The sequence below is a fragment of the Periplaneta americana genome, chromosome 6, assembly GCF_040183065.1.
Source record: "Periplaneta americana isolate PAMFEO1 chromosome 6, P.americana_PAMFEO1_priV1, whole genome shotgun sequence".
In the NCBI taxonomy this organism is placed as follows: domain Eukaryota; kingdom Metazoa; phylum Arthropoda; class Insecta; order Blattodea; family Blattidae; genus Periplaneta; species Periplaneta americana.
The window spans coordinates 151287064-151354876 of record NC_091122.1 but is presented as its reverse complement, the minus strand read 5'-3'; the positions used below and the strand labels follow the sequence as shown (position 1 = coordinate 151354876).

General features: G+C 35.0%; 1 protein-coding gene and 1 non-coding gene across 2 annotated transcripts; both read left to right on the top strand.

Annotated features, from left to right (window-relative positions):
- Nucleotides 1-6413: 6413 nt before the first annotated feature.
- On the top strand, nucleotides 6414-6486 carry TRNAT-AGU (transfer RNA threonine (anticodon AGU)). The gene has a single exon. It is a non-coding gene; the product is annotated as a tRNA-Thr (tRNA).
- Nucleotides 6487-23419: 16933 nt separating this feature from the next.
- On the top strand, nucleotides 23420-59105 carry LOC138701931 (uncharacterized). The gene is made up of 3 exons (XM_069829301.1): nucleotides 23420-23527; nucleotides 37236-37287; nucleotides 57911-59105. Exons 1-3 carry the CDS (start codon nucleotides 23483-23485, stop codon nucleotides 58231-58233), a joined length of 420 nt encoding a protein of 139 aa, XP_069685402.1. The 5' UTR covers nucleotides 23420-23482; the 3' UTR covers nucleotides 58234-59105.
- The last annotated feature ends 8708 nt before the right edge of the window (nucleotides 59106-67813 follow it).

Here is a 67813-nt window from a genome sequence, read left to right as displayed (position 1 = left end):
CTCCACAGGTGTGGACAAAAAAGCAATAGATGAACAGCAGAAGGGAATAGCAGCTGTCAATATGGGTTACGTTCGTTCTGCTTTGCCAGTCTTTTGTTATTTTTGCATTATTGCATTGTAGCAAATGTTCGTAACCATCGTAACAAATAAATGGCATGAAGGTGGATTGGACGCGCCGGAGGCCTAGACAAAATCTTCTGCAAATGACCACCGAAGTCGCCTGACTTGAATGTCTGTAAATTCTCATTATGGGGTTACAAACAAAATATCAGTTATGTACCTACACTACCTCTGACGTGCGCTGCAACATCTTATATTCGGTGTCACTGAGTGCATTCCAGTAGATATTTTGAAGCGCGTGTGGCGTGAATGGGAATATAGGCTTGAAATCTGCTGTGTTACAAGCGGGGTGAACATAGAGTGCTTGTGAGGTATGTACTATAACATTTTTGAGTTGCTCTTTTTTGGTGTCACTATTTTCATGCACATACGACTATTCGCAAAGACGACATACCCATTTATAGTCACGCGGATTTTCTCTGGACACTCTGTATAACAACAGGCGGAAAGGATGACGACGAAAGCAAAAAAAAAAAAAAAAAATGGCAAGCCCTATGCCGACACAAATAATGTTAAGAACAACGACAACAACAAAAACAACAACTATGAAGATAATCTACATTTAGGCTATGCTTTGGGCACACTCACGGACAGGAGAACGCGAATTCGATTATGCGCAATGTTCAAAATATACAGAGGTGAGCCTGCCTGGAGAAAAATAAAAAATAGGTTGCAGCTGTCAAATTACTCTTAACACTCATATAAATTTAGGGAAAGAAGACAGAGGACGGACACTGGAAAGTTTTCTTTTCTCAATCGTCCTATCAGGGTTTGGAATGCTTTACCTGCAGACTTACTAAAGGCTTTACCAATAACCAAAAATATATTTAAAAATAGGCTTAAGGACTTTACTAATAGACGGTAGTATATTATACACACTATTTAAAGGGTGTACTTGATGTTTTGTTATTTGAAGTGTGTTGTGTCAGTGAAGTGTGAAGTGTGTTGTGTAATTAAAGTATGTGTCAGTGAAGTTTTATAGTTTATAGTGACAGTGTAAAGTATTTGAACACTGAAATGTTTTCGAAGTGTTAGTGAAATGAGGATAGTGTCAGTGAAATGTGTCGTAATTCCAGTGCAGTGAGTGAGTTGATAGCGAAATGAGTGTAGTGTTGAAAGGTACTTGTGCATGTATGAACACATCATGCTCGTGAGTTTTAGATCGAACTTAGAGTTAAGATACAAATTAGATTTACTTTAAATGTTATTTTAAATGATCTTACTTCATTTAATTTCGAATGCTCGTTATTATTATTATTATTATTATTATTATTATTATTATTATTATTATCATTATTAAGTCAATAATAGTTTTGTATTCTCAGTCAAACACTTATCAAGTACTGTATATGATGGCAGAAAAATAAAATTCTGTTACATCATGTTACAGTTTTAAAATATCACAAATATTTTCGACTTTTTTATAAGTCATCCTCAGGTGAGTTTTCTGACAGACAATTAGTAGAACTAGGTGAAAAACATATCAAACACATTTATACACTGGTGATTAAAATGCTCATGCATGCATTTACATAAGTATGGTTTCCGTAGCCTTAAAATTAATTAATGTATATAAAGTCAGAGATTTAAAAATTTAAAACACATGTTTACATTGATGATTAATCTGCCATTGCGTGCGTTTACATAAAGGTTAAATGGCGTCTATGGCCTTAGATTGGACATGTAGAATCGAGGTTCTTTGATCTTTGACTGATCATAGTTACTTGAGCATATAATGCATGCTTGAATTGTGAAATTAAAAGATTAAAAGCATGTAAAAGTTGTAAAATTAAAGATTAAAATTGAAAAATTGTACATTATTATTCGATATGTTGTAGAAAGTGAAGAGGATTCTCAGTCTGTTTCACCGTGGTGATAGGCGTTTTTGTAAAAGATGTTCAATTGAGGGTATCCAGACGATGGTGGCCTTCTCACCCGACGTTACAAGAAAACTCACCTGAGGATGACTTATAAAAAAAGTCGAAAATATTTGTGATATTTTAAAACTGTAACATGATGTAACAGAATTTTATTTTTCTGCCATCATATACTTGATAAGTGTTTGACTGGGAATACAAAACTATTACTGACTTAATTTCAAAAAACTTATCTGAATCAACATGACCTTTAAAATTATTATTATTATTATTATTATTATTATTATTATTATTATTATTATTATTATTATTATTACTATTATCAATTGTATTTTATTGTTTATTATTAATTGTTATTATTGAGTGTAATTAGTTACTACAGCCATCGGGTATTTACCGATTTGCAGTGTGAATAAATACATACACACATACACATCCACTTTTGTTAGTTTAGCTTTTTATAGGAAGACGTCAATATCATTAAAACTTTTAGATACATTTTTTATTTATACCAGTCATTAAAATTTTAAGGATCACGTTAAAGAACGTTCTAAATTTAATGCTCATTATAATCTAGTCTTACGAATAAAGGCCTGCTGAAGCTGAACTGTTATTTTTCGTGAAGAAATGTAGCGCAGTATTCAGTATAGTATATAACTATGAGCCCGTAGATGCAGTCATACGGATAACAACGTCATAAATTTTACGGTTAACTTGACACTATTAATATTTGCTTTAAATATTTAATTCTAATTCCCCTTTACACCAACTCGTTCTCCGATTTAGATAGAGCTCATGGGACTTCATATTTAGTAGAAACGTTATCATGTACTACGAATTTCAATGTAGAGTTTTAAAAAACCTCGCAAACTAACAATTCATTGCTTATACACCGGCTATACATATTGAGGCTACAAATGCAAAACTCGCCTTATCCAGGTAAAGTGATTTGTCAGAAAACAGGGAAAACAGTTATGGATATAGACAGTTCTGCATTTGATAGTAGTTTTCTGAGCTGTATGAAAGAGGAATTAGACAAGATTTGCACAATCCGACTATATCAGTAGATAGAGAGTTGCAAGAAGTACAACATCCCAAATGTAACTCTTTTTTTTAAATTTTGAATAAGGCGAGTTTTGCACTTGATAGCCTCATATCTGTACCAACAGTGAAATCTCTTTTCAGAAACTGTTCTACAAAACTATCTAAATGTTTCTATATATAGGTATGAATTATTCACGTGTCAGTTATTGCAATGTGCATCAGATTTCGGTTATCAATGGATGCTAAAGAATCGATCAGATCAGATGCCAAGCTACGATCATGTTGATTACACTAGCCTGCGAATTTCAACTTTGTGTTTGTTGCCTATACTAAGTAATGTCATTTTATATAATGTCGATGTGCTGAATCCGAATTTTCAATCCGTTTGCTTCTATCACGTCAGGTTTGTTTGCAAAATCACTTTAAATGTATTTTATAATTACGTCAATTTCATCACCAACTTTTTCCTTTCACTTTTTTATTTCAAATTCAAAATCAATATTTAAAAGACACAACTTGCTGAAATTATGTGTATGGTTGTTCATACATGTCACTAGAGTGTTTTTGCTTTGTTTTGTCTTGTTTACTTCACTATTGGATGTATAAGTTAGCACAATGTATCACACAAAAATTACACCACTTGCTTCTTAGTTGAGAAAGTCCTCCTGTTCCTCTCTCTCTTATGTTTGTCTTCAGGTATTTCACGCTTTAACATCCAACAATAATCACCAAACATACTGCCGAGTCCGTGGTACCTTCTTTCGAACTCCTGCAGATCCTTGTGAAATCGTTCATCTTACTCTTAGCTGAAAAATCCTAGATTTTCGGCGAAATAATCTAGCTGAGAAAACAGAAAATTTTGATACTCACGTTACAACCAAATTCCTTGTATGCTTCAAGCATGTTAGACACAATGTTTCGGTAATTAGGATCCTTGTTGCCAAGAAATTTTAAAACAACTTCACAAAAAAAATCCATGCTGATTTATCCTTTTCATTCACACTGTTTTTAAATGCTGCACCAGACGTGTACTTAAAACAGCCTCCTTACTTATTTAAAGCTTTTACAAGCTGTTTCATTAAGCCACGCTTGATGTGGAGAGATGGCAGCACAACATTAGAAGAACTCACAAGGCTTTGGCGCACAACATTCTTACAACCGACTTCCAAATTTTTTCGAGGTGGCCAGTCTTTCATAGTCCAGTGATCAACTCGTACCCTACTATCCTATAGGCAAAGAATGGATGGAAATTTGGTAAAACTAGATTGTTGATCCAGGAATATAGTAAGAACTTTGTAATCATCACAAACTTGCCACTAGTGTTCTTATAGTCTAGTCGCAACAACAGTAAGTTCTTAGTTGCAAATTTGTGTATGATTTTTTTAGGATCACTGAATAGGCAACGGGCACTGAACCAAAAATGTTTCCATTATGAAGGAGGAAATCCTTTAAACTTCGCTTGGAAGCATCAATGAACAGTCTCCATTCACTTAGGTCATAGTATGGAAGTCCAAGTTTTAGCATAAATTCTTTCACATTACGGCAATATACAAGATTATCATCTTCGGAGAAAAAGTATTTAAAATCTATTTCACGTTGTCAGTACCAATAGAATGATGTTTGTTTAAGATTTTCTGGTCGCACAGGGGTTGGTACATTAGGCACAGGTAAAATGCCTGACCGAACAGCTGAATACCCGATTTGATTTTTATGTTTAGAATCGTACCCCTTCACATCACACGAACAGAAGTAGCAGTCATTACTATGGTTCGACTGCTCTCTCCAAACCATAGGTACTCCAAAAGATCAAATGATGAAATTCTTCAGTGCATACTCTACATACTTTGTGTGGTGCCCAAGCTTTACTTTGGTCTCCAAGTTTGATTCCAAAATAGGCATGGTATGACTTTTTCACAAAATCTGTAATAATACACATCTGCTTAAGCAATGTGTATCTCCTACATAAGTTATATAACAAAAGTGGTCTGGATTATTTAGATATTCTCGATGCAACATGGTAAATACTTTCTTACTGAACTAAAAACTTTCAACATTCTACTCCACAATAAAGCCGCAAACTGATTTCGTTTCGTTTCCAGATGAAACGCAGACTAATGAAATGTGAGAGAAACTAGACAAGCTGAGTTCAGTCTCTCACCAAGGAGTGGCTGACATTTCTATCTTCCACAAATAAAAATAATGACAAGGCTGCAAGTTATTTCGCCCTAACTTCCTTATGTGCTTGCACCCCCTATCTGCTAAGAAACATCCAGTGTCCTTGGTTTTCAATATAAACACCTTAAAAATATGTTGAATACATATGGTTTTCATATCCTAACATACTAAACCTACATATATTAAAATATTACAGTTTAAATAATTATGCTATAAATTGTCGTAATAAATTATAAGAAAATAAAAATAACAAAAAAATGGTACGTGATACGAACTTTTTGGCCTTGAATTTGATTTCAGCATGCTAAAAATACCCTAAAAACATAAAAACTTTGGAGGCAGGAATTTCATCGCAGACTAGTGTTATTGATACCTCTCCAACTGTACGCTGTTATTAATTGCAGCTTGTCGACATTTCTTGATGGATGATTCCCTGAAGGAGGAAGGTTCGTTCCGGTGTCGTGGATTGAATTCGGCGTAGCTCAGTGGTCAGAGCGCTTGGTACGTAGAACCAAGGACCCGGGTTCGATCCCCGGCGCCGGAGCGAATTTTTCTCCTCAAATATTAATTATCAATATTACAGAGATTATTCTGTAGGACAAGTTAATAAATCCATAATATTCTCATAGCTAACACTGCATCATAACTGCGGAATCCCGACCAAATAAGTCACTCAACTGAGTGCGCTCCTAGTATAATGGCAGTTGACACTAGACATTTACGTCAACATATAAGCCTAACTTGGAGTCACGCCACAAAGGGAAACACTGAAGGAGGAAGGTTCGATCCGGTGTCGTGGATTGAATTCGGCGTAGCTCAGTGGTCAGAGCGCTTGGTACGTAGAATCAAGGACCCGGGTTCGATCCCCGGCGCCGGAGCGAATTTTTCTCCTCAAATATTAATTACCAACATTACAGAGATTATTCTGTAGGACAAATTAATAAATCCATAATATTCCTACAGAATAATATCTGTAATATTGACAATTAATATTTATAGCTGCAGTGCATATGTCTGTACAGATTACTGTGCACTTAACTGCGGAATCTCGGCCAAAAAAGTCACTCAGCTGAGTGCGCTTCTAGTATAATGGCAGTTGACATTGGACATATACGTCAACATATATGCCTAACTTGGAGTCAGGCCACAAAGGGAAACATTCAAGGAGGAGGGTTCGGTCCGGTGCTATGGATTGAATTCGGCGTAGCTCAGTGGTCAGAGCGCTTGGTAAGTAGAACCAAGGACCCGGGTTCGATCCCCGGCGCCGGAGCGAATTTTTCTCCTCAAATATTAATTCCCTCTAGTCGCCTACCCTCATGCACTGCGTCGTAGATGTATGACAGTGGCACAATGTCCATACATGTGGAGAGGTGCACTCATATCATATGTACTTTGGTACATCGTAATAATTCCATTTTTGTTGCCTACATTTTATATTTTAATAAAGAGTGAGCTAATGGATAGGAAGATTTTAAAATGTGAATTATGGCACTGATATATTTTAGAAAGAAAATCTGTACTCTGAATTTAATGTACCGTAAACTGGGGTTAGTTTGGCCAAGCGCGTGTTACTTTGGCCCACACACGATAAAAAGATTTTAATATTTTTTCGCACTGTGAGTTTCATTCACACCATTCATTTCTACGCGCCTTACGATAGTCAGATATTTTAAGAATAACTCCCCCTATCAGGATTGTCTATAACGGCCTTTGTTGGACACTTATGATGTTCATGGCGTTTCTTGTTATAGAAGTAATAAATTAATATTGTATAAACTTCTTTCTTCCCAGCATATCGGTGATTGAAAAAATCAAGTAACTGTATTTTTGTAAGCTCAAAGTATTGGCCCACAAGATATGTAAACAATATTTGATTATTGTAAAATCCCTTGACAGTATTTTCCATCTAAAAATAAATAGCAATTATTCACCTATCTCACCTCCCACAAATCCATTTTAATATTATCCTCCTGTCTACGTCTTGACCTGCCCAAAGGTCTTTTTCCCTCCGGCCTCCCAACTAACACTCTATATGCATTTCTGGATTCGCCCATACGTGCTACACGCCCTGCCAGTCTCAAACATCTGGATTTAATATTCCTAATTATATCAGGTGAAGAATACAATGCGTGCAGTTCTGTGTTGTGTATGTATGAATATATCATCTTTAAGTACCAATTTATGTAGATATAAAAATAATGTAATATATTACAGTATGAGAGTAGTTGTTAATTTTTTATCTGTGTTAAATTAATTACAGATGCGTGGAGCGTATAATTTATAAATGAATTCAATTATTTTTAGACAATATAAAAATATCTTCCTTTTTCAGTCTATAAAACAAAAGTGTATTTTATTTTTTTGTGAATATTGATATTTCATTTATACAGTATGAACCTTAAGTAATGTGATTAATTTCAGGGAGTTATTTTTTCAGACATTTTAAACAAAAAAATAATATAATTTTGCTCGGTTTTGCTTCCTTTTCGAGATAAATTATTTTTTTTGAACATTTCACAACGTGTTTTTGGAAAGCCATTGATTTAATTCCCAATATGCTCAGTCAATTTAAGAGATCAGTGTATTATGATAATAAATACACTACATTTAAAATCAGATCTCATGCTTAACTGGGGGAGGTGTGACTACATAAACTCTTGTAACAAAGACAGTAGAGCAGGTTTAGCGTGGCTAAGATTGGGGCATGGAAGGGTAATAAAATTGTGAACAAAGAAGGAGAGCGCCTTTGTCCACTGTGCGGAGAAAAGGACTCCTGGAGACATATTTTATTGCAGTGTGTCGAATTGCAACATATCCGGAGAAAATATCTACCACCCTCGATGGTAAGTCAGAATAGGAGTTCGTATTCATGTCTTGACCTCATGGGCAATAGAGAATGCGAACAAAAGACTGGATTGTTCCTTTTGAAGGCGAGACAGATTAGAACTTCAGCTGTTGAAGTTTGTGATGAAATCTTCTGAACCTCATAAAAGGGAATTTTAAAGGATTTAAACATATTTCATGTAAATTTTGGTAAACAATCCCTCGCTCCAAATAGTAAGCCTGTAACATCCCAGTTGTAAAGCGAAATGCCATATTTTTCACTGAGGTATGGAAGACAAGGTACGGTACATATTTAGCTCGCGTGTCATCATTTATCTGCAGTGTCCACCCTTCTATGAGAATCACCGTCAGACACACAATGAATCTCCTAATGTACTTCCCATCCTCTGTTTCTTAGCAGGTTGGAAATTACTTGAGATTTATACAAACATTTTATTTATAAATTTACACATTAGACGTAAATTTTATTTAGTCATTTGCACATTAGACGTAAATTTTATTTAGACATTTACACATTAGGCGTAAATTTTATTTAGACATTTACACATTAGGCGTAAATTTTATTTAGACATTTACACATTAGACGTAAATTTTATTTAGACATTTACACATTAGGCGTAAATTTTATTTAGACATTTACACATTAGGCGTAAATTTTATTTAGACATTTACACATTAGACGTACACAATGAATCTCCTCATGTACTTCCCATTCCCTGTTCCTTAGCAGGTTGGCAATTTTTTTAGATTTATACACATATTTTATTTATAAATTTACTCATTAGACTTAAATTTTATTTAGACATTTACACATTAGACGTAAATTTTATTTAGACATTTACACATTAGACGTAAATGTTATTTAGACATTTACACATCAGACGTAAATTTTATTTAGACATTTACACATTAGACCTAAATTTTATTTAGGCATTAGGTATTTTTCTTTTAAACCTGAGTTATTAATGGACTTTATTTTCTTGGACTTCATGTTTTAGTAGACTTACTGTCCATTAGACCTGCTATCCTTAGACGTAATAACCTGAAACCGATGGCAATAGACAGTGAATCACGTGATCGATGAGCAGTCCTAAGAACTTCAAAATCATTCCAATATAAGGAGATTGTAAAATAAGCCTAATGCTACGGTGCTTGCCTACGGGCCTTTCTCCGAAGGAAAAAAAGATATAGTTATTCCATTGTATATGCTTGTACATATGTATATATCATATAGATTCAATATAGAAATGAAGGGAGACTCAATCCTAATAATACAACACAAACTATATTGCGTTTGTTTTTCTTAATGATATTCACTATCCTTATAAATAAGAACAAATTCCTTAAATATATAAGTAGGCCTATCACAATAACAGCCAACCGAGAACAATTACCGGAATATTCTATGAATTCTCTACGTTTTCTAAGTGTCGGTACACAATTGACTCTATAAGAGTAGAAGTGGGTGTGCAGTACATACAAAATGTAACACAATACACTGATGAGTGTATGAAAATATGGTACAGAAACTGCGTGCACAATATGTTGTTTTAGATAATACTTTCTCTCCAATTTAAATTTTACTACTGCAAGCATGTCTTGTTGTTATGTTATCTGAACACAGAAATGCATTTTCATCGAACAATCGTGTACGGTATAGCGTAAATATTTGCTACAAACGCATTTTCTGTTTTATACCTTCAGGACAGAACGTTGTAATAGCCGGAATACAAGATAATTTCTATTCTATTTGATTATCTTAATCTGCATTCAGCTCAAGTACCAGACAGATATGCAACTCCTACTGCATACCGCTTGTTCTATTGTTCTAACTAGGAAAGCTAGAAATTTCCTGATAGTCAGGAAAAATGAAGATTATGGGGAACATGTTCGCGTCGGTTATTTTGCCCACAGTGCGGTTTGTTCCCTCTAAATGAGCAAACATTGCCCACAGACAACTCTCGGACTATTTGCATGCACAAATAATTTCTTACGTTAATGTAAATTTTTGTCAATATTTTTATTATTTCTAGACATTATATATATATATATATATATAATATTAACTTATACTATAACAGATAACAATTCTACTTATACTTACTTACCTACTAGCTTTTAAGAAACCCGGAGCTTCATTGCCGCCCTCACATAGGCCCGCCATCGGTCCCTATCCTGTGCAACATTAATCCAGTCTCTACCATCATATACCACCTCCTTCAAATACATTTAATTATTATCTTCCCATCTACGTCTCGGCCGCCCCAAAGGTATTTTTCCCTCCGGCCTCCCAACAAACACTCTATATGCATTTCTGGATTCGCTCATACGTGCTACATGCCCTACCCATCTCAAACGTCTGGATTTTATGTTCCTAATTATATCAGGTGAAGAATACAATGCGTGCAGTTCTGTGTTGTGTAACTTTCTCCATTCTCCTGTAACTTCATCCCTCCTAGCCCCAGATATTTTCCTAAGCACCTTATTCTCAAATACCTTAAGCTATGTTCCTCTCTCAAAGTGAGAGTCCAAATTTCACAACCATAAAGAACAACAGGTAATATAACTGTTTTATAAATTCTAACTTTCAGATTTTTTGACAGCAGACTGGATGATAAAATCTTCTCAACCGAATAATAACAGGCATTTCCCATATTTATTCTGTGTTTAATTTCCTCCCGAGTGTCATTTATATTTGTTACTGTTGCTCCCAGGTATTTCAATTTTACTACTTCTTCAAAATTTCCAATTTTTATATTTCCATTCCGTACAATATTCTCGTCACGAGACATAATCATATACTTTGTCTTTCCGGGATTTACTTCCAAACCTATCTCGTTTCTTGCTTCAAGTAAAATTCCCGTATTTTCTCTAATCATTTGTTGATTTTCTCTTAACATATTCATGTCATCTGCATAGACAAGCAGCTGATGTAATCCGTTCAATTCCTAACCCTCTCTGTTATCCTGAACTTTCCTAATGGCATATTCTAGAGCAAAGTTAAAAAGTAAAGGTGATAGTACATCTCTTGCTTTAGCCCGCAGTGAATTGGAAACGCATTTGACAGAAACTGACCTATACGGACTCTGCTGTACGTTTCATTGAGACACATTTTATTTAATCGAACTAGTTTCTTGGGAATACTAAATTCAATAAGAATATCATATAAAACTTCTCTCTTAACCGAGTCATATGCCTTTTTGAAATCTATGAATAACTGATGCACTGTACCCTTATACTCCCATTTTTTCTCCATTATCTGTCGGATACAAAATATGTTATGAATAGTTGATCTATTATGCCTAAAACCACACTGATGATCCCCAATAATTTCATCTACATACGGAGTTCATCTTCTCAAAAGAATATTGGACAAAATTTAGTACGACGTCAACAAAAGTGATATCCCTCGAAATTTATTACAGTTAGTCTTGTCCCCCTTCTTAAAGATAGGTACGATTATGGACTCCTTCCATTATTCTGGTACAATTTCCTTTTCCCAAATAGCAAGTACAAGATTATAAATTTCGTTAGATAATACGCTTCCACTCTCTGGTATTAATTTTGTTGGAATTTGTTCGATACCTGGAGACTTATAATTTTTTAGATCTTCTATCACAATTTCGACTTCAGAAAGTGTAGGTTCGGGTATAAATGGCCCAGCAGTTTGTATTTCAATTTCGTCCCGATCATTTCTATTTGGCCTATGTATATTTAGTAGTTGCCCAAAATAGTTTTTCCATCTGTTCAGTATGGAATGAGTGTCTGCAAGCAAGTCACCATTCTCATCCTTGATTACGTTTGCCCTTGCCTGATATCCATTATTAAATTCGCTTATGTCCTTATATAAATCTCTAATGTTTCTATTTTTACTATTTATTTATTATATTGTTTTAAAGAGCAAGTTTTTATTTTTTAACAAGCAATAAAAATTAAATTTTTGACCCCCAATCACAAACAGGGCCCCTTGATATTTACCAAAGCCTGGTATGGCTGTTCTGTGGAAGGCTTTTTCGTACCTAAGAACGCTATACTACGAGTATATAGACTATGGAGCTATTACATTCTCTATGTCTGTATAATCTGTGATACATAATTACTTAAACAATTATTTTGGGAATACGTCAAGAGTACTGGTAATCAAAGAGTCATGTATTAACTTACTGCAACGTGAACCGCTCTAACAAGGCTTTGAACTCCTCTCAGAATCATAGACTTCGTACTAGCTGTCAACACATCTCAGCTTCTACACCCCAGAGGGAATTATCGTAACGCGATTCCAGCCACTTGGGAATAATTAGCTGCAATCCCAGACATAACTACCTTACGGCTTAATGTACTCAATCCTGAGTGGATTTCTCAACAACGGATAACGCATGTGTGAATACTATTACCGTTTTAATCCCTCTGCGTAGGCTTCTTATTTCAACGAATTTTTAAAAAGAAAGGCAATTCGGCTAATATTTAATTATTAATTGAGTACTACTACTAAAAACGTGATAACTGTACCGTTAATATTAAAATATTCAGTTTTTACAAACGCTTAAGAAATGAAGAGTCCACTGCAAGAATGATTAATGTCATTTGGAATACATTTTTCAGGAGAAGCAATTGGAAGTTTGAAATGCTTAGCGCTCAAAGCTTAACTGTGATTTTCCTATCATTACTGGACAATGACTACCAGTGTTAATGCCATATAACTCTTTATGTACATTCTATATGTCTTAAGCTATGCATTGACAGTCTTGGTTAATTTTCGACAAGAAAGTGACATCCATCATTCTTGCAGTAGAACCTTCAAATGAAAGGAGAAATTTCTAGGGAATTAACTATTAATTTAATTCTAATCGTGCACCGAGTCGCATATATACTTAGGCCATGTCTCAAAGCTACATTTTCAGCTGAACTGAGCTAGATTGTTGACTAAATAGCCGGATGTGACGTCAGAAGTTACGATCCAAAGCTACATAGTGCATAGCAATCAAGTCCGTAGTAGCTAGTAAACGAAAATGCTTGCTTGATTGTTACTTGTTCACTAAACAGACATGGATACCTCATCAGCAATTGAGGTTATGAAATCTGAAAATGCTTTGGAAGTGAAATAATGTAAATATATTGTAGAATAACACGTTAACTTCGAACACTGACATTGTTAGTACCTTCTGTACAATGTTTTAAACATTATTGTAATATATTAAGCCCTTATCTTTTCCACATAACTCGTAATGAAACTGCATTAGGACACTGCCTTCTTAATTCAGTGATGCACCGTGATGTCGTGGTTTTTAGAAAAATAGTCTATGAAGAAGGCCAAGTTTCAAGCATACCTTTCCAAAGCTCCCTAGTGTGTAGTTCACAAGTCACCTAGTTGCTAGTCACTAGAGTATAGTATGGACTTGAGCCTTGAGACACGGCCTTAGTAACCCTCCGCTGTGTATGCTGATGAACATCGTGGTCTCGGATAGCCTATTAATAAGATAACATGACACAAATACAAGAAAATTAAACTCGTTGAATCCCTATGGAAGAAAAGTTTCCTAATGGGTATGGTAGTCAGAACAAATGAGAATTTCTTTTGTGTTAATCGTGTGATTAGAAATATTGTCTCTTGGTTTAATATACAGATTTTACTTATGATTCCCGTATACTCATTAACTAGGGCGAAAAGTTTAAAAAGATTTATCAGAGAATTTTCGAGGTGTCAGTTTTCTTTTTCAGTTGTGCCACGGTTCATAATTTTGTTAGAAATTTAAGGAGAAGGCGGCATGCTTTGATTCAGGCTACCATAAACAATACAGTATTACAATTGGTGTAGAAAGTTTTATTTGAAAAGTATGTACAGTAGAGTGTCACAAACTCGACCTGATGTGGACTGAACGAAAATGTCGAGTTTTGCGGACTTGTGGATAAAATATACCGATATTAAAAAACTGAAAGTTTTGAACATATAGATGCCAAAAGAAAACATAAAATGCAATCTAAAACAATTAATTTCTTTAAATAATTATAAAACTTACAGTAGTGGCAAAAAAAACCGGACCAACCCTTGTAGCTGATTTCAGAGCCTTGTTCACTCCAGAGCACGATAGACTGGTAACTAAAACTTTCGTTGTTCGAATCCTGCCTGGAAAGGAAACTTTTTTTGTTCCTTATTCCAATTTATTCCCAATGCTTTTCGATTGCTGGTAAAATTCATGTTCTGGGAATAATAAGTTTATTAAGTAGTAAAATATCGCTGCAATCGAAAAGTATTGGGAATAAATTTGAATAAGAAACAAAAAAGTTTCCTTTCCAGGCAGGATTCGAACCACGAAAGTCTTAGTTACCAGTCTATCGTACTCTGGAGTGAACAAGGCTCTGAAATCAGCTACAAGGATCGGTCCGGTTTTTTTGCCACTACTGTATATATACATTAGTCTTTACGAGTACTTATGTCTTTTAGAGAACCTGAAGGTGCATTGCCGACCTCACATCGGTCCCTATCCTAAGCAAGATTAATCCAATCTCTACCAACATAGTCCAACCCCCTCAAATCCATTCTTATATTATCTTTTTTTATCTACGTCTCGGAATCCCCAAAGATCTTTTTCCCTCCGGCCTCCCAACTAACACTCCATATGCATTTGTCTGAGTCTTCTTCAACTTTCTCTTCCCTCTATTTCCCTGTCGCCTATTAATTCGCCATTTTTATTCCGTCTCATCCATTCTCCATCATCACCATCAGTAACGTGTACGCAGCCCGGAATCTTTTTCAGCAAGTCCATTAATTCAACATTTTCTGTCTCTTCTCCAGCACCTTGGAACTCGTTCCCACCATAGTCAAGCAAGCGAACAAGACTTACAGACTGAACCTCGTCACAAGATTCCAAAATTCATGCTACTACATTCAGTAGGTCAATTTTATTCAGTCTAACATCTCGTGGCTCTCTTCCTTGGTTAGGATTAGAGAAGACAGCATTTGAACCTGTATCGCCTCTACATTGTTTCCAAAATCCTCTGGTCCACAGAGAAATAAAATAAAGAGACTTATATCATGATTTATCCTCTATAAAAAACAGAGAAACTTCTGCAATTGTCGGGTGTCCGGGACTCTACTATATTCTGTTATTTTGTATGTAATAAGCTAGATCATATATACCCAGATTGCTCGGAGTTATAGGCTTTGAGGGTAACAACTTTTGTCAGGTTTATTATGCTGCCATCTAGTTGTTACATAAGGAGTCACGTCATAACTCCCATTTGAATTGCATTAGCGACTGTACTGTCATCTCGTGTTCGTTTACAGCGGACAGGTGGCGATCCTGGGGGTTGTTCTCTTCAAAATGCAACCGATTTTAACGTAGGAATGAGCAATCTATATGTGATCTCAGGTAATAACAAGTATAGTAATGACTGACTATCCAAGGAATTCCTGTGCGAGAATCTGAATGGTAGCATGGCGGAAGCCTACAGCGTCACTCAGCGGTAAGAAAATAAAACGTTTGCACGATATATTCTAACCATCAACTATATTTCTGTTCTGTCTCGGACTTTAAGTGTCCTTTGGCTTTACTGGCAAACTGAATTTTTCTTTTCAATGGTATGTTGAGGAGAAACAAAGTTTCCAGGAAATATATCCTATTGTAAAAATATACATAGGCTATTATTCGAAATAACAGAATCGTAACACAGCTTGTAGTTTGAATGGTACACCTGAACTCTTGTCTAGTTTGATCAACTCATTTCCAGCAAATGTAAATACACTGCCACTACATTATTCACAAAACAAATGAGCTATGAGATCAAATTTGAATAACTTTCTGAAAGACGCATCAACGTAATAAATTCAAAAGGAATACTAAAATAGAAAGCTTGAAATGCAAAGAGAGTACTCAGAATATAAGGGACGACGCTTGCTAGAAAGTCACAAAAAACTGGGCTCTGCTTTTGTTATCGGCCTCTACTCTTTCTTTAACGTTTTCTTTCCTTCATTATCTACAAATGTTTCTTTAATATTTACGCGTAACATTACGTACGTATGTACTGCTGTGAAGGTACTGAAATTACACACTGTTCACAAGAATTGGAAAGCAATATATTTCATATTACAGGTCAGTAACTCTCGTATTTAAAATCACACAAATCTTCGTACATAGTGACTACCAATGATCAGAAACTTCTGGAAACAAATATCACACACAACCTACTTTCTTTTCAAAGTGTCACCACCATTATAATCGTAATTAAGGCCTCTCTGTTGCTTAATCTCAACTTGTAATCACCACGATAAGTCGTCAACTTTGTCTAAAATGCCATCCTTACATTCGCCAGTATAATCGTCCTAACTTTCGACATAATAATTTTACGTAAATCTTGTCAGCTAATCTGTCGTAAGCTTCGGCACTATATGAGGTGTGATCATTAAATTTCGAGACTGTGTCTGCTGTGGGTGAAGGTATCACGTGATTGACACGCTCGCAGCAGTGACGCTAGTCGACCTTGAAGAGACGCGATACAAAGTTTCAAAGCGCTATCTTCATTCAGACCTGTGTTACACAAAGTTTCGTTAGCACGTGCATCCGCGCATTTGCGAAATCAGGATGGCCTCGAAACTGGAGCAGAGAGCCAACATCAAATTCTTGGGGAAATCGGCAACCGAAACGCATGGAATGTTGAAGCAAGCCTAAGAGAATGAAGCACTGAGTCAGGTGAGGTGTTTTGAGTGGCATTCGAGTTTCAGAAATGGAAGAACATCGCTGGAGGGCAACGAGAGGCCAGATCGACCACACACGTGCAACACTGCCGAAAATGTCGAAAAATTCGACAAATTGTGCATAATGATTCTCACTTCCACTTTAAACATGAACGACCACAACTCTGGACAGAGAACAAATGGATGTTCCATGATGACAATGCGCCAGCTCACAGAGTTCTCATAACATGCCAGTTTTGCACCCGAAACGAGATGGTCGTCGTTCCTCAATCCCAGATTTTTCTCCCTGCGAGTTTTTTTGTTTTCAAAGATGAAATTGAAGCTAAAGGGTCGCCGTTTTGGCACGGTGGAGGAGATCAACGCGAATCATAGAAGAAGGTACTTGACAGGCTTCAAGAACGCGACTTCCAGGAGGCATTCCAAAATTATCAGACACGTTGGGATCAGTGTATAGTTGCCCAAGGGGACTACTCTGAAAAGGGATGGCAGCCAAATTAAAATTAAGGTAATTCTACTTCCATTCATGGAACAGGTCTCGGAATTTAATGATCATACTTCGCAGTCCATCGTAAGCATTTACACCACAGTCCGTCGTAACCTTAAACACAATTTTCTGTCATAACCTTCGACACCATAGTCTGTTGCAACCTTAAGTACCATAGTCTATTGTAACTTCATAGCATGTCGTAACCTCTACACTACAGTCTGTGGCAACCTTCGGCACTACAATCTATCGTAACTTTTGACACTAGTCTGTCATAACCTTCGATATCACAGCCTGTACCCTTCGGCACCATTGTCTGTCGTAACCATCGACACCATAGTCTCTCTAAAACTTACGAATGAATTGTCTCTTGTCACCTTCATCAGCATGGATCTATTTACCATGGACGCTGTCAGTTTCGTCAACATAACTGTCGTCAACTTCGTCTACTTTGTCTAATCCTGACCCTCGTCATTCAGCGTCATCCTAGCCGCCATCCATTTTTGTCGTCGTCGTGATTATAATCAACACTATCATCATCATCATCATCATCATCATCATCATTATCGTGATCATTTTCATCACTAAAGTGGGTGCAACAACCACTACGATCATATAGTACCTATACACTATCTTCCCGTTTACTTTGCACGTTTCGAATTGTTATCGCATACACCAGTTATGTGAACTGATGCTCGTAGGCGCAAGCGCACGCTTTAGAACTCAGTGCGCCCGCAGCTCTCGTCGGCAGATTAGACAAGAACATATCAACTGAACAGGCTAGTCTAATAATAGTGGAAGCCGTAGGCCAGAGATGTGCAACGCTTACGTAAGTTACATGAAAGAGAGCATACAGTAAATTTAACCAAGATGGAGACTTATTTTTGAGTAAAAAAAGAGTGGTGCGTAGTGTGCAAAAGCAAATCTAAAAAAAATGCAACGTGCAAGGACACTTCTAAAAATATCACAAAGAAAAGTACAAAAATATTGAAGGTGACCACAAACTGAACTTAACAAAGAATCTACTTCTGATGTAAGTATATGAAATTAATTACGAATTGTATTTATTTTCATTTTTAATTTTAAATATCAATCTACATGTCACAACAGTTTACTATGCACTTTCCTCATGTTTCGCACTGCAATATCTGATGAAATCTGTGTAGCTTTATCAGTTAGCTATGATATGTCCTTCAAAATTGCAATGACGTTCATTCTTTCTCTGATGAACTTTTCATACGAGTTGTATTCTAGACGCTACAGGCAAGATATCTCCCAATGAGGTAAGAAAGTACGATGAAATATACTTATCCAGAAACACTATAGCCAAAAGGAGAATACAAGAATTAGCAGAGGATACTGAAGAAAATGTATACTTATGCAAAGAATCAATTAATTTGTTCCTCATTATTTCTTGTGGAAAGCACAGACGTGTCTGACATCTCGCAGCTTATAGGTTTTGTTCGTGGCATAAATATTAAAATCTCATTCTTACAGAAGACTAGACCCTATTACTCTCGCCCCTATTTTAATGAGGAATGGTCGCTCTTCCAGGTATGTATTATATAATTTATCATTATTATGTGTAATGTTTCTTGCGTATTATGTTCGAGAAAGGGTAGAATTAATGAAAGCAGAAAAAAATCATTCATCTTTATTTCGATGTTGATTCTTACTTAATTTATCTCTAATTCGTCTTATATTATTATTCTTGATGTTTCTGACTTAGTATTAACATCATTAGAAATAACACAGCAAAATATAATTTTGTATACTATCAGTGCCTTGTATTCTATGAACTGACTCCGGGCTGAAAATCTTACACCCGGAAAAAGACGCATCATGAAGACGAAAAACATCGGAGCTTAAAAGCTCACAGTAACAATTAAAGATTTTGAAACTGTACCTTCAGTTGGAAACCTCGCAGACCTCAACCGGAATACGTGCAGATGAGTCCAGACACGTTGTTGCAGAAGCTGCGGTTATTGTAGCCAATAATCCTAGACACGAAGAAGTTTCCAGTGTGAGCGTACATCGGATAAGCCAGAACCTGCACAGAGAAGACAAAACCTTCAGATTCAAAGCAACGCAATAAAGGTGTAGCAAACAAAGACTCTGATTGCTGAAAATTTAAATAAGCTACAACAAGTTAACCTCATCTATGACTAAAACACAAACAGAAATAAATTTGCAGTTTGAGTTCCACAAATCTCGTAATAGCACATTCCCTTTGCTTAATTTGTGTTCGACTCGGTATCTAGTCAGAAATGAACACGTGCCGTTTGCGAGAGCTTCTAAATTTGAGTTACTAAACCTGGACACATTCCCGGGGGAATGTGATAATGTGTGGAACGTTCCAACCAACTCTCTTAGTCATTATTATAGAATGTGACTGCACTTTATGTATCAACATTCGAGCCAAGGTGGAGGTCCCCTGGGTCTCGCAGACTCACGAAAAAGCGGAGCATATACGTGAGAGAGAATCTCAAATCAATGGGTAAGCCAAATAGATAAAGTGATTGCTACAGAATAACAGAGAACTGGGAGTTACTGCAAAGTATAAATTCTGAATCGAACTTTCATAAGAATTTACAACAAATGTGAATTTCATAATGTATAGACTTAATTTCCCTCTTTGTTTTCTACTGTCTTGATCCCTTTGGTCTATATCCCATTACCAGACATAGCACCCTGGGGAATAATGAGTTAAGTTCCTTGTTTTTAATTCTTTTTCGAGATAAAAATTATTTTACTTATCTACATATGGTTTTCAAGGAATCCGTAGGTTCATTACCTCCCTCACATACCAACGTCATTGGTCCCTATCCTATGCAAGATTAATCCAGTCTCTATCATCCAGTCTCCCCAAAAATCCATTTTAATATTATTCTCCCATCTATGTCTCGACCTTCCCAAAGGTCTTTTTCCCTCCGGTCTCCCAACTAATACTCTATATGCATTTCTGGATTCGCCCACAAGTGTTGCATGCCCTGCCCATCTGAAACGTCTGGATTTAATGTTCATAATTATGTCAGGTGAAGAATACAATGCGTACAGTTCTGTGTTGTGTAACTTTCTCCATTCTCCTGTAACTTCATTCCTCTTAGCCCCAAATATTTTCCTAAGAACCTTTTCTCAAACACCCTTAATCTCTATTCCTCTCTCAAAGTGAGAATCCAAGTTTCACAACCATAAAGAACAACCTGTAATATAACTTTTTTTTTATAAATTCTAACTTTCAGATTTTTTGACAGCAGACTGGATGATAAAAGCTTCTCAACCGAATAATAATACGCATTTCCCATATTTATTCTGAGTTTAATTTCCTCCAGTGTGTCATTTATATTTGTTACTGTTGCTCCAAGATATTTGAATTTTTCCACCTCTTCGAAGGATAAGTTAAATCTTCAATTTTTATGTTACCATTTCGTAGAATATTCTGGTGACAAGACATAATCACATACTTTGTCTTTTCGGGATTTACTTCCAAACTTATCGCTTTACTTGCTTCAAGTAAAACTCCCGTGTTTTCCCTAATCGTTTGTGGATTTTCTCCTAACACAGTAGTGTCAGAATTGTAAGCTCCAATACCGGTTGTGGAGCTAGATCGGAGCTTGAACTTGCTTATGTCTGTGGAAACACCGGAGCATGCAACCAGTCTAGTGGAGCGCTCCGCTCCGTTTAGTCCCTGTCTGACATCGCTGTCCTAACACATTCACGTAATCCGTAGATACAAGAAGCTGATATAACCCGTTCAATTCCAAACCCTGTCTGTCATCCTGAACTTTCCTAATGGCATATTCCAAAGCGAAGTTAAAAAGTAAAGGTGAAAGTGCATCTCCCTGCTTTAGCCCACAGTGAACTGAAAAAGCATCAGATAGAAACTGGCCTGTACGCACTCTACTGTAAGTTTCACTGAGACACATAAAAACTAATCGAATTAGTTTCTTAGGAATACCAAATTCAATAAAAATATTATATAAAACTTCTCTCTTAACCGAGTCATATGCCTTTTTGATATCTATGAACAACTGAAAAATAAAATTATTTTATACGAAATACTTCAATATAAGGAAGCAGTGTATTACGGTAATAAATGATAGAAAGAATTTTAATGTTGTTCTTTAAGTGTGCAGAAATTTGATCGGAACAAATATAACTTTTCGTTCTGCAAAGGAATTTTTCAATGTTACATTTGTTCGGATTAAATTTCGGCACATTTAAAGGAAAAAACTATTCTTTCAATAATTTATAATTTAGGGGCCGGATGTTGTTGACCTAAAAATCTACTTAAAATGATCATGAAAATGCCCTTAAACTAACGGAAAAATGACATAAAATTAAAAGAAAATGACATTTAAATATTATTCACCGTACTCGCACCACAACGTCTTAAAAATTAGTCACCTTGTTTCAATGACTGCCCTGCAAATCTCGGAGAGAGGAGGCAACTTCCTGGAATTTGGCTAAGATAGAGGAAAAGGACATGCAAAAAATGAAGGTTTTAAGAGAACACTATAGATTTTAATGAGGGTTTACAATATGTTTCAATCGGTGGTGGTTCATGTCAGTGCCTTCATTCTTCGTCTCCTCCTCCTTCCTTCTTCACTTTTGTTACCAGATCTTCCAGATGGGGAGTGTGAATGACAAAACAAATTGTGGGTTCAGCTTGCATTCTTGCAATCTTTTTTGTTAAAAATACTGTTCCTTCCCTTCCATGGGGACACAACGTCCTGTCCAGGACACGGTGAAAGTTTCTCCCCTTCCAAACAAAAACAAATTCTAAAGACATCCTCGTACAGACAAAAGAACAGTAGCGGTCAAAGCCCTCACTTAAACTAAGCTGTTGTCAAGCATTTTATATTACTTCCATTGTGTGATGTGAAGCCTTCTGTGGAATGAGGGACGGACTTTAGATTCTGTTCCAAATTATAAAACTCAAACTTCACTGTTATTCACTTATTCAGCAGGTAATTACTACTGACTTATTTGCCTAGAAAAAGATTTAACAGACCTATCGGTAAAGAATAAAGTAAAATGCATTCCAAATGATCTAAAAATTCTTCAAAGTATTAAAAATGACCAAAAACACCGAAAAAAAAATATAGAAATGACCTACTAGTTCAAATAAGTAAAAAAAATACAGTATAAGGAAATAATTTTTTACGTTTCTATATTAATAGGCATCGACCTAATGTGGAAACTAAGAAGATGACTTTGTGCGAGGTCGTGCGTACGTTTCGCTTTTTCAATCTTTTCCTCGACCATGAAAACGTCAACATACCGCTCTTGTAACGCATATTACTATTTCATAAACATTCGTCCCCTAATTATCATAATACATCGCTCTCTTAAACTGACTGAGCATATTGGGAATTAAATAAATGGCGTTCACATAAACCATTTTTATTTCGAAAAGGAAGCAAAAACGAGGAAAATTGTATTAAACATTTTGTTTGAAATATCTCAAAGAATAACCCCCTGAAATTAATTACATTAATTACAGTTTACACGGTCAACACGTCTGGCGGTGAAACCAGGTGGCCCGGGTTCGAATCCCGGTCGGGGAAAGTTACGTGGTTGAGTTTTTTTCCGGGGTTATCCCTCAACCCAATACTAGAAAATGCTGGGTAAATTTCGGTGCTGGACCCCGGACTCATTTCACCGGCATTATCACCTTCATTTCATTCAGACGCTAAATATCCTAGATGTTGATACAGCGTCGTAAAATAACCCAATAAAATAAAAATAAAATTACGGTTCACTCTGTATTTTGTATACTAATAGGCACATACTTTCTAAAGTCGTAATAGAATAGAATGCGAATGTCATTCATCGTCAAAAACTGTGACAGAAACGGAACACATTGATATCGTTCAGATATTTCACAGGGTAGCGAGAACTTTATGTTCAATAATGCCCTTGCTTCTCTGTAGAAGAAAATGTTATTCGCGTTTTACGAGAAACAGAGGCAGAAATATTGGACTGCAATGTTTCATTAACTCGGAATCTGCAGCCTTTAATTCAATTTCTTTACGACTTGATCGTGTTATTCAGTTTCTGAAAGACTGTTAAGACTTGCAAAGCAATAAAGACTGCTGTTTCCATTCCAGATAACTCCATAATGTAGCGGTGATTAACACATATCTAAATAATGTGGCATTGTATTCCAGCCGATGATAAGTCTTGCTGGGGCCTACGTCGCATGGCGGACCCTCACAGTGGTGGAGGAACCATCAGAGCATCATGTGGAATGAATCGCTGGTCTTCGTCATCTTCTTCGTGCACCTGGTGGGTATTGGCTCTGATATCTACACGAGAATTTGCATGAAAATGCATGCTTTTATTTATACGTCATATTTAACAAGTAGGTCTACTCATATACCGGTGCTATTCATAAAGTAAACTCAGTTTTATTGTAACAAAAATGATAATGTGGTTACAGGATTGGTTTACAACTTACAAACTTTGATTTAGTTTTATACATAGCTTCTGACTAAATTGAGAAATGTTGAATACTGCAGTTATAAAACTTTTCCGCCTAAGACTGAAGTAAACCTAAAACGTTGAAATGTAACTCTTGTCATCGTCAAAGCGCTACTTCCTCATATGCATAAAATATGGTAATCATTAGACGCCAAATCAGGGCTGTGTGGAGGATGACCAAACACTTTCCAATTGAAATTTTTCAGTTTGGACACAGTATGATTTACAGTATGCGGGAGGGTGTTGTGCAAAAAAACCACCCCAGAGCGTAACATGATGGATTTCAGCCGATTTACAGTTTTCACCACAACAAATCGTATCACCGAGCATATCTCACAGCTGACGGGATTCTATTAGGTTGGTGACTAATTCCGAAGCGATTTTTTCATAAGTTCATTAAGTACATCAGGTACACATAAGAGAGAAGTTAATCATCAACAATATATTCTCCTTCACTATTTACAAAAGTATGCTAACGGTGGAGTAGTTGTTCGATTCCACGCCTGTAGAAATCGCGTGGTCTTGAGTTAAAGAAGTAGTCAAGCCATGTTCGGAGAGAATTTTCATCCGGAAAGGAAGTTCCTTGTAGGTTGTTCGATAGAGAGCAGAAAAGGTGAAAATCTGAGGGCGCAAGATCAGGTGAATAAGATGGGTGCGGAATGAATTCTCAACACAACTCCTGGATAGAGTTTTGCGACAGACTAGCAGAGTGCGGACAGGCGTTATCGTGGAGTAATATCACTTCATGCAGTCTTGTTGGTAATTTTTCTTGGATTTTGTGTGCAAGACGTCTCAGTTGGTGGCAGTGATGGTTATACCTCGGGGAAACAATTCGTAGTACAGCACACCCTCGTAGTTCCACTAGATGCATAACATTATCACCTTGATGGCTACATCAACCGATAAACAACTCGTTTTATTAGGATTTGAAATGTCGTTATACAGAAACCACTGCACAGTGCACGGGTTGCAATTTGATGCGCCTTGTCCGGCAATGGAATATTGGGCCCTTATTTCGTCGAGGATGCTGCACAGAATCCAAAAACAGTAAACCAGGCACTCTACAGAGATCTCATTATTACCCCATTTGTGCGGAATTTGCGCCGTATTTGTGACGCCAGAAACTTACCCCTCCAAAAACAATGGATGCAGCAAGATGGAGCTACAGTTCACACCGCGAGGGAGTCACTTTTCCTTCTGCAACGACACTTTCGAGATCGCCTAATTTCTCGTGGAAATACATTCCCGTAGCCTTCCTGCTCCCCGGATCTCACGGCAGCAGATGCCTACATATTGAGCATGTGGAAATAATCATTTTTCAAGTTAGATGACACCTTCAGGAAGCTTTAAACATCATATGCCCTTGGCTTTGAACTACAATAAATGCGAAGCAATGATATTTACTTTGTGTCGTCCTGCTAATCCTCCATGCATAAATCTTTCAACCAACGTGATATCGTGGAAACCAAAGGATGACGCTGTTAAATATCTTGGAGTGCACTTAGATCGCCGTCTATCATGGAAACATCACATCAACAACAAACTTAAATTGGCCTACTCTAGACTCGCTAAATTATATCCGCTCCTCAACAAGAAATCATCTCTAAAGCTACAAAACTGCATGCTACTTTACACATCTCTGTTACGACCTCTACTGCTTTACGCCTGTCCTGTCTGGGGAGGAGCTGCAGTAAGTGGAATTAAACACATCCAGTCATTTCAAAATAAAGTCCTACGAATTTCACTCAATTCTCCTTGGTTTGTCCGTAACAGTCAACTACACAGAGAAGCTGGTATTGACACAATCAAACAGTTTATTCATTCACAAGCTAAGAAGCTCTATAACAACCTAGAAAATGTTCCAGGCGCCATCCACTACTCTCTCGGAAGGAAAGTCCATATTTCCCACCAGAATCAAGAGCCGACTTCCAATGGACCTCATATTACAATCAAAATTTATCATCACACCAACCTATGTAAATAATTATTTATTAACAATTATTTTTGTTCATTGAGGAGCCCAATCTAGGCTGCCCTCAATTCAGTGTCATGTATTGTATTTATATTTTATTTAGAAATGATCTGTATAGCGCTAAATGCGCTGATCGATCAATAAATTATTTTTAAAAAGTTAGATAATCCACCTACAAATATTCTCGAATTACGCGAGAAGATAAAGTCATTTTTTTGTCCTTACAGAAGCCTTTGTATATAAACATGTTTAATAATCTTCAGAACGTTATGAATAATGAGTGGCATGTGATGGTACACATTTTAAACACACACAGTACCAACGCAATTAAATAACATTTCAGTGTCGTTTTTTTTGGCGCATATTATGTAAGTCGCGAGATTTTATTGCCGAAAGATGATGCGTTGATCACCGCTAGACAGTGTCCATGTCACATTTCCAACAGCGCCGCACAAAGAGAAGCCGGTTTCCAGGCTCACAGTCGTTAATATAGAATGACATCAAGTTGAACTTTGAACTTCTCTCATTTTGTGACAAATGTATAAATAGGAATCAACTCTCTTAAACCCTCTCTGCTTTGAAGTTTTTAAATCATTCATTAACAGCGATGGATTCAGTCCATAATCAGCAATTACACAGAGTAACGTGAATTTTATTGTTTTTGCAGACAATATCTAGTTCCCGAAAATAATAGAATATTTACGACGTTGGAAGTTTGTCATAATTCAAGAAAATGCTAATACAATTTAATGCTTTGAAAACGGAATGGGATTTAAACGAGCCGTCCGACTACGAACGCAATTTTCAGCGCTGCAGCTTACTTACTTGCTGGCTTTTAAGGAACCCGGAGGTTCATTGCCGCCCTCACATAAGCCCGCCATTGGTCCCTATCCTGAGCAAGATTAATCCAGTCTCTATCATCATATCTCACCTCCCTCAAATCCATTTTAATATTATCTTCCCATCTACGTCTCGGCCTCCCTAAAGGTCTTTTTCCCTCCGGCCTCCTAACTAACACTCTATATGCATTTCTCGATTCGCCCATACGTGCTACATGACCTGCCCATCTCAAACGTCTGGATTTAATGTTCATAATTATGTCAGGTGAAGAATACAATGCGTGCAGTTCTGCGTTGTGTAACTTTCTCCATTCTCCTGTAACTTCATCCCGCTTAGCCCCAAATATTTTCCTAAGCACCTCATTCTCAAACACCCTTAACCTATGTTCCTCTCTCAAAGTAAGAGTCCAAGATTCACAACCATAAAGAACAACCGGTAATATAACTGTTTTATAAATTCTAACTTTCAGATTTTTTCACAGCAGACTGGATGATAAAAGTTTCTCAACCGAATAATAACACGCATTTCCCATATTTATTCTGTGTTTAATTTCTTCCCGAGTATCATTTATATTTGTTACTGTTGCTCCCAGATATTTGAATTTCTCCACTTCTTCAAAAGATAAATTTCCAATTTTTATATTTCTATTTTGTACAATATTCTCGTCACGAGACATAATCATATACTATGTCTTTTCGGGATTTACTTCCAAACCTATCACTTTACATGCTTCAAGTAAAATTTCTGTGCTTTCCCAAATCGTTTGTGGATTTTCTCCTAACATATTCACGTCATCCGCATAGACAAGCAGCTGATGTAACCCGTTCAATTCCAAACCCTCTCCGTTATCCTGAACTTTCCTAATGGCATATTCTAGAGCAAAGTTAAAAAGTAAAGGTGATAGTGCATCTCCCTGCTTTAGCCCGCAGTGAATTGGAAAAGCATCACATAGAAACTAGCCTGTACGGACTCTGCTGTAAGCTTCACTAAGACACATTTTAATTAATCGAACTAGTTTCTTGGGAATACCAAATTCAATAAGAGTATCATATAAAACTTCTCTCTTAACCGAGTCATATGCCTTTTTTAAATCTATGAATAACTGATGCACTGTACTCTTATACTCCCATTTTTTCTCCATTATCTGTCGAATACAAAATATCTGGTGAATAGTTGATCTAGTACGCCTAAAACCACACTGATGATCCCCGATAACTTCATCTACATATGGAGTTAACCTTCTCAAAAGAATATTGGACAAAATTTTGTACGACGTCAACAAAAGTGATATTCCTCGAAAGTTACTACAGTTAGTCTTGTCCCCCTTCTTAAAGATAGGTACGATTATGGACTCCTTCCATTGATCTGGTACAATTTCCAGCGCTGCAGCTAGATGCTAAAATATTTTATTAACGCAGAAATTCATTTACATTTTGAGAGATTAATCACCATTATCTTCATTATCATCAGCTTCAGAAATTAGTCCTCTTAGACCGTTCTCTCTTCAATGAAGTGCAGAACAAGATGCAGTGACTGTTCGTCATTTATGTGTAATAGTAAGCATTCAGATACTGGGACATTAAAACTGTTCACCAATTGTTAAAAAAAAATTACACTAGTCAACAAAATTAAACATGTTTTTTGTTAAAAATAAAGAATGTGTGATTCTTATAGCATTTTTCCGTGCTGTTTTCAAATGTGTTTTCAAAATTTTTCTATTACGCAAGGTTTTTGAGTCATTATATGAAATGTAATTCTAATTTTTCTAGTATTGATACCTTGTAACCTTTCACCTAAAATCATATTTATTTATTTAAAACGTGTGAAATAGATTTTAAGCTATACTTGGCTTCGTAAACATCTCTTTTGAGTATCCAGCAGTAGTCTGACAGAGTATTTGTGCTCCATTTTTCCTGGTAGCGCCTTTCCATTCCAGAAAAATCCTGATCCTGATAAAAACGTTCCCTACGATCGTAGCTCACTACCCGGAGGGTTTGAAGAAATAAAAAAATAGATGAGAATCCAAGAAGTTATTTTGAGAGATACATGACACCCCATCACGTTATAGTTCTGAATCAGCTCGCTGACAAGTTCTCTGTAATCTTCTGATCTGTAGTCTTAGAAAGTAACAGTCTGTTGAATGAACGTCAGGTTCCCGGCATATCATTAGAACTGGAAAAGGCTTATAACGGGATCCTTTTAGCCAACTAGTTAATAGAATTACATGGAACACAACAGATTTCAAGGGCCCAGTTCCTATCCTCATCTATTTTACAATAAAAGTAACACTCTTGTTTTGATGCATACTAGCACCTCCTAAAATATTTTATGCTTTTTTTCTTAACACTCTGTATACCATATATGAGAAGGGGGTGACCTCACAATAGAAGCCACCAGCAAAGTGCGATTGCGAAGATATAGCAGCGGGGATAGAACACACGTTAAAATAATAAAATCGTGACTGATGTAACAGTCGCTGGTGCAGGACTATTTTCTATGGAAATGGCAGCTTGTTTCATTACGCGATAAGTGCTTTGTTTCAACACAATTGTGATCATAAAACGCCACAACATAAAATGCATCTAATCGAAAATTATTTCGGCTGTTTCAAATGCTTTTCGATATATTTTAGCATGACGCAATAAAATTAAAGTTATATCAGTGTTAAAGCGGGTTGCAATACTGCGCCTGCGAGCTTGTATTACCGTAGTTGAATCAGCAAAAACAATACCAAAATTCTTTGATATATCGAGTATATGGAAAAGTGTTTCATCATGAGATTCGGTCGTATTTTTTATGTTAGCAATTTAAACAAACCACTATTCTATGTTGATTAATTTAACGATTCTATATCTAGTAAGAAATTATCTAGCGTCGATGTACTCGTAATTGGTAGTAGCGAAGAGATAATTTGGCAAGATGGATCCCAGGATTAGTCATGTTCAGACGGCGTAACTTGTTGCCAGATGAAATAGGTTTGCTGTTCCTCTACTATATTTATTTATTTATTTATTTATTTAATCTGACAGGATTAAGGCCATAAGGCCTTCTCTTCCATCCTACCAGATAGCACATATAAATACAGGGACATCATTTTATTTTTACTTGCATTTTTATTGTACCTGCATTTCTAAATGTACTTCACTCTCACCCCTTCATTAATGTCCTTGCTCCCGTCAGACACACAAACTTACGGCCGCTGTTGCATTCGAAGTCTTCAAGCAGTGAAGTAAACACTGCAGTGTATAGTGTGTTTCATAAATATGATTGCGTTTTCTATAGAAGAAAGAACCTATATTAATAATATCGTACTAAAAAATTATATTCAAGAAACGATAAATTCAATTTCAGAGAATATGTTTCAAAATGTTTTTAATAATATGCGTAGTGAATTGAAGCCTGCATTGTAATGAACGGCAACCATTTTCAGCAACTTGTTTAAAAATTCAGATTAGCTTTTTTTGAATTGAGGTGGCTAGAAGCAAAGGAATGCTAGTGACATTTGTAGTAACATGAGTTAAGTGCATCCAGTGTAAGCAAAAGTATCTAAAATTTTAGTGGCAAAGGGATATTTTAATCGCATCACACATTAAAATTTAAATAAAAAATTTCACCGATTTTACGAAAGCTTAAATATGTAAACCCCATTTTCTCGAAAGCAACTTAAGTGCACTTACAGCCCTTTACTTATGACCCCCTCAATTTAAATGCTCTCTCTATATTGTATGATAACATCAATAATTAATATGCTAAATAAAGTAGACATTACATAACGAACATAGCCGCCTGAAAAGTTGAGTTTTTGAAAAAAAATGTTACTTCTCTACTGTATTTTGATAAATTCCGTAAAAGTAATGATCAAACTGAAAATCGTAATATCGTATTTCCCTACAACATAAATGGATACACTACTTTTCTCTCCTCCTATACCTAGTAAAATGATTTGTTTACATATTGCACTAGTAACATCAAACTCCTGTAATGGAAGGAGGCAACAGAGTTTCCGAGTATAGCCAGGTTAATGTTAAAAATGTTGGTAAAAATAAAGTGATGTCCCTGTACAAGAAAGAAATACAAACACTGATGAAAATAATACATATTAAATTAAAGCCCTATAGAGGGTCAACAGAGTCAAAAGAAGACTATAGAGCTCTCATCGAGCTAATACAAGAAAAAAGAAAGAAAACAGAGATAGCAAGATATTAGTGATAACTGATAATAATAATAATAATAATAATAATAATAATAATAATAATAATAATAATAATAATAATAACAAATACATTACAAATTAATTGTCAATTTTACATCAGCATAGTTACAATATTTACTATAAATATCATGGGTTAAGCCGAAGTTGCGCAACCTAACAGGTGTTCAACAAGCAATTCCATGAACTAGAATGTGATTTTTTAATTTAAATTTGAATTTTGATATTGTGCGACAGTCTCTGACATGGTCAGGGAGAGTGTTCCAGAGGAGTGGAATAGATATGCTGAAAGATGATGAGTAGAAGGATGTTCTGTGCAGAGGAATAGAGAGAAGGTACATGTTCCGGGTTCGAGGTAGTGAAAGGTAAACGAAACGAGATGCTAGGTAAGAGGGTGTGGAGGTGTGGATGATTTTAAATAGTAATAAGAGAGAGTTGAAGAATCGTCTTTTTTTAAGTGGACTCCAAGACAACAATTCTAGTGACGGTGTTACATGATCGAATTTTCTAATGTTACAAACGAAAGGAACGCAGATATTGTGAACACGCTGTAGTCTATGGGCAAGATCAGTATTTACATTCGTGAATAGAGAATCGCAATAATCGAAATAGAGCATCACTAAAGTTTGGATCAGGAATGAATTATGGAAAAAGTTTTCTTACATATGTAGGTCACTTGACTTTGAAAATTTAAATTTGAATCTAAATATAACCCTAAATGTTTTACTGTCCTACTATATGTAATTGTGGTATTATTTATTTTTGTAGTTTATACAGTGGCTATACAGAGTGTTCGATGTATCTTGTGCACCTATTATTAACTTTTTTGTTTTGATAGGTACTGGAATTTTTGTTTTTGAGAGTTATGTTAGAACGAGGGGTTAACATGAGTGTACAGATTTTGTGCATGTAACTATATTATGATAAAAGATACAAGTGACGTCATCAATTTTTCAAATAGCACTACATACTTTAATCATGTTACATTGATTACACACATTAAGACGAGTTCAAAAATAATGTATCACAATGCCACTTTCCCAATCAATAACAAAAACAAAATGCAAAATGAATGACATCAGAATGTGCCGTTTGTTGCGGTGCCCCATTCATCTTGTGCACTAACTTACACAAAACGAAAGACGAATGTCGTACGTACATGTCGTATGTTGTGTTTTTTGCTGTCTTAACATGTAAACAAACCACAATTGTCGACGCAACAATCCACGGGCAGTGGCCTGCACGTTCTCCGGACCTGTCACCACTCAACTTCTTCCTGTGGGGAACTGTAAAGGACATTGTGTGCCAGAACATTCTGACAACACCAGACGACATGCAGCAACGCATTCGACAGGCTTGTGTGTCCATTCAGCCAGCAATATGCCGGGCAGTCATACGGTCTTTCGCGGAACGCCTTCGAATGTGCATTAATGTGAATGGCCACCATTTGGAACATCTTCTGTGACCCTCAAAGCATAACATTATCAAATTGGAAGTAGGTTTTTGTTTCGTTTTATTGTTGTTATTGATTAGAAAGGTGACACTGTGATACATTTTTGAACTCGTCTTTTGAACTCGTGTGTAATAAATGTAACATGATTAAGGCATGTAGTGCTATTTTAAAAATTGATGTCGTCACGTGTATCTTGTACCATAATGTAGTTACATGCACCAAATCTCCACACTCATGTTAGCCCTCGTTCTAACATAACGCTCAAAAACAAAAATTTCAATACCTATCCAAACAAAAAATTTATAATAGGTTCATAAGATAAATGGAACATCCTGTATATAAAACATTGTTAGACCTGCTATTACTGCATAGTGTCATAGTGTATACTTCAATCTGATCGCAATATACAACTTTTCCGTGTTTTGTATTAATGCGTTCTACCTTTTATTGCAATGAAAATAGTATATATTGTTGTAATAATATAAATTTGTAACTAAGTTCTTCTTTAATATTTGTAAACAGCAATATTGCAATTTTTTTTAAAACAAGAAACCATTTGTAAATACGGAGTAGTTTTCTAATCGCGCACTGATGTACTTTGGTGTAGAACCAATTGTGAGATCCTTGCCCACGTGCATTTGTTGATACGAGGTACCATTCTAAGAGAGTGCCAAGGAGGAGAGGGATTCGATCCGGTGTTGTGGATTGAACTTCGGCGTAGCTCAGTGGTTATAGCACTTGGTATGTAGAACTAAGAACCCGGGTTCGATCCTCGGAGCCGGAGCGAATTTTTCTCCTCTAATAATCTTTGTTACAATAACAGATATATTCTGTAGAACCAAAAATTAATCTTTACGTACCTATTCCTTAAGCCACGTAAAAAAGTACTTTTCCATATTCCTAGGTCAGATAGTCATGAAAATTCACCCCTAATCAGAATGTTGTCCCTTTATAATAAGTTAAATAATCCCAATTGTATTGATATATTTAAGAAACATTTATGCAAACTTGGTTAATTTAGAAGATACAAATCTCTCTCTCTCTCTCCCTCTCTCTCTCTCATTATATTCAGTATATTCAGATTATTCAGTTTCTCATTGTATATGTTATAATACTCTGCTGCAAATATAAATTTGTTTCACATTATTAACTGTTTTCGCCTTTTCCTTGAAAATAAAAATTTTAAGAAGGTGCTTTATGGGCAGTAATGCCTGTGTTCTTATAAATAAATAAATAAATAAACAAATGAATATATATATATAATTAATTAAATAACAAATAAATATTTCTGCAGTGCGAAAATAATGTTCAATACTTCGTTTAATAAGGAAGTTAGAACTTTAAAAGCGTCAAATTATGACCTTTTGGTACTTGAAAGTCACTGTGTTCCTGGATTCGCCGATTATATTCGACATTCTTCAATATCTTCTTTTGTTGAAACTAATCTGATATCAAACACGCTAAAGTAGAAATAGTCAATATTACAGTTCATGATATAAAACTCTTTATGGCTAGCAGAATGGAAGGAGAGAAGATATGACTTGGAGACACGTGTTAAGAAAAGACGATATCGTAATGTTCTCCTGAGAAGTAATATACAGATAATCACAAGCAATTTATGGCTGGTGATAAAAGCAATCGAGTTAAAGTTTCAACGTTGGTACAATGGACTTCTGCAATATTACAATGTAGAATGAGTTTTCCGGCACTATTAAAGATAGCGGAAGTGTTCGATAATATAAGGCAAGGATATGGATATATTTAACCTTGCGATGTGATTACTTGAGGTTTATGAAGCGTGACACGCCAACAAAATTGTAAGGAAAGGGTAGCTAATTTTCTTCGTCTCACAAGGGAAATTTCCGGTTACCGATAGTAAATTTGAATCCTAAGATCGGAGTTCTTTACAAACTCTCTCGAAATATTCGTTTTATAAATTATATTTTTGTTCGTATTATTATATTTTCCCTAAATATAATTTATAATAGTGTTTTGTTAGTTTGGAATAGAGCTGGGGACGGAGCGAGTAGAACTGTTGAGTTACTCGGTTCTATCGGTTTATGTGCTTGGCAGCGGAGCACCGAAGTTACTCGGTTAACCGTAGCCGTTACCGGTCAGTTCAAACATTCAAACAGAGTTCGCGTGTTTTACTTAATTCTAGCAGACAACAACGTAGGTACTGTTGTATTTAAATATTTTCTGCTGCAGGACAAATTATTTCCTTATCCCCAACGAGGGCTGAAAGGTCTCTAGTATTGAAGAGATCATCCTATTATATGACTTATTATTATTATTATTATTATTATTATTATTATTATTATTATTATTATCATCATCATCATCATATTAGAATGTTTGATTAATATTAAAAAGTGTTAAAAAAGGAAGTGCATTATATTTTTCTATGTTTTTTTTTGTGTTTATTGGATTTGTGTTACCTCATCAGTCATCATTTTATTTGTATTGATTTCTACGAATTATGTTACCTAATTAATTTAATTTATCAATAATATTACTCTTCACCAAAGAGAACATGGTTGTAATGAAGGCTAGTAATGTTATAAAATAAATAAGCATTATGTTCTTCAGTTTAAGATTCCACATTTTATTGATTATTTTATCCATTTTCCGTAATAGTAAATAATTCTGTGTGTTATTTTTAAGTGTTTTAGGCAGCGCTTCATTCAGCCAGTTTCTTTCTATCTTCTTTTTTACTTAGCTGCAGCGTTTAACGTTTACCTCACATGTTAATTTATTAGCTGTTAGTATTATCAATTATTTTATCAATTTTATTTATTCTGTCATATATAACAACACTGAAAGTTAAATAGGCCTTTCATACAAAATAACTCCGCAAATAGTTGTGATCACGCAAACGAAATTTGCAACCGCCATTTTGCAATGAAGAGAAGCACTTTCTTTCTCTTCAATTGGCAAAGCGAAAGCGCTTTACTACAACGCTTTTAAACACGCTTGGTTTAACTTTCAAATTACGTTCTAAAATCGACTAAATCTATCTAAATTTTAAATCTGTCGCCACAAATTTGTACTCGGTACTATACTCGGTTCAACCGAGTAATGACGTCACAGTAACTGCTCCGTACCGAACCGCTCCGTCCCCAGCCATAGTTTGGAAGTTGAATCATTATTTATATAAATGACAACATGTATTACTGCTTTACTATGTATAATAGTATGTTATTACATAAGTTCTGTGTGCATTCGTAAGGTACAATAACGTTCTTGTTTCGCCTTGGTATCACATGAACATTCTTAGTTCCCATATTCGTCTGCGTTGTACTACACCCTTTGACAAGGAAATTGGTCCCTGTTCACAATAAACCAGGAACGAGAACTAGAACGAGAATTGGAAACAGAGAACGAGAAAGTAAAGATTTTTAATTCACAATAAACCAAGAACGGAAACGACTAGCATATCGACATCTATGACAATAACGATATTATGTAAAGTCGATATTACGCAATCTGATGTTATATATGTATAATTGACCTTTGACTTTCTCTCATGAGAACAAACCAGCCAGCATAAACAAAGGTTAACCAACTTCAGAATTTATGACACAGAATATTTAAGAATTCAATTCACGTGGTAAACTGGACACATATACAAGTTAACATATATTGAAAGTGATTGTAATGAATTTTCGAGTTAGTTAGAAACGATGCAAGAAGAAATTGTCACGGCCTCCGTACTACAAAATATACGAAGATCAAATAGCTTTATCATGGCAACAGAATGAATCTAGTAGGCTGTGATCGGAAACGAGAATGGCAAAGTTGAAAATTGGGCAAACTCACGTTCCCGTTCCCGGACTCCGGCAAGCTTCTCGTTAATTGTGAATGTTCACATTTAAATATATACATTTCAACAATTTTTCCGTTCTCGTTCTCGTTTTCGGTTTTTTGTGAACCAGCCTTAAGTTCCACTTCGGAATAGCTCTGGAATCATCGTGTGCGCTGTGGTCACAAGCGTGCGTTTTACATAAAGAGATTCGAAGCCAGATCTTTGTAACGAAGAGAAAGAGCTCTACCACTAAGCCATAAAGACTTCGTAGGGAATACGTCATTTTGTGACATAGAGATAGCTCCACGTCATTGCTACAAGCCTCTAAAGGCATGGCTACGACCTTGACTCGAAAGCTTCAGGTATCGATTCGCTACATCTCGGTACGAAACGCGGCTAGCCTCAACAATAATACGTTACGCTATATTGGTGTTCCATAAATGCGCTGCGCTGTTGAATTATAGTTTAATCAAAAGTGCATGAGTGTGTGTGTTATATACCTAGTAATTTTGTGTAAAATGGCTTTAACTGAGAGAACACTGAGATCATTATTTGTAGAATTGAAAGAGAAACCTTTTTCAAGTAGGACGTATGAAACAAAATGTGCTTACAAAGACAGGAGATCGACATCACATTTACATATTAAAATAGCTGATGGAGGAACACAAAATAGAAGTTTTCAATTTTCATGCTATAAGAAATATCCTTGGATAACAGGGTGCTCTGAGACAAGTTATAGCCTACATATGTTCTGTTTGGAGATGAAAATGAGTGGTCATCAACTTCTTGTGGAGTCCGTGTCACAAAAGAATTTTATAGAAACCCGGGAAACATCTGCCTTATAAAATATATAAGGCAAGCAGATTTTTTAAGCTTACTCTGTATTTACACCTTAGTTTCGCCACAGATAGTTGTTAGACGACAATGCCTCCTAGCGTCTCGAGAAGACTCGACATCGTAAATAATGAATTGTGACCATTTTCAAGCAATGTACGATTTTTTAAACGTGAAATATTCGTATAGAAATTCATCACATATAAGACTGAGCCTTATTTAGTGAGAAGTTTCTAAGAATTCTGAAATCTGTAGTGGGATCTATAACTGACGATATTAAATAAAATGTGTGAATACCATAATATACATTATGTAATACTATACAAGGCAATTGTATTTTTGTCGTTGCATCTTAATAAATAAATTATAATTCTAAAAGTATTTCAATCTATATTTCAGATGTGTTCTTTGGCGTTCCCAAACATTTCTCCACAACAGCAACAATTCCCAGGTAAGACACAAGTTATATTTTTTCTTACTTGGATATTTAACGACGCTATATTAATTACATTTTTTGCGTCGATGGGATTGGTGACAGCCATTGTTATCATAGCAACGTTTGTTGTATAAAACAATTGATAGCTTGTGTAACAATGGAGAATAACAAAATATTTCAGATGGTATACAGAAAAATACAGGGTGTCATTTTAAAATGTTTCCAATGATGTCGAAACTCGCATAACAATTATGTTAACAATGGATTGTTTTTGTGAAAAAGTGTATTTTAAAATATAATGTTTTACGTGTCCGAGCATTTTTCGAAAAATCATTTCCATATAGCTGTAGCAGAAAAAATGCGTGACTTTTGAAACGCACTGTATACTAATTTTAAGAATAATCCCACGCGAAAATTTCTCAGCCAATGAACGAGCTTATTGACGCTAGATTTACCAATGAGGATTGAATGATTCTGATGGTTAAAAGCATGCCGCTCAAAATTAATAAGTGATAGTATTTTTCCTCCTACGTTCTTTTGTTTTTTTTATATCGTCTCTGCTTCGATGTATCAGCAATCAGATGATTACAACAGAACATGCAACAATAATTAATTACAATAATTGCACAATTAATGACTATAATTAAAAATGTTTTGCAATAAAATTAAACATGTTCAAAAAGATGAGCAATGACAAGAGTTCAAAATAAAGTGTTGTTACAACCTGAAATGTTCAGTTGCTTCTATTCCAAGAAGCCTTTTATGCCCATCATCTCTTCTTCGAATCGACTGTTTTTCTGGGGTAAATCGTAAAACAGCGAACGCTAAGCTCCACCCACAACCCCTGTCCACTTTTCCCCTACAAGCTCACCACACACTCTAGCGGGAAAGAGTTGAAATAGGGGTTTAGGGTGGGATGACATCTAGTGGAGGAAAGTGGAACAAAAAGAGTGAATGCGGCATCTATGAAGCAAAAGAGGAACTTCGTCTTGTTTCCCTCTGTCTCTTCTCTCTGCTTCATGTCTCTCTCTTTTTTTTTTCTTATGACTTTGCGGAGGGCAGTATTCGATCCGTCGATCTTTCTAACGAAACGCACGCACGCTTTTTGGTGACGCTTTAGACCTCTCGGCTGCCGAGGCGAGTTAGTGGTAGAAGGGAAAATAAATCTAATTTATGTTCAAGGGAACTGCCGTAACGTATTGCAGAAATGCAATGTGTGTCGTTGGATATGTCTTGTTGTCTAATGCACATTAATTTGGTTGTATTGTGTTGTGGCGTGTTGTAAAATATGAAATACGTGCGAGACGGTAGACAGTGATCCACCGAAGCGGGGCAGATAGTAGAGAGAGACAATAGAGAGAGAGAGAGAGAGCAGGCGAGCGAGGTGCCGAGCGGCGAGGGTGGGAATAACTTCCCCTACTGGCGTTCGCTGTTTTACGATTTATCCGCCGAATATAATTCGTGATAATCATAGATAGGAAGTTCGTACCAAAACAGTAGACTTCAGTTGAGTACAGCCAGAAGTGCAGATATCACCCGCGCCTCGCCCTGCTCCCGCTCGCTACAGACGATATGCAGTGCACATACTATGCTCCAACCACGAGAAAGTCTCTGCGGAATGAAACGGAGCGGGGTAATGCTGTGAATGAATGTTGATGTCATAAGATGTCATAAGATGTCATAAGGTCACACACGTGGGTACTCGTATCTCTATTGGCTCGCTCTCACAGCACAAACAATAACATTGTTACACACATATTTATACTACCCTAGTTACAAAATTAGATCACTGTTAATCTCCTGGTCTTTTAATCCCTCCATATAGGCAATAAAATATGCAGGAGAGCGCATGGTTTTTAAACTGATGTTATAACGATAATATTATCTATCTACTTCGCTCCAATAGATGACGCAATAGTAAGCACATTCCTTTCACGGTTTATCTCCTGGTTGGAGAACAGCAAACAACGCACAAGTATCAATCAGCCATTCCTTTCGGGCCATTACCACAATAGAGCGCTGCAAACATTAGGAAAAGACTATTTTCTCCTGCTTAACTGCGCCTCATCAAAGGAAAAATGTAATAAAAGTTTCGTTGTATTTAACATGTAGAATCACGTGTTAAATTTTGGTGCATCGGTCCCCTTTCAACCTGTATAGGATCCGAGAATAGACATTGTGACAAAATGCAAATATATATATATGCGTTTTAGTTTTAAATGTTTTTCAACGTGGCGCTATATATATATATATATATATATATATATATATATATATATATATATATATATATTTGCGTTTTAGTTTTAAATGTTTTTCAACGTGGCGCTATATATATATATATATATATATATATATATAAATATATATATATATATTTGCGTTTTAGTTTTAAATGTTTTTCAACGTGGCGCTATATATATATATATATATATATATATAGCGCCACGTTGAAAAACATTTATATATATATATATATATATATATATATATATATATATATATAGCGCCACGTTGAAAAACATTTAAAACTAAAACTTGTACTAATATGTTACAGCTGAAAATGTACACGTAATATATACTGGCAATGTTATCCAACTGAAAGGTGGTTCATTTATGAAACGTTACTTACTTACTTACTTACTTACTTACTTACTTACTTACTTACTTACTTACTTACTTACTTACTTACTGGCTTTTAAGGAACCCGGAGGTTCATTGCCGTCCTCACATAAGCCCGCCATTGATCCCTATCCTGAGCAAGATTAATCCAGTCTCTACCATCATATCTCACCTCCCTCAAATCCATTTTAATATTATCTTCTCATCTACGTCTCGGCCTCCCCAAAGATCTTTTTCCCGCCGGCCTCCCAACTAACACTTTATATTTTATTTATTTATTTATTTATTTAAATTTAAATATACAGAATAAAGAATATAATTACAAACAAACAAGAGAAATAGAAATAAAATAATACAAACAATATGAAACAGGAGATACAGTAGTATTAACAAAATTTGAGACCGAATGAGCAGCACTCGTGTTCGGTCGCAGTTCAGATATAATATTAATAGGCCTATAAGAGAATATAAAATAAAATAGGAAATAGAATTAAAATTAAGAGTTACAGAAATTATATAATACAATATTAATATAAGAGAAATATAGAAAAAAATAATAATAAAAATAAATAAGTAAAATAAACTAGGAAATAAAATTTAAATTACAGCGGCAATGGAATTATATAATATAATATTAACACTAGAGAAGAATAATATCGCACGTGAAAAGTAGGACTATATATTTCAAAATTATAGAATACAAATATAATATAGGTTGATTAATTCATACACATAGGCTATAAATTTATTTAATCAAATTGAAGATATTAACACGTTTCTAATTTTCTTGTTATATGTTAGTGGGTTACATGTTAGAAGTTCTGGGTGTAATTTAGTTAAAGCATTGCACAACCGAGGGCCAAAATTAGTACTATGCTTTAGACCAGCAGATGTGAGACATTTAGGTTCTACTAATGTTGAATTAATATTTCGTCTTGTGTCATAATTCTGTGTCTGTAATACAAACTTATTACGATTTTTATGATAACATTTTAATAGCGTATACTTATAAATTTGTTCAATATTAAATACATTAAATTCAGAATAAATTAATTTAGTTGGATAATCGAAACGTTTCTTCAAACAAATTTTAATTATTCGTTTTTGTAGTAAATTTAACGGACTAAGATTAATTTTTGTAATTGCACCCCAAACAATTATACCATATTGAATGATAGACTGAATAATGGCCAAATAAACATTTCGTAGAACTCTAATGGGTAAGTAGCATCGAAGATTTACGAATTTATAAATTGTTTTACGAAGCCTCTTACAAAGATAAGTAATGTGATGAGGCCATTTTAAATTCTGATCAATAATGATACCCAGATATTTCACATACATGGCTTCTTTCAATGGTGGACATTTACAGCTTTTGGGATCTAAACAATTTTCACTGTGTATTATTAGTCTATATTCATCGTTAAATTTTAAATTTTGAACACTGGCAGCTGTTATGCATATCTGGATTCGCCCATACGTGCTACATGCCCTGCCCATCTCAAACGTCTGGATTTAATGTTCCTAATTATGTCAGGTGAAGAATACAATGCGTGCAGCTCTGCGTTTACGGAAAAAATAGGTATAATTTTTAAATGCGTTTTTCATAATTAAAGTACTACGAAAATTTTGATGTTTGTGAACACAGGAGGTCATCTGACGGCGGAAGTCAATTCAGTTCCCATTCCCCGTCGATTTCCGTAATAACTCCAAAAATAAAAAGTCGCCGTGTCACGACTATAAAAACAAACGTGTGCATGAAATGTGAAATCTGTTTTTGACAAACAATTGACGAACAAAGTACTTGCGACATCCAATAAGTCGCAGCCCGCTGAGCTATCGGGGATTCCCGCAGTTTTGTCCACCACAGCGTGGCACACCTCACCTGTAATCGAGAGTCGATCCTGCCTGGCCAGGTACTGGCTTACACTGTAAAATCATTTACATAAAGCATTTGGTGGAACAAAATTCTTGGTCACGCTCTTTTTGTGTCACTAGTTTTATATTCTATAAATCATAACTAGGCTTGTAATGTTGGGGACCGAGAGGCGCATTACAATGGTTTCAAGTTTACATTCCGTTCATCAGTCAGTACCGTAATAATAATAATAATAATAATAATAATAATAATAATAATAATAATAATAATAATAATAATGCTTACTTACTTACTGGCTTTTAAGGAACCCGGAGGTTCATTGCCGCCCTCACATAAGTCCGCCATTGGTCCCTATCCTGAGCAAAATTAATCCATTCTCTATCATCATATCCCACCTCCCTCAAATCCATTTTAATATTATCTTCCCATCTACATCTCGGCCTCCCAAAAGGTCTTTTTCCCTCCGGCCTCCCAACTAACACTTTATATGCATTCCTGGATTCACCCATACGTGCTACATGCCCTGCCCATCTCAAACGTCTGGATTTAATGTTCCTAATTATGTCAGGTGAAGAATACAATGCGTGCAGTTCTGTGTTGTGTAACTTTCTCCATTCTCCTGTAACTTCATTCCTCTTAGTCCCAAATATTTTCCTAAGAATCTTATTCTCAAACACCAGTAGTCTCTGTTCCTCTCTCAAAGTGAGAGTCCAAGTTTCACAACCATACAGAACAACCGGTGGTAATAATAATAATAATAATAATTATTATTATTATTATTATTATTATTATTATTATCATTCAATGAAAAACTTCACTATAAACATTGTCAAATGTTACAATCTTACTGCAATACATTTCATAGATATACAAAAATAAAATTTAATTATTAAAACAATGTAGATATTTATCAAATTATATAATATAAAGTTAAAAGTACTATATTTACTAGATAAAGGACAATATCAAGTACTAATTGTCATTATGTTTAGTAACTAATTAAGAATAGGTACTACAACAGAGGTTAATAATAAACTTTAAAAATAAAAGTGCAATTCGTTCTGTTCATTATTACATTGAAATTTAAATATAAATTGATTTACCACTAGGTTTCATTCAAATCTCACTACTAAAAAAAAAACATTAAGAAACAACCACCATAAGATTTAAAACTGCATTGTTTAAAATGTATGTTCATTTCAAAGAACTCATTGATTGAGTAAAGTGGGTTTTTAATTAACCAACTGTACAATTTTGTTTTACAACTTTCAACAGGAAGAAGTTGAATGTTTATAGGGAGGTTATTAAACAATTTGATTCCAATCAACTTATAATATTTTTTGTCACACTAAGTCTACAAAGTGGATAATCTAATAATTGCCTATTCCTCGTTGTATGATTGTGTATCTCACTTCTCATATTAAAAGCCTACAAATGTTCTTTCATAAACGCTAGAACATCATAATTATATGTACAGATTTATGACAGTCTGAATACCTGTCTGCATGCGTAAATAGTATATCTGCTGAATAATAATGTCGAAGGTTAAAGGTTTTGCAGTGGAATTTGGTGAGGCACTGAATATATGAGTTGCTGTGTATTGTAATTGTACGGATCCTGAAGAAAATGAGGAAACTCAAACCCACGAATAATTCTATGATAATTGTTCTGCATATAACGAAAGATACGTAAAAATATATCTTTCTAATGCTATGTAGCGTATATTTACTTTTAGAGCTGCCTAGATTTGCAAATCAAGATTTCAGGTATAACTCCCTGTAAAGTTGATTTGAATAATTTCGAGGGAAAAATTGTTCCGGAGCCGGGTATCGAACCCGGGACCTTTGGTTTAACGTCTTATTAATATACTGAAGGCAGTTGATTTTAAATAATATTGCTATCTATTCGTTACTCTGTAATTTGCGATTTATAGCTACATTTTACATTTTTGGCTATGATATCTATACTTATCAATTTTGCATCTATTTTTATTTTGTATTTTTCATTTATATCTATATCTGTTACTTTTATTTAGATAGTATCTACTTGTCTGCTTTTTTTTTTCCTAATTTTTCGTTTTTAATTGAAGAGTCCAGTGCAAGAATGATGGATGTCATTTGATATACATTTTTCAGGAGATGCAATTGAAAGTTTGAAATGCTTAGCGCTCAAAGCTTAACTGTGATTTTCCGATCATTACTGGGCAATGACTATCAGTGTTAATGCCATATAACTCTGTATGTACATTCTATATGTCTTAAGCTATGCATTGACAGTCTTGGTTCATTTTCGACAAGAAAGTGACATCCATCATTCTTGCAGTGGACTCTTCAATTTGTATTTACACTTGTATCCTATACTGTATCTGTTTTATCTCTTTTTTCATATTATCTGAAATTCTATGTTTTAAACAAATGTCTATACTGTCTATTGTAATGCCCTGTTATAGAGATAAATAAATAAATTATTATTGTTATTATTATTATTATTATTATTATTATTATTATTATTATTATTATTTAGTGTACATTTGCCGGACAGATGGCTGGTCTGTCACAAAAGATGTTTATGATAGAATTATGGTAATTAAGAATTATAAGATACAGTCGAAAGTGATTCGTGGTCCTTAGTTGCTACTGTCCTGTAATTTTCCTGGAGAGACTTCAAAAACAAAAAAAAAAAACCTATTCAGAATAGGTGGTTCTTGTACTCGAAGCCAACCCTCCCCCCAAATACAAGTGAGATGTGCTAGCCATGATGCGTTGTTTTGTCCCATACTCAAGTTTATGAGGATTTTGAAGTAACATTATCCTGTTGCAAGCAATGTTACTTCCTATACATTTGATGAGCTTCAGCGCAAATATATTACATTAGAAATTAAGACCCAGTCATACGTACGAGAGATAAAAAACGAGGAAATATCACTGAGAAAGATGTTACTGCAAGGCCACTTATTTAATGAGCCAGATGCTCTTTGTCATCACCAGTAGAATACCGAGTTCATTATTACACAGCTGTCTCCAGGGGGATATAAAATGCTAATTCGCCTACAATTTTGTAATTAGACGCTTCTGCCCTTTCAGTATATCATCTCGTATTATATAATATAAAACACGAGACTTTATAAAACAAGTCGACATGGGATAATCCAACATGTGTTTACATTCAATTGAACTGCAGACATGAAGTTATTGAATTTAAAACAAGAAAAATAGATCCCAAAAACTGACTAATGGACAAGATGTACATAAGTGTTCTGAGTATCACTTAAGTCGTTAGAAAAATTAAATTAAATTACAGACATTATAGAAAAAATTCACTCTTCAATTTTGTGTAACTAAACTGAACTGGGCCCGAGCACGAGCTTCTACTCTTTCGGGCTGCAATGCCTAATGCAGCTGAAATCTAATGGATAAAATAAATAAATTTGAAATTTGAATTTGCATCGCTAAATTTAGGGATACAGTGAGGTGGAAAGAGTGGGTGAAGAAAGAAAGATGCTGAAACTGATCAGGAAGAGGAAAAGGAATTGGTTGAGTCACTGGCTGAGAAGAAACTGCTTACTGAAGGATGCATTAGAAGGAATAGTGAACGGGAGAAGAATTCGGGATAGAAGAAGATCTCAGATGATAGACGACATTAAGATATACGGATCATATGAGAAAACAAAGAGGAAGACAGAAAATATGAAAGACTGGAGAAAGCTGGGTTTGCAGTGATAATCTTCATCTGTGTTCATTATATTTCAACGCTTATTATGATTATGATGAACATTCACATTTGAAGTTCTGTAATGAATAATTTATTAAATAGATAATTTCTTAAATTTTGTGTTTCTGTATTCCCCTTCAGTTACATAAATACGTATTTATTTATTATTTATTATTGCTAGTAAGTTTGAAATGAATAAAAATTAATAAATACAATGAAAGATAAACTAGCCCACTCCTGAATGAGTAAGACTCGTGCTCAGGAGGGGATTCCAATACAGACAAAAATAAATTTAAAATTGAGAGTGAATACAGATTAAATAGTGTTTAATATATTTAAATCCAATATTTTTTTTTATTTTTTTATTAATTTGGAGAGGATTCGTGGAATAAAATTTCTTTAATAATCTGGGACCTTGACTCATGCTATGATAAAAAGCTGCATTGGTTTTACATTATGGTTCAGACAAACGCAGAGAATTCATATTTTTAGTTCTATATTTATGCATATACCTTTAAAAGTTAATAAAATTTCTATGAAAATATTTTAATAAAATAAAATAATACATTTGTTTAATGTTGAAAACTTTGAAATGTTTAAGCAACAATTCAATTGGGTAATCTTTCTACTTTTTTAAACATATTTTTAATACTTTTTTTCTGTAGTAAAATTAACGGATAAAGGTTGGATTTATAAGTTCCACCCCAACCTATAATTCCATATATACATATAGTGTAGATTGAAATAATGCTAAATAAATTATACGTAAACAGTTAATTGACAAAATATTTCTTAGAATAACAAAGTAACATATAAGATAATGTTGCACAATGTTAACTCATAACAGTCTATCTTTGTTCCACTTACAAAAATGTGTTCAAAGTCACATGTTAAATTCAAGTGGTCAAGATAGAATTCCTTTTGTAGTAAATAATTAACCCTCTGAACACGTCGAAATGTTGTACGTCATGATCAGGGAAAGGATTTATATGTAAATACATATTTACTTATAAAGCTAATATAATTTATATTTTGCATTATCTTTATGTTTCACAATGTGTAGGGTTGAAAAATCCTACTTTTATTTTCCATATTTTTCCATATTTTAGAGTTTAGTACATATTTTCGTTAATTTCCATATATTTTCCATATTTCATATAAAACAGTCCATATTATATTAGGTTTAACAATAAAACAAAACAAAATTCCATTAACTTTTAAAAATACATTTCAACAATAGAGATTTAAACACATGTTCAGTAATCCCTTTAACATCAGAGTTATTTGAAAATTAGCAGTCCTATCAACAATGGGAAAGTAAGTTACAAAACTGTATTAATTTAATTTAAAATTTTTAACAGACTTCAGTTGTGCAGCTCAACAGTTAAATGCCAGTCAGAGTACACATAGGTTCAGTTTTGTAAATCATACTATAAAGACGGTAAATATGCCAAAAGTACGTCATTCAGTCAATTTAAAATCAAAACTAACAAGTTACATTTCAGAATTTAAAGAAGATGGTTTATCAACTGACAATAAAATATTATTTTGTAATTTGTGTCAGTGTGCAGTATCATCTACACAAAAGTTCCTGGTGCAACAACACATTACAACTAGTAAACATCAGGCCAACAAACAACTAAATTCCAAGCAGAGACAATTGTTTTTAACACAACCAACAACATCGAATGTAAGATCTGAGTTTAACATCGACCTGTGCCGTTCTCTCATCTCTGCTGATATTCCTCTCTACAAACTAAAGAATAAGGTCTTCAGGGAATTCCTTGAAAAATATACTCAACATACAATCCCGGATGAGTCAACACTTAGGAAGACGTATGCTCCATCCATCTACGATGAGACAATACAGAAGATAAGAGATGAAATTAAAGATAGTTCAATTTGGGTTTCCATTGATGAGACTCCCGACAAAGAAGGTAGACTTGTTGGTAATGTAGTTATCGGTTTGTTAAGTGAACAATATTCTGAACGAATTCTTTTACATTGTGATGTTCTAGAAAAGTGCAATAACAAAACTATAGTTAAACTGTTCAACGAAGCTATGGGTATCCTGTGGCCAAAGGGTATTATGTACGATAATGTGTTATTCTTTATTAGCCATGCTGCCCCTTATATGGTCAAAGCTGGACAAGCATTATCTGTTGTATATCCTAAATTGACTCATTTTACTTGTGTGGCGCATGCATTTCATCGTGTGGCAGAAGTGGTCAGAGACAATTTCCCTAAAGTAGATTTGTTGATTTCATCAGTGAAAAAAGTATTTCTCAAAGCTCCCAGTAGAGTTAACGTGTTGAAAGAAATGTACCCTGAAATTCCATTGCCACCAAAGCCAATTTTAACTAGATGGGGTACATGGCTAGAAGCAGTTGAATATTATGCCGAACATATAGACTCTATTAACAATGTTCTCCTTGCATTGGACTCTGAAGATGCAGTCTCAATTGATACTGCGAAAACAGTTACCTGTGACATAAGTGTGAAGAATGACTTAGCTCACATTCAGCATACATTTTCATGCATCATAAAAACGCTCAAAAGTCTCCAAAATAGGCACCTTTCACTATCTGAAAGTTTTGAAATTATAAATAGTACTGTGGAACAACTGAATCGTGGTAGAGGTAAAGTTGCAGATGCAGTAAGAGCTAAGGTGGACACTGTACTTTCAAAAAACCCTGGATATGAAGAACTACAAAAGGTTGTTGCTGTGATGAGTGGTGAATCAACAGTGAAGATTAACTTGGACTTATCCCCAGCAGACATTGTGAAATTGAATTATGTACCAGTTACTTCTTGTGACGTCGAACGCTCTTTTAGTCAGTATAAATCTATCCTCAGAGACAATAGAAGAAGATTCACTTTTCAGCACTTGAAAGAAATGTTTGTAACCTATTGTTATGGTAACAGACAATAAAAATTGTGTTTTGTTGAAACTACATTGGAAGATAAGGTACGTCCATTATATTTTTTGTTTAGTTTGATTAAAATGTACCAATATTTAACGTACATGGTCATTTTTTTATAATTTTAAGTCCATATTTAATTCCATATTTTGGTAAAAATCCATATTTAATTCCATATTTTGGTAAAAATAACTACATATATATTTACATATTTCATATATTTTTAGTCCATATAAATCCGTTCCCTGGTCATGATATTATGATTTTCACATGGTTTGTCAGCTTGTATAAACGAATAGTATACAAAGCCAATATCTGGATGTCATGGTCGTGTCTGCCTGCACTAATATTGACAGCAAACATCCGCACGATAATCCAGCCTGGATCCTCTTTGAAATTTATATGCGGACGTTCGCATTCCCTGGTGAACGACCTCAGTGAATGACACCCGGGATGTAACATGCGCTCCATGAAAATGCCAAATTGTAATGTTAAAATCTTCTGTTGAAAAGTCCTGCTGAAAAGAGACGCCGAACCAAATAAGAAGGTGTTGACTTAAAAATTTGGTATTCGAATATTGTTACGGTAACTACCCATCCGGAAGAAGATCCCCAGGAAGACCATTAAGTAGATGGAGAGATACTCTGGATTAACAGGCTGGAAACCTAGAGAGAGAAGAAGAAGAAGAAGTTACGGTAACCACATCACAATTAATACTAGTGATGGGCAAAGTTGTTCTTTTCTCGGAACAGTTCCGACTGTTCCGGTTCCGGAAAAATACTATGTTCCAAACAACAGTTCCGAAATAACAGTTACAACTTTACAAGTAGTCTAGAGATGAGTCGGAATCGTTTATTGACTCTTGCTCCTTTTGAGGAGTTCAAAAGAGTACACTCCCTCTTCCCCAAGCAGCTTCCACATAGCGTTGGAGCATTCATCGCTCGGACTCCTCTTGAAATACGTTATCGGCATGACATAGCACACATGCTTCTCAATAGATGACATTCCAACGTACATTCGAATCGGTTTTGGAAACTTGCTGTGTATGCGAGCAGAAGCTTCATGTTCAATAACTAAACAGCTGTTGAATACAAGGTCAGAATTCAACACTTATAGTTTTGGTACGTTTTCATAATGACACGGTAGCCAACTCAAAAATTTAACGTGACATGTAAAACGTGTAGCATGTAATTTTTGTTCTCCGTGTTAAGTAGTAAAAAAAATCATTAATACTTATTTTTACTTTTCTTAATGCTTAGTTATAATAATAATTACATTATAATTTCATAAATAATAAAAATACATATTTATATATTAGCAGTAGTGAAACCTGAAACCTCCCCACTGCACTGGCTTAGTAAAATGTTAGAAACGTATTTAAACTTCGCATCGCACCTCGCTCTGTGTCATTAATCATGACCACACTCCAAGCATTTCAATTTCCATGCTTCCCCATCCATCCACGTGAGAGTTCCAAGTTCCAACGTGTTCCAAGTACAACATAAAGAACGACGAGAACACTGTAGCCGGAGCTGTCATGGTTCAACGGAACGGGTTCCGACTGTTCTCTGTTGTCTAGGAGTCGAAACATACCTTGCGCAACGCAGTACTGCGGGCCCACCACAGCTGGACAAGTGAGCAGCTCGGAGTCGGAACAGTGTTATTTCGGAACAGGAGGTTCCGACCTACTGTTCATTTTTGCAACAGTTCCGAGACCGGAACAGTTTCAAAATAAATGTTGTGTTATTTTTTACCCATCTCTAATTAATACTGATGTTCAATTCAATTTCTGAATAAAAGTTTATGGTCAGTTTCATCAACAACCGTTAAAGCTTAATTAATCGTTAAAGTGCTTTTAAGAGAAGATTTAACAAAGATATCGTTTCATCAACCTCTGTTAAGGTTAACAACTGTTTATACACACATCAAAATTGTCTAGGGAACACAGTATTTTTCTTGCAATGAAAAATCATAGGAGGTCTATTTGGTATATATGTATCAAATACATGTAACTAATTAGTTATTTGATCTTGCCTCCCTAATAAAAGATGTAGGTCATCCCATATTATTTGCAGATGACACAAGTATAGTAATTACAGCCAATAACTCCAACACATTCCAATCTTCAACAGAGGAAATTCTCTTCAAAATATGTGACTGATTCTCAGTCAATAAATTAGTATTAAATTGTAACAAAACTAACATAATTCAATTTAAATCCTGTCCAAATTCAACGTCTCAAATTTCTAGCGCAATAATTAACAACAGATCCCTATTAGAAACAACAACAACCAAATTTCTTGGCTTAAAAATCGATAATGTGTTAAATTGGAAATATCATATTAAATAAATTACCCCCAAACTAAATTCAGCTTGTTTTGCTATTAGATCTATGCAAAAGATAGTAAATATCAATACCTTAAAAACAATATACTTTGCATACTTCCACTCAGTAATGAGTTTTGGAATAATATTCTGGGGAAATTCCACAGATAGTAACAGTATATTTCTATTACAAAAAAAAGCAATTAGAATAATAGTAGGTGCCAAATCTAGGGAATCGTGTAGGACTATTTTCAAAAAACTACAAATAATGCCCATGGCTTGTCAGTATATCTTTTCATTAATAATCTTCCTCGTATGTAATCGTGAAAACTTTGTAACTAATTCAACAGTTCATAGCATAAATATACTTCAAAAAAATTACTTTCATACTCCATCGGCAAGTCTATCGTGCTATCAAAAAGGAGTGCGTTATATGGCAGTAAAAATTTTTAATAGCCTACCTATCGATATAAAAAATGAAACTCAAAACATAAAATTATTTAGGGTCAAATTAAAGAAGTACCTAATTTCTCACGCCTTCTATTCTGTAGGTGAATTCATGACATTCAATAACACTTCATGAAATTGATACTAAAACTTTGTGTTGTACTAGTAGACTATATTGTAAATCTCGTCTGTATATATTTCATCTAAACTGTGACTATAAATTATGATTTTATAATAGTATTAAGTTTTTGACTTGTTCCATATTCTAGCTGTAAGCAATGTATGAATACCACGGAATGTTAATAAATACAATACAATACAATGCAATACAATACAATACAATACAATACAATACAATACAATACAATACAACCATATATACGTATCATTACATAACAATATTAAATATTTTTTTCAGAATAAGTAACGCAGAATGAGAATTGTAAAGAAACAGTCATAGAATTGTAAAGTTTATAAAACCTTATCACTCTCAATTGTCAGTACTTTCCTGGCATCAGTAAGTAATAGCACCTTCTCTTGTGTTAAGTACAACTCGGCACCTCCTTGGCATTGACGAAACAAGATGGGAAATGTTATCTTGAGGAATGGTCTCCCAGTGATGTCTAAGCCGAGCGTACAGCTGATCCAGACACTGGATGTTGTCTAGATCCTCCGAAACTTTTCCTTGAAAGTTATTCCAAAGGTGCTCTATGGGGTTTAGATCAGGAGATAGCGCAGGCCACTGTAGCACATGAATATTGTGTGTTTGAAACCACTGACAAACCACTCCGGCAACATGTACTCTGGCATTATCATGCATGTAGAGGAATTCAGGCCCATACTCTTCAGCGATCGGAAGCACCAAAGGTTGCAAAATGTTTTCAATATAAACATTTGCTCGCTGTGTTCCTCTTACAAAAACGAGGTCCGTCTTTCTATTGGTCATTATTCCTAATTCTTAGGTTTCATACTTGTACACATATACAGATCTCATAACTTGAATTACCGAATAGCCGGTATAATAAGTGATGGGTTGACAACCATTTTCGTGCGTCAACTGTTTTTCCGATATCACATCTTGAAAACAGCCCTCGTTTTGACGATATGCAGTTAATATGGCATCAGAATGGAGCATCATTTCATTTTGGTGTAGGAGTAAGGGACTTCTTGACCAGCAAATCCATCAATAGATTGGCCGTCGTGGCACAACAGAATGGCCATCCTGATCATGTGACCTGACACAATGTGATTTCTCCACTGTGGGGTATCCTGAAAAACGATGTTTTTGCTCAGATACCGCAGGATCTGCATCAGTTGCGACAGATGATCGAACAGTCATTCGTGAAAATCGATGAAAATCCTAAGATATGTCCTGTCCTCTGTACAAAAAAGTGTTTAAACGTTGTGAATAAAATTGTGTAACGAGGAACAGTGCCTACATTTTGAACAAATTCTGCAAAGGAATATGTAGACAAATGTAAATTCACATTTTTTATGTTCTAGAGATATTTAACTTATTTTATATTTTTGTTTTCATATTTTCCGATAATGGTATATCTATAATGTGATAAGTTGAGCTATATATAATCATAATTTTCCTTACTGTGTGTATTTAAAAATATTGTATTCATTATATGCTTTGTACTGCACTATTTTATTATTACTATTAGTATTATTATTATTATTATTATTATTATTATTATTATCATCATTATTATTATTATCATTATTATTATTACTACTATTCTTATTTTTTATCATTATTATTACTATTACTATTATTATTATTATTATTATTATTATTATTATTATTATTATTATTAATTGTCTTATTTTTTATACTTTATACTTTGTATCTCTCATTTATTTTGACCCGCTGTTCACATTTTATTATGCTTTTTTCTTTCTTTCTGTATATACAGGATGCGTCAGAAAGAACGGATGGATTTCACATGGCAAGAAAATTGTAAAGATTCGTCGAATCAAAAATTTATTGTTATCAACATATTCACCAATACATGCAGTTTATTTATGGAAAACAACATTATCCATATGATGTCCTTGGCTTTCAATACAGGCATCGAGGCGTTTTCTGATGTTCGCCATCACTTTCACAGTCATAGTTGGTGCAATTGCCACGATTTCTTCACGAATCGCTGTCTTCAGTTCGTCCAGTGTATGTGAGCGATGTTTACAAACTTACGCCTTCAAATGGTCCCAAAGAAAGATGTCGCAGGGCGCGAGATCTTACCGTAGCCTCGGACAATCTCAGTGGAATAGAATTTCGTCCAGTGATTTCTTCTTTAATGTTGAACCTGTGATACGAAATGAAGCCACCCACCGCAAAATTGTATTCCGAGTTGGAATCCTAGCGTGACATCCGATGTCGAAATGAGTCCTGAGTGGCGATCACAGACTCTTCATTTTTCAAAAATGTCTCTACGATGAAAGCACGTTGTACACCAGACCAACACCATATTCTCAACTGAAACTGCATTCTATGGCTGACCCAACAGTCGTGGTCCCCCTCACTATATCTCTCTCCTCGTTGCGTATCGATAGTTTGAAATCCATCCGTTCTTTCTGACGCACCCTTTATTAGGTCTGATTTCTATTTACTTGTTGTTTACATTTTATTATTATCTTATTCAGTTTTGTGTGTAAAATTGTACTGTACTTCGTAAATTTGTAGTGTTTTTTGTAACGCAGTTTTACTCCTGGTTGAGTGTTAGAGAAGGCCGTAGCTTGAAGAAATCATTATTATTATTATTATTATTATTATTATTATTATTATTATTATTATTATTATTATTGTTATTATTATTTTCATCGTCATTATTGTAATTAATTGTAATTATATTTATGTGTAATAATAATTTTTGTTTTATGTTTTTTCTTATATTTGTGCTGAACTGTAATTGGCCACTGGCTGTTGTACAGCACATTAAATAAATAAATAAATAATAAATAAATAAAATAAAAATTATTATTATTATTATTATTATTATTATTATTATTATTATTATTATTATTATTATTAAATGTAAGGCAGCGTTTGGAGAAAGCGACTTTTAACCCACTCTGTATATGCTGATTATTAAAATGGTGAAAGAGAAGGAGGAATTATACTTGCTTACTTACAAATGGTTTTCATGGCTTTCAAGGAACCCGCAGATTCATTGCCGCCTTCACATAAGCCTGCCATCGGTCCCTATCCTGAGCAAGATTAATCCTGTCTCTATCACCATATCCCATATCCCTCAAATCCATTTTAATATTATCCTCCCATCTACGTCTCGGCCTCCCAACTAACACTCTATATGCATTTCTGGATTTGCCCATACGTGCTACATGCCCTGTCCATCTCAAACGTCTGGATTTAATGTTCCTAATTATGTCAGGTGAAGAAAACAATGCGTGTAGTTCTGTGTTGTGAAACTTTCTCCATTCTCCTGCAAGTTCATCCCTTTTAGCCTCAAATATTTTCCTAAGCGCTTTATTCTCAAACACCCTTCATCTCTGTTCCTCTCTCAAAGTGAGAGTCCAAGTTTCATAACCATACAGAGCAACCGGTAATATAACTGTTACAAATTCCAACTTTAAGATTTTTTGACATCAGAATAGATGACAAAAGCTTTTCAATCGAATAATAACAGGCATTTCCCATATTATCTATCTACTTCGCTCCAATAGATGACGCAATTTATAGTAAGCACATTCCTTTCACGGTTAGGCCTAATCTCCTGGTTGGAGAACAGTACGGCTATCTTTGATTTCCGTAGCGCTCTCTCTGGCTGCTGACTGCACGCTGACCAAGATCACGCGTTCACAGCAATGCGTTCCAATAACGAAACGTAACTCTGTAAATATTGAGAATAGGACTCATGTTTATATGACATTTTTTGCTCTGAATATCTTCGGAAATAAGCTCCGTAAAGGACGGTAAATCCTCGTGAATCACCCTGTACATCCTCCAAGATCTCCAGATCTCAATCAAATAGACTTTATAAGTAAAATAATTTGCTTATTTTTATTTAATCGACCCACTGCACTGCCTGCAAAATATTGTAATTAGAGTCGTAGAAAGAATGGTGTTTGTTGAAAAAGAGAACGGCGGACATTTTCCCAAAGGTTTTTAAAACAAAACCCCAAGGTTTTCCCAATACAGCGACCTCTCTTTTTTATCTCAAATAAGTCACTTATAAGACTTAATGTTTGAAGTGAGTTTTGAATGAGCTTATACCACAGGCTATTATATATAGTCAAGAAGCTCAATACGTAGTGAATATGCATCCATAGATAGTTGCTAACCACCAGGATCGCTAATATCGCCTCATTATAGACAATGCGAATTAGTACCAGCACAGTCTATTGTTCCTAGCACGCTCACAACTCAAGCTTCGTGACTATATACTAGACCAGGCATGTCAGAAATCAGACACTGAAAGTGCAGTGTGTGTGCGCGGAACGCCGGTCTGTGCAGATTGCGTCATTCACGTGTTGCTCTTACCAGTTCTTAGCGGGAGGGATGTACAAGAATCTATTCTGCGCTTCTAGTGTTCAATTAAATTGACATTTGGACATTATAAACATACTTAGCAGAAGGAAAAAACACAATTATTGTCAGTGTCTATATTTGACAATAATTGTAACACAAGAAACAATAGACTTACTCAGTTACAATTCACAATGCAGTCGTTTGTAAAGAATCATTTATTTACACGATTTGTATACAGTATTTTAAGAAAATATAAATATTGCAGTAATTTCGAAACAACAAAAAACGAACACAATATTTCATTTTACGTAGCAGGTACTGATTATTTCAAAGTAATACTCTTTCATTGTTCCTCAAGCATTATTGGGACCATTGGTGCACAAATGCTAAGAAAGAAAATATTTTACTCCCAATTACATGCAATAGGACATTGTGAGGCTTTTACACTGGAATCATTTGCTTGCTGTATATTAATATAAATTCGCATTATTATTAATAAATTGGATAAATTAAGCTTGAATTTAAATTTATATATAGTTTATTTGGAAAACGTTTAGAGCAAGTATCAGCAAGTTGGGAGCGTTACTGAATTGAGTTAAAAGAGTACTTCACAAGCTGTGAAGCGAGGACATTTTCTTTATGTCAGATTTAAAGATTTATTAACGTAAGTGTATTAAGATAATATAGTAACGTGAGGTGGAAAATTCGCCATTATGTATTATTTTTCCAGAAAACTTTTCCGCCTTACAAATAGTTGCTTTCTTCCTTCCCTTACAACCTCCAGAGCCTCACATTTATTACTCACTATATTCTCATCACTTTTCAGCTCATCAAATAAAAGTTGTAAGTCGTCTAACCATTGATGGCTGTGTTAGTACAGACTCCAAAACAACATCATTGTCATGTTTGTCTTGCCGTGAGAGTACTGATTAAAAAATAAGAGCTGGCGAATATCATATTTTGAGAACTTTATTAATCTGATTTAAATTCTCACATCACTATTAGGTCCACATGATATGATGAAAGCCTTTCATTTTAAAATAATTACTATTGGCTGAGGAAAACATCATAACAGTTATGTTATATGATTCGTGCTTTCTCTTCTTCGTTATATCTGTGGACTCCTCACTTTATTTTCCATAACGCATTCACAATCACAGCTCAATGAGCACACCCGTACCGATCTGTGTTACTGAAACCAAAGATGTTCTGCTACTGCAGGTAATGTATAGCCACAGTCTAGTATATACAGTCGCGAAGCTCAATACGTAGTAAATATGCAAACATTAGATAGTTGCTCACCACTAGGATCGTTAATATCGCCTCATTACAGGCAATGCAAAATAGTACCGTCACAGTCTATTGTTTCTAGCACCCTCAAAAGTCAAGCTTCGTGACTGTATATACTGGGTGTTCATTTCAAAGTGTGTCATGACGTCACTGTTGATGAGTCAGCGACTTGAAGCGAGTTTCAGCTTTTGTGTCAGAGAAGTTGCCTATTAATCAAGGCGTTCAATCTGAAATTGAGAACGTGTACGGTATAACTTGAACGTCGTAGCAACAGATGGCGGTCTGTACGGTCTGTGTGCTACCATAACCTCTTTCGAACTGTGTTTTGCGCGGCCAAGTCGTACGCAGGGTATTTGTTATCATCGGTTGCGTACGGCAACATTCCACAACACAAATCAAATGCTCCGTGTCCATGTTGTCCGTCGAAGTTAATGTCACCAAATACGTAAGTAATCGTCTTAACCCTCTCCCCATATCTCGACAGTAAGAAAAAACTCACCTCAGTACATGTTTCGAAACAGTTCACATTCCTGCCACTACCGGCATTACCGTACGTATCTTCAGAATGAACGCCGTACTTGCTAGGCAACTTCTCTGGCAGATAAGTAATACACCTCTGCGGAAGTGTAGGAAGATTGAATTCTCTAGGCTCATCGACTAGCCACGTGACGGCATACAGCGAGCCATGACACACTTTGAACTGAACACCCAGTAGTAGACTGTGGTACAGCCCTGTCGCGTTCCCCTCCAAGCCGATTCTCTCCCTCCAGGTAGGGGAATAGGAACTGCACATCGCACAGAGACAAGTGCACAATGTGCAGGGTTTTGACATGCCTGTACTAGACTGTGCTTACACTTGACTACTGTCTTTGAATGGAGAAGAAACTTCCGTCAACGTACCTCATTCCAAGTTACTAAAAATGGGTCCCATTACGACTGTTTCAGATTTACGACGGCTAGATAAGAGGGGGCGGTACTTGGACACGTACGTAGTCAAGAACACGGAAGTGCATTACCACCTTCCCAACGAGCAGGCGCAGTACAACCAGCAGCTACTGGAGAACGGCAACAATCCTTTGGCTGCGTTCTATCCCATGCACAAGTCTGCATATTACCCTCTAATGAACCAACAGCAGCAGATGTATTACCTATCCCAGCCGGGAGCTATAAACATTCCAGGGCTTGAGGGCGAAAATCAGGGATCCTCGGCTGTGGCACAATCCTGCAACGGTGCGATATGCGTCAATATGCGATCCGGATTCCGTTAGTCTTGTTATTGAGTTTGGGCTAAATTTAAGAGTATAAACTAACCGATCCTTGTACAGGGTTCTATAAACCTTGTTGATTAAAAAATAGTACATTATGCAACGAGCCTATAATGATAGTAATTAAGACGCGAGTATGTTTGTTTCTGAAACGAGCGCAAGCGAGTGTCATAATATTCATACGAGCGTCTTAATTATCATTATAGGCAAGTTTCATACGACTTTTTATGCTCGACCATATTTCTAACTTGAAATTATTCAGAAGTATTCATTTTATTCGCATATGACTGAAGATCGGAAGTGACCTTGTGCATAGCTCGTAAATTGTGAGATGTGCGCAGACGCGAAAGTATTAATTTTTTCCGAGGAACAATAATGTCATTGACCTTGATATAATTTAGAGAAGAACATGAACTGATTTTGATATAACCTGGAAATTGATTCAGAATTGAAAAACGAGATGACAAATTTAATTTATTTGATACAATTAACGCTAATTATTATAGTAACAGAACATAACCTTCTGACACAGTACTGGATTTCCAGCCTCCGTGACGTTTCCCTCGTTGTCTTTCGATTGCATATCCGAGAATAATCGAAAACCTGAACTTTAATGAATAGGTGTACTTTAATGACATGCATTAAAGGACTGTTACCAGGTGTATAATTACTACATTTCGGCATGGTCGAGCATAAACAAATATATAAGCTTATTGTAAATCAGGAATTATGGCGAAAGTCAAGAAAAAAACAAAATAGATAAATTAGTTTATCTTATTACTACATAATTTTATAACTTTATCAAACCATTTACTGAATTCTTTTCTATATCATTTCAATAAATCAGAACAAATACCTGTGACGATTTTGTGACGCGGAATATTTTATGTCAAAAAGTCACTCGAAAGCCCCGATTTCGAAAATATTACTAGTTTTTTTTTCGCTACCACGTATAGTTATGCATAATTCTATATTTAATAATAATAATAATAATAATAATAATAATAATAATAATAATAAATAATAATAATAATAATCCGTACAATTGAGATTGTATCATGTTCGCGCATTTTACAATTAAAAATTATAAATTGCTTAAAAAAATAAATATTATTTTCTGCATAACAAAAAAAAAACTGTACGTGAAACGAAAAAAATGGTAAGAACATTTCAATTCAGCACACCAAAATTACGTTTAGAGCCTTGTTAAACCCTGTGCCGCCAAACAAAAGTTTATTTTCGCAGACCTGTGAATTTCTAACCGACTATAAATTGGTTTATGGACCGAATACAGTCGTCTAATGATCCGCTTATCTTCTAAATTTAATTAATGAAGCATTTTGCTAAAATTATCCCAATTAAAATTTATATTAGTTACTTGTGCAATTTATGTAATAAGTGAAACATTCGTGCTCGAGCGGAAAGATTATGAATTCACACGAGTGCAAAAACGTCCACAACACACACGTTGCATAAAAAGAGAAAGATAGCCAACAAAAAGAATAGAACTCCGTAGAGCATGCTGCATACATTTTGTCATTAATTACCATAACAAAATGACACATTTTGAAGCATAAAAATATTCTAATTCCATAACAAAAACATATCTTGCTATATCCAAATAGTAAAGAATCTCTAACAGATTACAGTAGGTCATGAATCAACTCTGTTTCTATAGTGAAGAGATAATTATATAGTATGTTATAGTAGGCCATGAAGTGTGCGATAAAGTATCCTTTTTTCACAGTGTTTGGAAAAGGCATTGTTATCATACTCAAAACTTTTATTTGTACATCAGCATTATAAACAGTCTCTATCATTAGTCAAAATCATTCACAATATGCCACATTATTGTAACAGTGCCGTAAAATATTATCATGACAATTAAAGTGTCATGACTTCTATTATAAATGCATAACTTGTAGCATAAAATTGATTTTATAAACAATTTTGTGCGAGATCGTGCGTATTTGCTTGGTTTCCGCACAAAACAAATCCGCGGAAAGTCTAAAATTCCACATTCAGCATTCCCAACCTAACACACATAACGATTTCCCTCTTCTTACCGCTTAAGTGACATATTGATTTTACTGCTTTAGTCTTTTAACATATTATTTTTAGAGACGTTCAATATAGTAATAATTATAAATTGGAAACTTACCACTGCAATTTCACCTAAATTGCACTCTTAATTATTGTTTTTAAATATTTGCAAAAATTAAGTAAACTCTACAACTCCACTAAAGTTACTGCATTCGTGATGCAAGTAACATTAAGGAAACCGTGAAAAAATCAACAAGATTCCATAGATTGGGGGAAAAAAAAGACAAACGTATATTACGACCTTCTGGAGTATAGTAAAGACAGAAAACATTTTAAAACAACAATGTTGAAGATAGATATTTTTGTTTTGCAAATTTGCCGTCATTGAACAGAAAACAAGATGGAGATTTCATTGCAACTAATTAGAAATTCCTCTTTCAGGTATGTAATAAACGATCTTTGCACAAAATAATGTACGATACACGAGCGGTATGTTTTCTTTCAATTCTCGGAAATTAAAAATGCTCAGCTACGTGTCGCTTTTTCAAACTTTTCCTCGAACATGAAAACTTCAACATACCGCTCTTGTAACGCATATTATTATTGCCGTGCAATAATTTTTAGTGCATCAATGCTACCATAGCAACCCCTTTCTTCATGTACTATGGCATCAACCTACTCATAATTACAAATTTGATGTTATTTCTTTATTAATTGTTTTATAATGCTGGTGTACAAAAAATAGCGTATGAAACACGTTTGTAAGGTTACACAATTACTGCATTCGTAAAAAAACTCGCTTCGCTCGTTTCCTAAATACTGACTCGAGCAATGACGTCTAACTTTAAGAATTGGTATAATATAATGAATCTATTATAATGCTGGTGTACAAAAAATAGCGTATGAAACACGTTTGTAAGGTTACACAATTACTGCATTCGTAAAAAAACTCGCTTCGCTCGTTTCCTAAATACTGACTCGAGCAATGACGTCTAACTTTAAGAATTGGTATAATATAATGAATCTATTATAATGCTGGTGTACAAAAAATAGCGTATGAAACACGTTTTTAAGGTTACACAATTACTGCATTCGTAAAAAAACTCGCTTCGCTCGTTTCCTAAACACTGACTCGAGCAATGACGTCTACCTTTAAGAATTGGTATAATATAATGAATATATTATAAACTCCTTTTGTAATTATGGCAGTAAATAAAGATAATTATATGATTAATTACCAATTATTCTGTAATAGATACAAAGGCATTTAAATAAATGAAAATTATTAAATTTGTACTAATACTTTATTCACAGTCACTACTGAAAAATATTTTCTTTACTCCCTTCTTTTAATAAATAATCTGTAATAAAATGCTCAGGAGAGTCTGAGCGCTTTACAACGGAAAGGAAAGAGACAGACGAAAGAGGTAGTATATGCCGCTTGGTCGAGCTATATACAGGGATGGCCAGCACTGATTCAATGGATAAAGGGAAGAGAACTTATTAAAACTGTATCCATGTTAATTTTTAGATTTATCTGAGAAGTATAAATGGATTATAAGAATGCTAAGTTTTAATTTTAATGCTCGTTTTCCACAAGTTTGTTTTTTTTATTTATTTATTCAAAAGGAATACTTTCTCAACTTTTTTACACAAAAGTGAAATTTTAATATGTTTATTTAGTAGCCTTACAAGTACTGAAACAATTTTTTCTTACATTTGATATACCGTAAATATGTATTACTGAAGATTGTATATTGAAAATTTAGAAAATGTTTGTAAGAAATTGAATTAACAAAGCAACTACTGTCACATCATAAACAAAAGATATGGGCCCATGTGTTGTAAAAACGTCAGCTCTATAGTTTAGCAGATTTCGAGAAAATAATTTAATATTCTAATGATAGGAAGTTGCGCACCAATATCACCTTAAAAGCATAATGCGATAAGAGTTTTGTTATGTAGTATTAGTTACAGTTAAAACATATACCTAGGTAACTGCGTTATATTATAATATTATTTTCATTAGTTTATTGATTACTTTTATAAGGCTAAAGATACCATCAATATCAATTCCAACTTATCATGTCATACTCAATCTCTTTCTTTGGGATATCACTTTCTTTATGAATGATGTGTTTCATTCACTTAGTACAGTATAACAGAGGTTTACTCCTCCGAAATGCCAGACACCATCTTGTTCGATCCTTAATTCCAACTGTTTTAAGAAAAAAGTCTTGGATAGCAGAAGAGGAAGTTTTTTGCCTTGCTACTAATGGCTCCTCTAGACGTATTGACATCATAGCGTATTCCCAGACTACCAAGAAAGGATATATAATTGATCCTACCATAAGGATTGAAACGGGGAGTACCCAGCCGAAGGATGTGAATAAAGAAAAGATCAACATTTATTTGCCAACACTTGATTACTTCAAAGCAAAATACCAGCTTGAAGACATTGAGGTGATTGGTCTTCTTATTGGAGCTCGTGGTGTGATTCCCAAGTTCTTTGAAAGATTCAGGAAGACTTTTGAACTACCACAGACACTTACTGCTGACATCATAACTTCAGTTTTGAAAAGCTCTTGCCAAATTCTGAGTCATCATATTCACTCTGTTTAATTTTTTTTTCTTCACTTTATAATTCATATATGTTTATTTTAATTTTCTTTCTACAAAGTTTATGTAAACATTTAATATTGTAAATTTCATGTAGGACAGTATACTGAGTCCTTCTGGGATACCTCCAATGGGAGGCAGTTATTATTATTATTATTATTATTATTATTATTATTATTATTATTATTATTATTATTATTAAGGGAACTGTGCCTAATATCGCACCCATTTTGAAAAAGTAGTATTTCAAGTATTAATATATTATATAAATTTGAAATAAATACGGATTCTTAATACGGGTTTATTGTACTTATATCAGTGAGGTCAAATTTAAAAATTACTTTTATTTTACATTTCTTTTTCAAGTACAAAAGAAAAATTGCAAAAACGGTACTAGGAGAAATAGTGCTCCTAATATCGCACCCCTCATTTTGTGAAAAATACATAGGACAAATGTTAAGTTTATTGTATAGAAACAAATTTTATTACATATTTATTATATATCTGTTGTATTTAAGCACAAAACATGTTTTTTTAATAACACACGAATACAACATGAAATTATAAGATTTTCTGATAGGCTACAATGTGTTTGACAGTAAATAACTACATATTCAGCTATCAAGGTATAGAATGAATAATTTCGAGGGAAAAATTGTTTCGGGGCCGGATATCGAACCCGGGACCTTTGATTTAACGTACCAAAGGTCTCGGGTTCGATACCCGGCCCCGGAAAAATTTTTCCCTCGAAATTATTCAAATAACTTTACAGGGAGTTATACCTGAAAGCTTGATTTGCAAGCTATAGAATGTTTGTTAATTAAACATAATCCAGATATTTAGGGAACTAAATCTAACCTTCCAACCTAAAACACAATGAAACTTTTGTAGACATCATCCCCAGAACACTCTTCATGGTACCTAATTCCACATTTAGTGCATACGATCCATTTTTCTCCCCTTTTGTCAAAAGAAAACTTCCCGTTGCAATATGGACATTCTGTACCATTTTCGCTATCTTTATTATCAATAGAGATGTATACTGGCTCATCCAACTCTTCGTCTTCTGAATCTGAAGATACCTGACTTTGTTTTTTCTGTCTCTTCCTCTGAGTAGGTACTTTATCAGTCTGCTTCTTTTGAACGCTTTTTCGTTCATATGTCTCCTTAACTGTGAGTAATTTCCTCTTAAAATCATCAGCCAATTCATTTTTATATTGTGAACTTTTTAGTAGAGCAGCAGAACCACTTTTACGCCTCCTATCAGATGGACTTTCTTGTTGCAAGTTATTTTAGGAATTGGTGAAATGTCAGCAGGTGTAACAAAAGATAGAGTTTGCCTCTCGACTAATTTTGTGGAGTTTTTGGCTAGTTGATACTGCTAGAGTCTGGCCGAGGTTGGGAAGTGTTGGCATCATCTAATCTATTTAGTAAAGCTACAAATGAATGATCACTTGTTTCATGGATATTAGGAGAAATTTCTTGAAATTCAAAGTCGCTGAAGATATGGCGGTTGCAAGGATACAGACTGGGTCTCTGAAGCCATTTGTAGCTACAGCAACAGTTGCTGCTTTATTGAAAGCTTCTCCCAATAGCATACCAACCCGGTAGTGAGTCACTACTCTGCCTGCATTTTGTTTGAGCCACTGTTCAATTGCTTGCGCATAGTAAGTTTTGAAAGGTAGCATGAATGCCACACCCAAGAGTTGCATCTTATGCGTGCAATGCAGAGGTAAGCACACAATATGAGCACCATTAACACGTGCTAGTTCGAGGAGTTCAACATTTCTAGTGTGGGAATAATGCCCATCTAACACTAGAATTACTGGGTCATCTTTCGTAGTCTTCACATTGCTGAGAATGTGATGACACCATTGAACAAAACTTTCATTCTGAATCCAGCCAGATTTGTGACAGGCCGCTAAGCTGCCATTTGGTGCTGCAAACAGAAGTTCGGCTTTCATCTTGACCCTAGGAAAAAACAAAAACGGGGGCAGGAAATGGCAGCTGCACTCATTTAGGTCACTCCAATCACTAAAGATCTCCTCTCTGCTGAAGATACAGATCCAACCTGCCTCTTACCTTTCAGACTAACTACTACTGTGTTGAATCACTGTCAAGTCTGTCTCGTCACAGTTGTACAGTCTGTTTGGTGAATGGTTGATAATGTTCATCAATGGTTCATAAATGTCAAAAAATTAATTACGTTCTCCTGATTGAAATCTCTGATCCTTGCCATAGACGTGCTTTGTGGTTGCCGGAAACTCAGTTCCTGATATCTTCTCAAGAAACTGTGCAGCCACTTCTGTCCTGCGGCTTCATCGTTCTTCGAAAATGGGTGGTTCAGACCATTCATAAATGCTAATTGAAAAGCCATAGTTTTAATTCCTTTGCAGATAAACCATAAAATCGCTATTCCATTTCTAAGCAATATGAAACCAAAGAATCTTCCAGTTCAAATGGAAGTACAGGTTTTATACCAAGTTTCGTGCTCACTAGTTTATCTACATCCTCCTCTTTGTTATTGACTTTATCTTTTAAAGTTTACTTGGGAACATTGAAAGTATTGGAAGCACGTTGCAATCCCATGACTTTGTTCCTAACTGATATAATGTAATTGAAGTGAATTTTAATGGCAGGCAGAGTAACTATCTCATGCCCCCATGTTTTAAATTGCTACCAGTGCACTTCATTAGAACCAGGTACCCAGCTTCGAAGTCGTTAGCCCTGTGAACTTACTAACACCAATTTCTTAATATTGCAGCTGTGTTTTAAACATTAATAACATAATAAAGAGTTAAGAAGGAATATTCATATAAATTCCATAGTAGTAAATAATAATAATGATAATAATAATAATAATAATAATAATAATAATAATAATAATAACAATACTTACTTACTTACTGGCTTTTAAGGAACCCGGAGGTTCATTGCCGCCCTCACATAAGCCCGCCATTGGTCCCTATCCTGAGCAAGATTAATTCAGTCTCTATCATCATATCCTACCTCCCTCAAATCCATTTTAATATTATCTTCCCATCTACGTCTCGGCCTTCCCAAAGATATTTTTCCCTCCGGCCTCCCAACTAACACTCTATATGCATTTCTGGATTCGCCCATACGTGCTACATGTCCTGCCCATCTCAAACGTCTGGATTTAATGTTCCTAATTATGTCAGGTGAAGAATACAATGCGTGCAGTTCTGTGTTGTGTAACTTTCTCCATTCTCCTGTAACTTCATCCCTCTTAGCCCCAAATATTTTCCTAAGCACCTTATTCTCAAACACCCTTAACCTATGTTCCTCTCTCAAAGTGAGAGTCCAAGTTTCACAACCATAAAGAACAACCGGTAATATAACTGTTTTATAAATTCTAACTTTCAGATTTTTTGACAGCAGACTGGATTATAAAAGCTTCTCAACCGAATAATAACACGCATTTCTCATATTTATTCTGTGTTTATTTTCCTCCCGAATATAATTTATATTTGTTACTGTTGCTCCAAGATATTTGAACTTGTCCACCTCTTCAAAAGATAAATTTCCAATTTTTATATTTCCATTTCGTACAATATTCTGGTCAAGAGACATAATCATACGGCCTCCAGATATGGAGGGTAGCTGTGAATATATTGAATAAGCAGTCGCGGACAGCCGATGAGGGGTGGTCCTCCAGCTAAGGGCTAACAACCCATCACCGTAAAAAACAGCTTGTTACGAATCCTTCAAATAATAATAATAATAATAATAATAATAATAATAATAATAATAATAATAATAATAATAGTAATAATAATAATAATAATAATAATAAGGGAACTGTGCCTATTATCGCACATGCGCCTAATATCGCACCCCATGGTTTATGAGCTCAGAACAGGCGTAAGATCCTGAATGGAATAGCAGTTTATTCAATTCAATTAAAAGGAGCGTTAGCGCCCGCAGATGGATTGCTGCGAACTTCAATACATATCACACGCCATGATTCAGGAATAGGCAATTTCTCAGAAAATGAACAAACAAAATGACAACCTCCTACCACAACATATGTTTGTTGGACATTATTTACTCATGTTGAATTTCGACTCTACATAACCTCTGTAATTGAAGGCATCGTTAAACAGGCTAAATTACAACTATTTGGAGAGGACGCTTTCAGTTCTTTGGGAACTTCTGACCTAAATAAACAACCTTTTCACTTTAGAACGTTGGCACCAAATGCAAAGGGACAAAATTAATAAAGGAACACAAATGATACCGAATACTTCACCACAGAACGCTGGGACCAGCAACAGAGGTAAGGTCAAACTCTCATGTCGTTCTTTGTTCTTGTAGCAGATTTAAGCTTAAAAGCGTTGTGTGTGTTTCACAAGGTTTCTTTTTTATGCTTTTACAAAGGGATTACCAATACAATAAAAAAGTGACAATAATATCTGCTTTATGGCAATGTGTTATCGTTATTAAGCTCTCTTAAATGTTGTACAAAAACATTTGACAGCTTGGGTTTGGCTTATAGGAGAAAATGACTTTTGAAAAAAAAAAAAAAAGAGATAGAATATGGCGGTGTAACGAGGCGTCGAACAAGCGGGGCGGTGGGGGGATAATGACGTCACGGGCGTTGTATAAAACTGAGGGTATGGAAGGGGCGGTCGTCGCTTCTGGCGTGATAATCCTACAGGCTGATGCCATGGGATTATATCCATTAGTCATGCAGGGGCTTCCAATGTTGTCAGCACTGGGTTGAGGCAAAGGAAAACCTCTATTATTAGTTGTGGTTTTTTAACAATGCTTCCTTATCTTACAAAACTACAAATTGGCAAAGTGGAACACAGCTGTGTCAAAGCGGAAAATCGTTTTTCTTTTGTCTCAGATTCATAAGAGAAGTTTTCTTCATAAATTAGCTTAATCTAAATCTGGA

Excerpts from the sequence above, each read along its gene's own strand:
- LOC138701931 (XM_069829301.1), top strand. The coding sequence starts at position 23,483 with ATGTGGAATGAATCGCTGGTCTTCGTCATCTTCTTCGTGCACCTG. Across the intron at positions 23,528-37,235 it reads TCATCTTCTTCGTGCACCTG|ATGTGTTCTTTGGCGTTCCC; the intron begins GTGGGTATTGGC and ends TCTATATTTCAG. Across the intron at positions 37,288-57,910 it reads ACAACAGCAACAATTCCCAG|ATTTACGACGGCTAGATAAG; the intron begins GTAAGACACAAG and ends CGACTGTTTCAG.